Source organism: Heterocephalus glaber, unplaced genomic scaffold (assembly GCF_053883595.1).
Source record: "Heterocephalus glaber isolate CG9 unplaced genomic scaffold, H.glaber_assembly_v1.0 deba00001472, whole genome shotgun sequence".
NCBI lineage: Eukaryota > Metazoa > Chordata > Mammalia > Rodentia > Bathyergidae > Heterocephalus > Heterocephalus glaber.
The window spans coordinates 44,462,496-44,525,783 of NW_028258315.1; the positions used below are offsets into that span (position 1 = coordinate 44,462,496).

The 63,288-nt window shown below is 36.6% G+C and overlaps 1 protein-coding gene across 2 annotated transcripts; it reads right to left on the bottom strand.

The window, feature by feature from the left end:
* Nucleotides 1–20,912: 20,912 nt before the first annotated feature.
* Net1 (neuroepithelial cell transforming 1) lies at nt 20,913–57,326 on the bottom strand. Of its 2 annotated transcripts, XM_004854512.4 has the most exons (12): nt 57,081–57,326; nt 46,133–46,199; nt 41,865–41,924; nt 27,242–27,349; nt 26,668–26,835; nt 26,225–26,287; nt 25,809–25,905; nt 25,614–25,690; nt 24,716–24,973; nt 24,114–24,284; nt 22,972–23,158; nt 20,913–22,791 (listed from the first exon to the last, which is right to left on the bottom strand). In XM_004854512.4, the coding sequence occupies exons 1-12, from the start codon at nt 57,209–57,211 to the stop codon at nt 22,385–22,387; spliced, it is 1,794 nt and encodes a 597-aa protein (XP_004854569.1). In that variant the 5' UTR covers nt 57,212–57,326; the 3' UTR covers nt 20,913–22,384. The 2 variants fall into 2 exon arrangements, with proteins under 2 accessions (XP_004854569.1, XP_004854570.1); XM_004854513.4 differs by lacking the exons at nt 41,865–41,924; nt 46,133–46,199; nt 57,081–57,326 and adding an exon at nt 31,539–31,808.
* Nucleotides 57,327–63,288: the final 5,962 nt, after the last annotated feature.

Below are 63,288 nucleotides of genomic sequence, written 5' to 3' on the forward strand. Positions count from 1 at the left end.
AATATGCTGGCTCCCTGGCTTTTGCCAGGAGAATCATTAAACAAAGTTAATAAGTTCATGTGCACAGCTTCTGTGGTGTGCAAGAGCCACCTGCCTGTCATTGTTTCCACTCTGAGCAGAGCATATGGCATTGTGACTTCTGATTTGAAGCTAATATTTGAAGCCTCCATTTGTTTTTCTATCCATAGCATTTTGACATGTTATCAAAATGTGGCCCTATCAAGGTCCTTTTGGGATGTGCTTAGGGTTATGGTCTAAATTTTTTGAGATGTCTGCTGAACATTCTCCAAGCTTCCCCAAGGAGATTTCAATAATACCTAGCCTGTGAGTCTGGGTTAGGCCAATCCAACACCGACGTCAAAATTCGGTGAAAATATCTCTCTGCATCAAATTTCATGTGATGAGGGAACTGACAGAAGCTTAATTATATTTATGGATGCAAGTTAATGAATGGGAGCAAGGTGGTGTTTTGGGGGAAAGAGAAATTAAAACTGGTAAAAATTCAGGATGATTGCAGGCTCCTACCAGTCACGATATCCCTAATGTGGTTCTTGAGCCCTTTGACTGAAAGAAGAGTGTCTTGCCAAGCAAAGACTCTTATGTGGGATGTCCTGATGAATTTGGGGCTCACTGTGTTAACTGTCAGGGTTTTGTCACTGCAGCCACTGACTCATCTTGGGGCTTTTCAAGCCAAGGCCCCCACTGAGCAGGGCCTTAGAAGATCTTGAGATGATGCTGTTGAATCACTTCCAGGGAAGCTAACTTCTAGAGTAAACACACAGCTTAGTCAGGAAGGAGTTTCTCCTTGGGGCCCTGTGGAACTTCCAGACAAATGTCAAGGATGCCTCACTGAGAGGGATCCTTTGAGTCTTCCCACCTAGCCATGTGGCTGCCACCTGTGTGCTGAGCAAAACATTTCCTTATTGCTAAACACTGAGGATTGGGAGAATCAGGAACATTCAGGTAGGGGGAGGAAGAGAAGGAGAGAAATTAAAAAGGGGAGGAGGAGAAGGAAAGGAGGAAGAAACGTGACAGAGCTCCATTTAATTCATCTGCAAGAGGCAGTGCAACAGGGGGACAGAGGAGCTGGGCTCTGTCCCTGTACTCCTTTCTAGGTATGTTCCTCTGCTGTCAAAGGAAGAGAGATTGAGTAAGACTAGTACATTCTAGGTCTGATATTTGCTTAACTACTGGGACTGAGGATTCAGGGACAGAGGACACAGGCCTCAGGCCTCAGACCCCATGCAATACCCAAAGGGTATTTACATTGCCTGCTCTTCTGTCTCAGGCCCCAAGAGATAAGGGCTTGGTGTCTTCCTGAAATTTATTTTGAATTTGTTCCTTCTGGTTTGTTCCAAGTCCTAGAACACTAATGCCACTAGAGCTACAACTCAGCCTAGCCTCTAAGACATGAATTTATTATCTTTTGCTGCATAACCAATTACATAAAAGCCTAGTGGCTTAAAACAATAATCAACATGGTTATCTCACAGTTTCTCAGGGCAATTTAGCTAAGTAGCTCAGTCTGAACACCTTTAATGAGGTGCAGTCAAGTATCCAAATGGGTGAGGCTATGTAATTGGAAGGCTCAGCAGTACCCTCCATCCACACTGTAGGCAGCTGGGTGTTGGCTGTCATCAAGAGGCCTCAGTTTTCCCTTCCACATACCTTTCCATAGGGCAGCTTCCGTGGGGGATCCAATAAAGAGCAAGGGGATATAACCTCAGAAGTCACGTTGATAATTTCCATTGTATTCTATTGGTCTTATTCCAATGTGTCCATCCTGACCACTGTGAGAAGGCTGTGAGTCCAGGGAGGTAAAAGCCTTGGAGGCCATCCTGAAGGCTCAGCCCCCTCAAATCTGACAGGCTCTCAGTCTCTGACCAACTTGTTCCTTGAACCATGAGCTCTTATTAAGGCAGATCTGAAATCAGTCTGTAAGGTTCATTCAACAAACAAATGTATCACATTTTCTGTATCAGGCAAATTGGTAGGTTTGAGAGACACAAAGATAGAGAAACTTGTAAACTAGCGGAGAAGGCGACACTCACTCTGGAGTGTTAAGTATTAGGGGAACACTGCTGTGGTTTAAATCTAAAATGTCCCAAATGTCTCAAGTGTTCAGAGGAGGGACTTTAAGAAGGAATTTGCATCACAAGTCCTCTAACTTCCTCAGTTGTTTAATCCATTGATGAGATGATAATTTGATGGCATTCTTGGGAGTTAATAGAAACTTAGTAGTGGGCCTAGTTAATGGTCATGGGTTTGTGACCTTAGAGACTATATATCTTGTCCCTGGCCCCTTCCTTTCTGGCTCCTTACTGTTCTCTCTTCTTCCTGGCTGTCATGAGGCAAGAAGCTTTTCTCTGCCACGATGTTTCTGCCTTGCCACATGCCTAAAGCAATGGATTCAGCTGATTGTGGACTGAAACCTCTGAAACTATGAGCCAAAATAAACCTATGTTCCTTTACTTCTGTATGTCAGGTATTTTATTGAAGCAACAGAAAGGTGATTAATTCACGAAGCAAAAGACCTGGGTGGGATGAATAGGGACAAATGCTGAGCTCCTTGGAGATTCAGTGAAGGCTGCCTCAAAAAGGTGAGGCTCAGCTGAGTGTTAGGGGTGAGTGGGAGGTAACCAGGTAGAGGAAGGGGAGGTAGGAGGGACAGATGGTGTCCCCAGCAGGGAAACAGAGTGAGCAAGGCATTGCCAGAGTTAGAACGCCATTTCTCCACTGTCCTCTGAGTCTAGAAACCATCTAAAACCAACAGCAAGTTTTTCATCCCTTGAGAAAGCCCTGTTAACAGCTGCTCTTGTTTGTTACTGCAAACAAGAAACTCATTAGAAAGTACTGGAGAGATTATGCCATGGAGGATCTATTTGTCATGTTAGAACAGCAGAAAATGATAGCGATAAGTGTCTGTTTATGGAAAAGATTGTTTCGTGCTTCTCTGCTGGAGGCAAACATAATTTCATGGATTTAGGGACTCCACTCTATTTGCTGTCAGCTGGGGTGGGCAGCAGAGTGTTCACAGGCTGATGTGCAATTTTCCTTTGTATTGGAAGAGTACACTACCTGGGGGATCAGTGGAGGTCTGGAAAGGGTATCCAGGGCTTTCCTGTACTGGACAATTGAAAAGCTATTTTGAGTTTTCAGCTACACCTGCCATCTCTAAAATGCAAATGCACACACCTTAGATGCAATGGAAGAATAACATGCTATTGACTTGTTTAAACAAGGAGTTTGTGAGCCTGCTCAAGGTTAGCTCTTGGGTCTGCTTCAGTGTTGTCTGTCTAGATTATATATTTCCTGAGGGCAAAGACTCTAGTATCCCCCACCCCCAAGTCTTTGTAGAGGGAGGCATTATACATGAGCACTGGAGACATAAGAGGAAACAGCAGAAGCAAAGCGCTGGTAACCTTCCTCCTCGATGTCTGCTTCCCCCTTTCCCCTTTCTCCAGGGTTAGTCAGGGAGGTCTTGTCCACCCTGCCTCCCCTGCTCCTCTCTCTCTCTCAGTATTTCATGACTTGTTCCTTCCCTCCTCTTCCCCAACCATCACAGGACTGCAGGATGGCAGCTGAGGGCTGAGCTCATACCTGGAGGTCAGCCATGGTGGAGAGAACCCACACAGGCCTGAGCCTGAAAGGCATGTGTGGGGAAGGCAAGGCTCATGTTCTATGTTGGCAGAGGTAAGTGATGTCAGATAATAGGCTTTTTTTTTTCCAGCCTGGAAGGCAGTTTCCAGGTGTGGAGAGAGGACTGATGCCAATCTCTCAAGTCTTCAACCAACAGTTGAAGTTTGAATTGCAGAGAAAAGGGCTTGGAGGGGAAGAGAAGCACAGCCTCGTCCCTCATGATCTCATCACTGTGCCTTCTGGGGCAGAAGCTTCAGTATGACTCTGGGGCCACTGCATGGCAGACAGAAGAGTCATGGCTGACTCCAGCATGGGCAGCCTGCTCCCCATCCCACCACCAGCCGGGGAGAAAAAAGGAGGCACAGACCCAGAGGGGAATCTTTCCTCTCAGGGTACCTGGAAGCAGCCCAGTTACAGTCCCAGACTCCACTTCTCCCCCACACTGAGGTGTGGCTGTTGAGGCTGATTAAGGAAACCATCATTCTCTTCCCCCTGCCCTGGTAGTTCTGCTGGCTGCTTATGAAGGATGAATCCACAGTCACATTTGTGCACAGTGGAAGGTTTTCCTAGTTCCAGCCGCTTGCTGAGTTGGAAGCGCAAGCTGATCTCTGGAAACTAGGTTAGGCTGAGGCTCCTGATCCTCTGGATATAAATTCCTCAAAGCAGCTGTGGCCTGAGAGTGAGTGGGGCAGACATCCATGTGAACAGTCTCCCATCACTTTGCTGAGCATTTAAATGAAGTGTTTGTCTGGAGAGTTTGTGCAGTATTATTCCAATTTTGATCTGTACAGATACAACTTAAAGGAAATATACTAATGGCATCTATTTTTCTGAGTCTAGGTATTTTCTTTCTTTTTTTTCAAGGTAGACTATTTTTTATAACAGTCTTTTGTTCATAGCTGAATTGAGTTCCCATATACGCCTTCCCTCATACATCCCTGGCCTCCCCCCACTATCACCATCTTGCAGAAGAGTTGCTACAGTCAATGAATTTACATTAACACATTATCACTCAAAGTCCATAGGTTACATGAGGGTTCACTCTTGCTGGGCATTCCTGAGTTTTGACAAATGTACAATGACACAAAATATCACTGGACAGGGTCCAAGGAAGTTTCCACCAAGATAAGGAACCTAACTCACCCTACTCACAGAATAAGGTGTAGGTTTGCTGACTCTCATCAATTTTCAGGATGCATCAGTAAGAGGCATAAAAAGATTTATTAGGCAGAAATTTTAAAGTATACAACCTAAGAAAGTGGAGGTCCTCAAGGTGGGGCATTATGATTTAGTAGTAGGTACATTAATGAGGTCTTGGGGTGTCTTCAAGGTGGGTGATCTAGGATGTGTATTCCTACTGTCTGTCAGGTTATCCATCTGGTGGGCTATATTAGAATGCAAACCATTTACATGTGTTTGAAGTTGAAATATGGGGCCTACTAATATTGCTGCTTCCTAGAGGATGTAGGTCTATGAAAGAAAGGACCATTTATAGGTGAAAAGAGGGGGTCAATTCACAAGTAAAAAAGGCCAGTTTGGAGGTGAAAGGAAATACCCAGGCTTATTGTACCTTTTTTTTCTTTTTGATTTTTTATTGGTATATTTTAGGTATACAATGCAGTTACATTCATCATTGGGATCTTGTACCTTTACATGATGTTTCTTGGTTCTTTTTTTTCCCCATTTCCCTGCCCTCCCTAAACCCCCTCCACCCTTCCCTATTTACAAAGACTTTGTTTCCATTTTTTTCTCATATTTTTTCTTTTCCCTTCTTTCCTTTCCCCTACCCTTCCCATTTTCCCTAGTCCTTTAGACCGTTTTTTCCTATTTCACATTATCAATTATACCATTTGAACCTTATTTACTCTGTTAGGCTTATTGTATCTTATAAGAGAAAAAATTAAACTGGGCTTGTGTCCAAAAGTTGGTTTTTTGTTTTTGGTACCGGGGATCGAACTTGGGACCTTGTGCTTGTGCAGCAGGCAGCGAAACCACTGAGCTAAATCCCTGGCCCAAACTGGTTTTATTTTTAAAATTATGATTTTTGTCTCCTTTTGACCTATCTTTCCATATATATATATATATTACCTTAAAACTTACCATCTGTATATGAATCATACAGAATGGTTTCCCTGGCCTATAAACCCCTAATCTCTGCCTCTTTCCCGTCCCTTACCCAATGCCTGACAATCTTTTTATTGTCTCCATAGTTTTGTCTTTTCTGCAATGTCATATAATCAAGTCTGAAACCCAAAAAAGGTCCTGGATTTGAAGAGAAAGAAAGGCCAGGGTATAGAATTTTAGATAAGTCTTTGGTTTTTGGGTTAGGAGAGCTGGTTCCCCAAAAAGCCCTCTCAGTGCAACAGTGCAAGGCAGAGCTCAGAAGCATCTTTGTAGTAGTGGGTTAAATCTAGTATATATATTAAGGATAAATATGTTATTCCAATTCACTCTAATGCTCTGTCAAGCCCCATGCAGCTCTACTCCAATTTAAAGTGGAAAAGCCCCATTGTCCAGCTGCTCTGGGAGGGAGGGGGCAGGATGAGGTTGGCAGCTGTCAACACTGTGGACAGCATTTGAGGCCCCAGCTTAGCTCCACCTGTCTTCTCATTCCAGGAAAGCAAAGAGATCTGGCTTGAAAACACTACCTTTCTCCTGAAGGTTTCAAGAACACAGTGAGTGGAGAAGTCAGAACCAAAAGTGAGCCCTGGTTTCTAGCTCCTCTGTCACCTCTTATCTCTAAGACCCTGGGCAATGGTTTGACATATCTGAGTCTACATTCTGAGAATGCAAAGGGAATGCCACACATCTGCCCACCTCACAGTTCCTGTAAATAAGACAGTGCTCTGAGAATCATTAGGTATTAAAGGAATGGAAAAAGCCTGGCTTTTGGGGTCTTATTTGAGAATAGTGTTCTGTTCCTGGGGACAGAATGACCGCAGCCTCTGTAGAGTTTTTCAGAGAAGTGAAGTGGTCAGAACAATACCAGCCTAAATGTAGAGACAGAAAGCAATTCTATAAGCCTCTTTCCAGAAAAAAACAGATGTGAACTTCTCCCAAGAGTCTGTGTTCATGATATATGTCATCCCTTTGTGTCTTCTGGGCTTTGTTCTAGGAGCCTCCTGTGGATATGAAAATCTGAAGTTGTTCAAGTGTCCTATTTAGAATGGTGTAGTTTTCCACGTAACATATTCACAAAATCCTGTATAATTTGGATCATCTCTAGATTACTCATAATATCTAATGTAATATAAATGTTATTACATAGTTATTATACTGTATTGCTTAAGGAATAATGACAAGAAAATAAAGATTAATTTGACTAAATTTTCAGTACAGACACAATTTTTCCCCCAAAGTACTTTGGATCTGCAGTTGGACAAAGAACCCACAGATACTGAGGTCAGTATTTTAATCTCCAAGGTCTCTCTGAAGAAGCCAAATATCAAGCAGATAAATTAAGACAAACTTTGCCATGTGTTGGTAGCAAAGACACAATGTCTGAAGAGGAACAAATAGGACTAATATGCATGGATGCACTTAATCCCAAATTTGCTACAAGCCAGTTGTGTGATCTTTGGTAAGTCACCCCCCCCCCCCGAATTAGGGATTGAATCCAGGAACTCACACACGTCAAGTACTGTGTCACTTAGCTACATCCCCAGCCCTTTTGCTGCTGCTTCTTATTCTTCCCCTTCTTTTCCCTTTCCTTTTCCTCTCTTTCCTCCTCCTCCTCCCCCTCCTCCTCCTCCTCCTCCTTCTTCCTTCTCCCTCTCCTTCTTCATTTTGAAACAGATTCTTGCTAAATTGCCCAGGTTGGCCTTGAATCTGTGATTTTTCTTCCTTAGCCCTTGAGTAGCTAGAATTTTAGGCATGTGTCACCATGCCAGGCTTGTGTAAGTCACTTGATGTTTGTGGATTTCAAATTCCTCAGCAAGTAAAAATAAAGATAAAGACTGAACAGCCTAAATGATCTGTATGATTTCCAGGTCTAACTTGACAGATCTGTTCCTGCTTATCTTGTTCAATGAAGGAGGAAATCAAAGACCCTCCCATCTGCCCCCAACAGCAGTTATTAAGAAATCTAAATTCTGTAGATTAAATTCTTTGACTCTAGCTAATTTTATCTTACTTTAGGTTCTACACAACAGCAAAAACTATCAGATATTGCAACTCTATATTCTTTCTTAAAACAGACAGGAAGATCAATGGAACAGAACAGAGGATGTAGAAACAACTCCAAGTACATTCAACTGTTTAGTCTTTGACAAAGGCACTAAAAACATACACTAGAGGAAAGATAATTTCTTTAATAAATGGTGCTAGGAAAACTGACTATCAACATTCAGAAGACTGAATCTAGACCCATATCTCTCACTATGTACTAAACTAAAATAAAAATGAATCAAAGAACTAAATATTAAAACAGAAACATTTAACATGCTAAAAGATAAAATAGGTAACACTCTTGAAGTCATAGATGTAGGCAAGTACTCTTTGAACAGAACCCTGGCTCCACAGGAAATAGTACTGAAAATCAACAAATGGGATCATATCAAATTAAAAACAACTAACATAGTGAAAAGACAATCTATAGAATGGGAAAAAATTTTTTCCAGTTATTCCTCACAGAGTTAAGATCTAGAATATATAATAAACTAAAAAATTAAACCTCCCAAAATAAAAGACCCAGTCAAAAAATGGGCAAGTGAAATAGACACTTCATAGAAGAAGTACAGATGACCAATAAATACATGAAGAAATGCTCAATATCACTGATCATTAGAGAAATGCAAATTAAAATAACAGAGATTCCATCTTATCCCAGAAAGGATGGCCATCATTAAGACACCAAATAATAAAAATTATGGCAAAGATGTGGGGAGGAAAGGACCTTTCTACACTGTTGGTGAGAATGTAGACTAATACAAACTATGGAAATCAGTCTGGAGATTCCTCACAAAGCTAAAAATAGAAATTCCAGAGAGCTTCCAGGAAGATGGTGGAGTGGTAAGTAAGCAGCAGTGAAACAGCCTCTCCGAGATGTGAAGTCCAGATGCTGGAATATAGCAACATGGGGAAGAGAAAAAGGAAGGAAGTGGGTCCCCAGGACCCAGCAAGAATCTGAAGTAAGAATTGGAGCCCACAGGGAGAGCAGAGAGAAGGACCTCAGTGCAGAAGAGGGAGGTGGCAAATGACACTTTCTCCCTGAGTCCCAGCTTATGGCATAGGAAGGGCAGCTCACGTCTCAGAGGAACACTGACTACTGGTGACTCCACAGGCCCCCATGGAGCAATGGATTGGTGGGACAGAGAAGTTCACACTGCAGACTGTAGTAGCTGGTGATTCCAGTCCAGTTCAGGCATTCCCAGGAGAGGTTGATTGGCCAGTCTCCATTTTGGAAAGGGGGCAGCTGAACTCAAGACTCAGAGCAGCAGTGGGTCAGCTCTACCGTGGGGCAACCAGTATCAGGGTGAGGTGAAACTGTGGGAGACACCCAGTGTCAAAGAGCCAAGTTCAAGCTGGCAGAAGGCATCCAGAGTATTGTGGGCCGAACAACTCAGATCCCAGCCTCACAGTCAGAAACCAGAAGCAGCCTGAACTTCAGCAGAGCTGAAATCACAGGCTTGCTGGAATTAATCACCACCCACACCGTAATTCCACTGCAGGCTTGCTGGGATCAACCATCATGGATCTGGGCTCTGTCTGTCCCCTTTGCCTATCAGTGAAAGCAGAGACTCACCCTGAAGTGGACTTCTTTTTTCTCCCCTTCATTGCTTTTTTTCTTTTTCTTGATTGTTTGCTCATTTTTATGAGTGTGAACATTGTTTCTAGTTTTTATAGTTGTTTTGTTCTGTTTTTGTTTCTATTTCTTCCCTCTTTCTTTCCTTCCTGTCTTCTTCACCAGTTTCCCAAAGATTTTGTAATCTTCCTTTGTCCATCAGCCTTGCTTCTAATCTCTTTGTTATTCTATTTCTCTATTTTTTGCCTAATCCCTTTAAAATTTTCTCCTGAGGGTAAAATCATCATACTGAAGGGATATTTATTGTATACAATTTCCTGGATTGTTTTAGATTTTGTTATATAATGACAAATTTAGACCATACGGTTAAAGGTGGCAAATTAATAGTTACCACAATTTGTCATTTCTGGGCAGTGCTTGATGCTATTGTTATTACTAATTGTACTGCTTTAGCCAAGGTGACATAGTTTTTCTAATCAGTTGTTCTTCCTGGTATGCCAAGACTGAGATTCCCTGAGGGTTGTAAACAATACTATAGGCCAGTACCAAAGAACCAGGGGCTAGGTCAAATAGGCAGCAACTTCTCATCCCCAAGAAATTGAAGAGGTAGGATCTTGCAACCGACTCAACAGCCAAAATCTAGCTACACCTCTAAAACATCTCTAAAAAGTAGTCATTTCCTATGAGTTCTCAATACTGGCAATAAAGCTGCCTATCATAAGCAATTTATAAGCATCAATGCAAAAATTAAAATAAAAAATTAAATATAAAATGAGAAGACAAAGAAGCAAGATGCAACCCAAGACTTATACCTTGGCAAAGGCAAACCTAGGGGGTAATGAGGTAGAACAATTTGAAAGCCACTTGCCTGAACTCTCTGAAATGGTAATAGCAGAAGTAACAAAGAAAATGAATGAGGCTCTAGAAAAAAAATCAAATTAGAAATATTTCTCAGATAACTAAAGAGATGATGACCATAATGAAGGATATGGTTAGTGAGTGGATCTAGAGTAGATACAAATTTTTTAAAATAGAGGTTAAGAACATGATAGAATCCCCAACATGATGAATCCCCAACATAGTAAAGAAATGGAATGCATGAAATGGATTCAAACAGATATCCAGGAGATTAAAAATTCTATTTAAAGTATATGCAGTAGAATCAACCAATATGAGGACAGAATATCAGATCTAGAAGACAGGTTTGCAGTTAGCAATCATAAAAGAAAGATTTCTTAAAAACAGCAAAGGACCATGAAACATCAATCCAACAGCTCCTAGATGATGCAGAGAAGAATAACATAATATTGATGGGAGTCCATGAAAAAGCAGGAGATAGTGCAAATGACATAAAAAACTTGCTCACGGAAGTAATGGCAGAAAACTTCTCAAGTATGAAACAAGAATTTGACATACAGATAAGTGAGGCATATAGAACTTCAATTAGCCATGATAAAAAAATCTACATATATAATAGTCAAGATTCCAGAAATTCAACACAAGAACAGAATATTAAAAGCTGTTACAGAAAAGAAACAAATCACCTATAAAGGAAAGCCTATCAGAATCACAGCAGACTTCTCAACACAAACCCTTAAGTCAAGGAGAGCTTGGAATGAAGTATTTCAAGCCTTAAAAGAAAGCAATCTCCAACACAGATTGATATCCCCCACAAAACAATCTTTCCAAATTGATGGAGAAATAAGATATTTCCACGACAAAGAACATCTAATGAAATTCATGACTGGGCCAGGGATTTAGCTCAGTGGTGCCACAGCCTGCCTTGCAAGTGCAAGGTCCTGAGTTTGATCCCCAGTACCAAAAAAAGAAGACGAAGAAGAAGGAAGAAGAAAGAAGACGAAGACGAAGACGAAGACGAAGACGAAGACGAAGACGAAGACGAAGAAGAAGAAGAAGAAGAAGAAGAGAAATTCATGACCACCAAACCAGCATTCCAAAATATTCCTTTTTTTTTTTTGGTACCGGGGATCGAACTCAGGTACTTGCACTTGGGCAGCAGGTGGGGAAACCACTGAGCTAAATCTCTGGCCCCATTCCAAAATGTTCTGAAGGATATTCCAGAAAGAGATAACCAGGACTACAGTTCCATGAACCTCAACAGAATGAATCCACCAGGCAAGGCAAGCAATTAAACAGAGGGGAAAGAAAGGGATCTAAGAACAGGAAAATAACATGGCAAGGATATGTCAATACATATCAATTACAACCATCAATGTAAATGGTCTCAATTCACCAATCAAAAGATCAACAAATCAAGAAACAAGATCCAACAATATGCCATATACAAGAAACACATTTAGGTAAAAAAAAAAAAAATCATAGACTGAAAGTCAAAGGATGGAAAACAATACTCCATGTCACAGGAACCTGGAAAAAAGCCAGGGTAGCTATTCTTTTTGCAGACAAAGTGGATTTCACACCATGACTGAGACATTGAGACAAAGAAGATCAGTACATACTTGTTAAGGGAAAAAATCCAAGAAGAAGAGATAACAATCATAAATATACATGCATTAAATACCAGTGCATCAACTATATAGAACAAATATTAACAGACATGAAAAATCAAAAAAGCACTGCTACAATTGTAATTGAGGACCTCAATACCCCACTGTCACAGATAGAAAGATCAACTAGACAAAAAAAAAATCAACAAAAAATATCAAAATGAACCAAACTTTTGAATAAATGGATTTAGTAAATGTCTACAGAGTGTTCCACTGCACAACATCATAATACACATTCTTCTCAGCTGCATACAGGGCATTCTTTAAAATAGACCACATGCTAGCTCACAGAACATACTTAAGTAAATGCAAAGGAACTGAAATTATCCCATGTGTACTATCAGACCATAGTGCAATGAAATTGAAATCAACAGCAAGGGAAACCCAAAAACTTCATAAAAACATGGAAATTAAATTACACGCTCCTGAACAACCAATGAATCATAGATGAGATTAAAGAAGAAATTAAAGAAGACAGTTTTTACAATTAAATGATAATGCTAATACAACATATCAGAACTTATGGGTCACAATGAAAGCAGTTCTACAAGGGAAATTTATAACAGTGAATTCCCACATCAGAAAAAGAGACAACTCAAACAACCTAATGTTGAACCACAAGCTTCGAGAAAAAGAAGAGCAAGTCAAACCCAGTGCTCATATGAGGGAGGAAATTATAAAGTGCAGAGCAGAAATTGATGCAACTGAGACTAAGAAAAAATATGCAAAAAATCAATGAACCAAAGAGTTGGTTCTTTGAAAGATTAGTAAAATTGACAAACCCTTAGCCAACCTTATCAAAAAACTGAAAGAAAAGACTCAAGTCCATGGAATTGAACTCAAGTCCAATGAAAAAGGGTGAAATCATAATAGAGCCTGCAGAAATTCAGATCATCAATACCTACTTCAAGAACTTATATTCTAATAAAATGGAAAACACAGAAGAAATGAGCAGATTCCTAGGTATATATGCATTATCAAAGCTGAATCAAGAAGATATAAAAATTCTAAATAACCCAGTATCTGTAGTACCAACAAAGAAAAGCCCAAGTCCTGATAAATTCACTGCTGAATTCTAGCAGAAATTTAGAGAACATCTAATGCCAGTTCTCCTCAAACTCTTTAATGAAGTTAAAAAGGCAGCAATACTCTCAAACTCATTCCTGGACACAAGCATTACCCTGATACCAAAACCAGAGGAGGATCCAACCAAAAAAGAGAACTATAGGCCAATCTCACTAACGAACATAGATGCAAAAATTCTCAATAAGATACTGGCAAACAGAATGCAGCAAATCATCAAGAAGGTTATACACCATGACCAAGTAGGATTCATTCAGGGATGCAGGGAGGGTTCAACACACTCAGGTCAATAAATGTAATACACCATATTAACAGGACCAAGGACAAAACCCACATGGTCATCTCAACAGACACAGAAAAAGCATTTGACAAATTCCAGCACCCATTCATGATGAAAACCCTACAGAAATTGGAATAGCTGGTCTTTATCTCAATCTGCTAAAAGTCATCTATGAAAAGCCAACAGCCAACATCATACTAAATAGTCTAAAACTGAAAGCTTTCACTCTAAAATCAGGAATGAGACAAGGACATCCACTATGACCACTTCTATTCAATGTAGTTCTGGAAACATGAGCCAGAGCAATTACACAAGAGAAAGAAATAAAAAGAAGGATAAAAGAAGAAGTTAAATTATCACTATTTGCAGATGACATGATACTTTACATACTTTACATACTTTACTTTACAAGACTCCTATAACTCCACCAAAAGACTTCTATATTTGATAACCAAATTTTATAGTGTAGCTGGGTACAAAGTCAATACTCAAAAATCAATAGCACTGCTCTACACAGATAAACTCACTGAGAATGATATTAGGGAAACGACACCTTTCACAATAGCATCAAAAACGAAGAGAGAAATATTTAGGAATCAACCTAACAAAAGAAGTAGAAGACCTTTACAATGAAAATTGCATTACTCTGAAAGAGGAGATTGAAGAGGATAGCAGAGAATGGGAAGATATCCCTTGTTCTTGTAAGGAAGAACTAATATGGTGAAAATAGCTATGCTGCCAAAATTGTTACAGAGATCTAATGGAATCTTGATCAAAATACCAATAGCATACCTCATAGAATTAGATAAAATAATCCTAAAATTCATTTGGAACCAGAAGAGACCTAGAACAATAGAAGCAATTCTGGGCAACAAAGGCAAGGCAGGGAGCATCACAATCCCTGATGTGAAATTATACTACAAAGCTACCATGATAAGAACAGCATGGTACTGGCAAAAACAACAGACCCAAGGATCAATGGAATAGATTAGAAGATGAAGAAACAATTCCAAACACAGTCACCTTATCTTTGATAAAGGCCAAGTACCTTCAGTTTAATAAATGGTGCTGGGAATAACTGGCTTTCCATATGCAGAAGATTAAAACTAGACCCATGTCTCTCACCATGCACTAAACTAAAATCAAAATGGATCAAAGATCTAAATATTAACACAGAAACACTAAATCTGCTGGAAGATAGAACAGGCAAAACTCTGGAATGTATAGGTGTAGGCAAAGACTATGAACAAAGCCCCAATTTTCACAGGAAATATTACGAAGAATCAACAACTGGGATCTTATACTATTATAAAGCTTTTTCACAGCAAAAGAAACCACCAAACAGATTAAAGAGACAACCCACAGTGTGAAAAAAAATTTTGCCAGCTGTTCCTCAGACAAAGGACTAACATCTAGAATATATAAAGAACTCAAACAAATCAGACCCCCAAATTTAAAGACCCAACCAAAAATGGGCATCTGAAGTGAACACACATTTCTCAGATGAAGAAGCACAAACAGCAAATAAATATATGAAAAAATGTTCAGCATCACTGGTCATTCGAGATCCAAATTAAAACAACACTAAGATTCTATCTCACTCCAGAAAGAATGGCTATTATCAAGAAATCAACCAATAACAAATGCTGGTGGAGCTGTGGGGAAAAAGAAACACTTCTCCACTGTCATTGAGAGTGTAGACTGGTGCAACCACTGTGGAAATCACTGTAGAGATTCCTCAAAAAACTAAAAGCAGAGGTTCCATTTGACCCAACTATTCCCTTCTTGGTATCTTCCTGAAAGAATTAAAAGCATCACACCACAGTGAAATATGCACATCAATATTTATAGCAGTGTAGTTTGTAATAGCTAAATCTTGGAAACAGCCCAAATGTCCATCAACCAATGAATGGATAAAGATGTTTTTTTATACAATGAAGTACTACTCTGCCATAATGGATAAACAAGACATTTCTAAGTAAATCAATGCACCTTGAGATCATACTCTTAAGTGAAATAAATTGGACACACATCTTTAAATAGCACACTGTTTCTCAGGTAAGACAAACTAAAAGGGTAAATAAGGACCAAAATGCAATAGTAGATATTGAGAACTAGGAAGAAAATGTTCAAATGGGAAAGGGAATAAGAAAGGGGTGAGGGGGAAAGGCAGGAACAAAAAGGAAAAAGAATAGAAGGCAAAAAATGGAAACAAAGCTTTTGTAAATAAGGAGGGGAAGAGAGGTTGAAGGGATGGGAGGAGATTGAGAAAAAAAGAATTAAGATGTATTATGTATAGGTATGAATTCCTTATGGTGAATGTGATCATTATGTACTAAAGCATACTAATAAAATTAATTTTAAAAATCTATTTAACCCAGCTATTCCCTTTCTAGGTATCTTCCCAAAAGAATTAAATCTTATTACAGTGATGTATGCATACTCACGTTTATAGAGCAATTCCTAATAGGTAAATCTTGGAAGCAACCTGTATGTCCATCAACAGATGAATGGATAAAGAAAAAGTGATATTTACACACCAGAGTACTACTTTACCATAGAGATAAATTTTGTCATTTGTAGGAAAATGGGTGCACCTTGAAACCACGTTATTAAGTGAAATAAAATTGGACACACAAATTTAAATATCACATGGTCTCTCTTATATAAGAAAGCCAAATTATAAATAAAGAGCAAAATAAAAGATAACAGGAAGTAGAGAAATAGAACTTTCTCAAACAGGGAGGGGATCAAGAGTTGGAGGAAGAGGAAAGAAGGGGAGGGAAAGGGGATGAAAAAAGGAATTAAGATGTTATGTACACGTACAACCCCACACTAAGAATATAAACTCCATGCACTGCAAACATGTACTAAGAAAGAGAAAAAAAGAAAAAGAAAGGAAGGAAGGAAAGGAGGGAGGGAGGGAGAGAGAGAGAGAGAAGGAAAGAAAGAAAGAAAGAAAGAAAGAAAGAAAGAAAGAAAGAAAGAAAGAAAGAAAGAAAGAAAGAAAAAGAGAGAGAGAAAGACAGAAAAAGAAAGAAAAAGCTAGCAAACTGGACTTTGGTTAAGATTGTGTTACACAGAAAGAACTTGCTTCTGTGTGAGACCTGGAATCTTTTCATATAGCAGTTTTCCTTTATCTCTTGAAGATATCTTTCAAAACTCCCAGCTGATTCCTAATAATGTGTGGATAGTGTGAACCTTATTTTTTCCTAGATGCTTTGGAGGTTTGACAGTTAATGTTCTTCTGTGTTTTATGCCTCTCAGGAGGCAGGTGCATCCTATGTATCACTATTCTTGTGTTCTGAGGCCATTATTAAATAAAATAGGGGTTACTTGGACAAAAGCCCTGCAGTATCAGATTGAAGCAGTCAATCTGATAACCAAAATGGTGGAATGGGCAGGTAGCATTTATAACATAGAAATTCTGGACAATGGGATGACTCATGTCCAAGGTGGACAGAGAAGGACAGTTTTAAGTTTCATCATCATGGTGCTCGGAACAGTGAGCAATTTTACTGTTTATTTCTGCCATTTTCCATTTAATATATTTGGACCACAGTCCAATGGAAAGCAAAACCATGGATATGAAGGGAGGGTGTGCTTTCTCACTGCCTCAGTTCATATGAATTGTGGTATCCATGTTTTTATGTCAGAGAAAAAGTTATTAGGAAAGGAAACAATGGTAGAGGAAGAGACCCTGGGAAAAGATGAGGAAAAGGGCCATATTAATTAAACCAGAATCAAATTCATCTAATACTATTGCCTAATTGTAATGCAGAGAGTAGCAAGTATGACATTAATTCAGGCAACAGATTTGAGCTTCTGTGAGATAATAGAAAGCAAATGCAGATGTATTGGTAAGCACTCTTCCTTTACTTTGAAAAGCAAAGGTTCAGAGTTTGGAGAGAATTTAAGAGACTGAGGAGCTGAAAGTATACTCAGTACTTGGATTTTCCTAATTTCTCTAAACTCTTTTTTAGTGAAGAATTTCAAACATATACAAAGAGATAAGCAAAGAGCATAGCTTAAGAATTCTCAATAGATGGCTCATCTCACTTTCTTATTCCCAACCATGTCCTGCCCCATAATTTTGAATGTGGTCTCAGGGATCAATTTTTTTCTTTTTGGTGCTGGGCACTGAACCCAGGGGCTTGTCTGATTAAATTGGTGCTCTACCCTTAAGCTACACCCCCAGCTCAACTTTATCCATATTCTGGTGTCAAACACTCATTGTGCCACTGTCAAATATAAAAATGTAATAAACTACTTAACTTCAAATATTGAATATTTTCCTGATTATTTTATATTAAAAATTTTGGTTTAGGGCTGTGGATTTAGCTCAGTGGTGCCGCTGCCTGCCTCACAAGCACAAGGTCCCAAGTTTGATCCCCAGTATCAAAAAAAACCAAACACAAAGACAAATAATTTTTGTTTAGTTGTTTGATACCTCCTAAATCATAGATTCTGCACCTCCCTCCATCTCTTTCCTCAGTTTCAATTTTGAAAAAATTCTGTGCCTTTGTTTTCTGATTGAGGTTCAGGTTTGATCTTTTTTTTTTTTTGGAGATAGGGTCTCACTATGTAGTTCAGGCTGGTATTGAACTCTATATAACCCAGGCTGGTATTGAACTCTATATAATCCAGGCTAGCTTCAAACTTGCAGTGACCTTTCTGCCTCAGTCTCCTAAGTGCTGGGATTACAGGTGTGTGCCACCACATCCAGCTGCATGACCTTCTTAGCAGGGCTGCTTGGTGAGCATTTCTCTCAGGAGGCAGTGGTATCTATCTGCCTATGTTGGATCTTTATTCACAACCAATGTCTAGGTTCATCTAGGTTCCCATGAGAGTTACAAGATGGTGACTCCTCCTTCAATTATCAGCTGGGCTTCTGCTATGCAGAGAATCTCCCCTTCCTTATTTAGTTACCTGAGGGATGGTTTGTATAAAAAAGGGTAGGAAAAAATACATGATTATTTACTAATTTTCAAAGTAGTAAAATGGTTCTCTGAGATACTCCAAAGGGGATCAAAAGTTTATTTTTAAATCATTATGAAGCTATGTTTTAAAATATGTTTGATGTGTTTTAATCCACTGGAGTTTATCCTGATGGTTCAATTGTCTTACATACTTTTAAAATCCATACCTTGTTCATCATGAGATACCTATGTAACTAGCTAATGGACAGTGTCACTTCATGCTTAGGATAGGAACTCAGTTTTACTCAGGACCACATTTATCACTTCACAGAAGCCCATATTCTGGGAAAGCAGAGTGACATTTCTGGAGAGAACAAGGATCAGAAAGGCACAGGATTCTGAAGCTAGGACCATGTGATATCAAACTGAAAGTATTCTGCAAAACAGATATTATTATCTTGGAGAAAACTATATCCAGAGCAGCTGAATGTGTCTTAAGTATAGCTTAGAAGACCAGCTAGAGTATGAGAAGTACCAGAAGTGTACCAGAAGTGTATGAATTTTTAACTATTACTCATAAAGCATGGATAGTATCAGTGCCTTGAGGATTCATATTGACAAAGCAAATCCTTGCTCTCCAGCAGGTTCTTAAGAGTCCTCATTGGAACAGATTTGAGATCTGAACTTGGGAGTCCAAAGAGGTTTGAAAAATATCTTTGAACCCAAGTTGTGAGAATGTGTGTATGTGTGTATATATATACACACACACACATTTTCCTGGCAAAAGGAGCCATAGCTTTTATTAAGACTCTCAAAATGCTCACACACTAAAATGATTTAAGTACCAATGGATTTGTGTAATCATTTATTCATCCATGAACCAGTCTTGTGGTTGTTTTTAGGGATTGCTCAGATGTGCAGAAAAAAAATAAAACTCCTCTATATCAAGTTCTAGACTTCCTCTGGATCTAGGAAAATTCATTTGCTAGGACATTCTTCTCATGGTAACAAGGTTCTACAGACAAATGGGTATTACACTTTATAGGTATTCTCATGCTCATTTATCTTTTAATGCAATGCTGGGAACTGAACCCAGGGCACAGATGCTAGACAAGGGCTCTTATTAAACAAGTCACACTGCCAGCCCATGTCATGTCAATGTAAAAACATCCAAGTTTATGGGGGTATCATCTGCTTCAAATCCTCAGGACTTTTAAACATAACAAAGACATACTTACTACCAACCAGTTTCATCCACAGGTGCAGGCAGCTTTTCAAATGAGGAGTATGATGAAGACAAACTATAAGATGGGCACTTTAGGATTTTCTTCATCTCAGTCATCAAAATTTACAGATGTGAACCTTCACTAGGCATTTTCTGATGACTGTGAAATTAATGATTAACATTATACTTAATCATGCGTCTGAGAATAAATGAATATTGTGCTGGAACTGCATACTCAGAAAAGCATTAAATATAGGTAGACCTAACTAGCCCAAAAGCAGCTGAATACTCAGTGGGTCAGTGGAGATGTTTCTTAATAAATCTTGTCAACTCACTAACTGCTAACTAGATCACTTAGTTTAGCACTTCACGTGCAGACATCCTGAGATGAAACACTGAGCTGAAGACCTTACAGGTAGAGAATATTCTTTGCTGCAAATACACAACCACACCTACTAGAAGGTTAAGATTAGACTCTTCAGATCCAACTCTAAAAAGGTTAAGGCAATCTGGGACAATACATATATGTTCACATTTATTATACATCATTTACATACAGGGGATTGGCTAGATTAGTGATGATTAAGTGTTGACCCTAAAAATTCACTGTACCCAAATTACTAGGAGAGGACATATATAAATATAAATTATCAGCCCTCTATTTCCCCTCTCCCAAGATCTAGGTCCAGTGAAATGATGGGCATGTGAGGATAGGGAGTGAAGCCCAATTATTTATTTATTTTTTTAAGCACTCCTGGTGATTATGATGTCCCTAACAGGTTTAAGAACTTCTGGGCTAAGTCATCCACACTGTCAAATATAAATGCTATTTCTGAATAACATTAATTTCATATACTCTTTTTATTTTTTCCCATCAGTGAAACAAAGGAAGAAATGATTTCAGATAAAACATTCTGCTTATAATATCTGAACTACCACTTGCTTCTGTAACTTTGAAAATTGATGAAGGAAATTCTGGAAGGAATGATATTCTATGTTACACTTCCAGAAAAGGTTAGAACTATTGCTTTCTGGTGTTATAGATCACAATCATTGGTATAGTCTATACTTCTGAATTTGAATTTCCAAAGTGAGGAATCTGAGATACCTAAATCAAAATGTGAAATTAATCAGTTAGGATGTTTTGCTAATAGCTTTAATATCATAACCATAAAGGAGTCCAATGTTCAGTTGTCTTCTGTATATTGCTTTTTTTTATTAAAATGTGTTCTTAAAAGGTTTCACATGAATCACAAGACTTGACCTAACTGAACTTTTATGTTACACATCAATGAATTTCAAAGATTTGATTATTTGTGATTTAAAAAAAAAATTGGGGCTAATTTTAATTTGTACTTTTTTGAAAAATGGAAAAAAATTATTTTTAATATATATTTGTGATTTTTATAAATTGTGAAGCATGCTACTACCTACCTCTTTTGCCACACCAACATGTTTAGGCAGATGTCCCAAAATATCCATCAGGCAAGAAACCTTTAGGGTGATTGTGTGTGCTTTTTTAATTGTATAATTCATTTATACAGAGAAATCATTTGACTGATCTATTTACAGTCTTTTCCAATTTTCATTTCCATTGGCAAATATATTTCACATAATAGTCAACACTGACTTGATCAACATTATACAAACCTGTGATGACAAAGGACTTCAGTCCTCCCTCCCCAGGAAACATTTTGCAGTAAAGGTTCACCAGTCTTTTTTCCACCTTATGAATAAATCCACCAAAATTGATTTAATACTGTCCAATTCTGAACACATTTGTTCCTTTTCAAACCCATTATTTGCAATAAACCAAAGCAAATAAAAGTTCACTTCCCCTCGAGCCTTCTACAACTTACTACACACCCTCAAGTAAAGCTTTTCCTATCTCCTTTCACACTCTGGCACAACCAGAGTTGTTTACTTGAAGACAAAACCACTTTCTTTCTTCCTCTTTTTTTCTTTTACTTATTACCAGTCAATTACCTTCCCTCTTGCTTTTCAGACATTAAAACTTTCAACAAAATCCTTGCAGTGATTTTCTTTCAGTAGTCTAAAATATACTGAGTTATTTCATGTGTCTTCACTACCCTGAAATGCTATACTTTAAAGACTGTAATTTTCTTAATTGGCTCAAAAACAGTATGGCTTGGTTTTACTTGGTAAAGTTAATAGGATTTTAAAACCCACAAATATATATTTTTATATATATATATATATATACACATATACACACACACATTTTAATCAGGAAGAAAAATACTTTTTAGAGACATGCCAATTAAAAAAGGCACCAAAGTAAAAAAATAAAAGCAAATACTAAAAACTACTTTACAATAAAAAATTAAATAACTGGCAGGATAAATGAAAGAAAAATGAGGAATGTGCAGTGAAAATAAAAGCCTAACATAATATAAAGTATTCCAGTTGATAAAATGGAAAGCTTATTAAGTTTTACGGTTTTCCAAGGAAGCTATATTTCACTGTAAATTTCGAAGTACTTCAAACATATATTTCATGCAAATTTTAGGTGTCAATATAAAAATTTTAAATTTGGCATCCAAGGCTTAACAAAGAATGCCGGTATAATTCCAGTATTTGAAAAATTTTGAGTTTTAGCAGATATTGTAAGTATCACATTTGATTGGTACTGAAAAGTCATGATGAGTCCAGAATCAGGAAAACTCATTAATTTCATAAATATTTCATCTGTTTAAAAATATCAGGCTTGCATGTTCTAAGTAATCCAAGAAAATATCTTTGAAAAAAGTCTGTAATTTAATTGTAATCTGAATATCTTTAGCTGCCATTAAAAAATAAAATAAAATTTAAAAAGGAAAAAGAACCTCAAACCATGAAAATATTACAACTGGTACAAAATAACACTCTGATAGTCCCATTACAAGAAAAACAAAACTGTACACATTTATAAATAGTCTCCCTGCCAGTTAATCCACAGAGCTTCCTTTACACCAAGGTCTCTTTTTGTCTGCCACTTAACTGCGCTTTCTCCTTTGCTCTTCGGAAGCCAGATTGCATTCGATGTCCCTTTACACTCTTGGAGTATTCTGCTACTTGTACACCAAAACCGAATTCAGATGCATTTTTGTCACCGTCTATCTGCATAACACTGGAAACCACTGATGGCCTTCTCTGGGCTTGGAGGTTCCTGGCAGAAGGGTTGTTCTCTTCACCCTCTTCGTGGAGCTCTGGCAAATCCTGAAGCTCTGGTGGACTGGTGGCTTGCTGGAAAGGGGCAATGGCGGTTCGGATACAGTTGAACCACTGCTGCTTATGGAATACATCATTGGCTTGCAGCGTGTGAGACTGGCCTGGAGAGGGGTCCTGGAAGCGGACTCTAAAGATATTTTTAGCTGGAAAAAAATTTTGAAAAAAAAAACGGAAATGAGACTTTAGCAGTGAAGCACCTGACAACTCAACCAAGTACCAGAAAAGGAAATCATTTAATTTTTAGAATTCTTAAAAGATTAAGAATAAATTCATTTAGTTCTTAGTTTATGTTTCTTTAAACTATTTTAAAAGTGGTATTTTACCTTTGTCTGAGTTGCCAAAAGCCCCTCGAAAGGACCCTCCAACTCGCACATCCCCATCCTGCAGGTCCTCCAGCACCAGCTCCTGGACTGGAATTGGCTGTCGGTAAACCTGGTAAGAATGACGCTCATTTCGTGTAACAGGCCGAGTCAAAACCAAGATATCTTGGAATAGGAAAATGTAAAGTTTCTGTAGAAATTGGAAAAAATGCTCAATATGGAACTTTGTACGTGACTGAAATACACTGTTAAAAACCTGATTTGACATTATTAATTTTATCAAATTGATTTCCTAAGATCCTGTTTATAAAGGATTTCATAAGCTAGTAATAAGTCTATGCACATTTTATATGGAAAATTCAATCTCAAGATTACACAAAACTTTTTTTTATTGGTATGTACTATAGGGTTAAGCAACAGCTTAACAGTATGGCATCACAAAGACCTGACTATCAGTAGTAGTGTGACTTAAAAAACCAGTATTATATTTCACAGTTTTCTAAAAAGTAGCAATTAAAAAATTCAAGCTGGTAAAGTATTAATGGTTCCATTTTGTCTACACAAATTTAAGCCTTTGTAGAACAATTAAGACTTGTAATAAAAATCAGAGACATCAGATTTCAAAAAGGTTTTTTCTAAAAAAACTCCAACTTAGAAATTGGGCTTTTTTTTTTTTAGAAATTGTAGTTTTTTAAAAGCTCATAATGAAACAAAAATACCAGGTACTTTTGCAATTAATATTTAAAAAATAAACTTGATTTTATTTAATCTATAGAAATTTGTTGAATAGTGCTAAAAACTGCTTTCATAATTATAAAGTCTTCAAAAAAATTTTTGGAAGAGTATGCTTTTTTAGTAAATATTACACAACTTGGAAAGGAACCCCTACCCAAATGAGTAAATTTATGCTTCAAGACTGAAAAAGTAATACTAATCCTTCTCTGAGACATTTAAGTCATACTAGTTTTTCTCCAATGACAGGGAACAAATGTTTGCTTTATCAAAGCTGATAACATAAAATAAAAATCAGTAATCCTTTACCATTTCATGAAGTTTTTATATACTGCTTCACAATTTATGTGCAAAAAGTTCAATGGTGTGGGAAAAGGAAAGCTTATTTCCTGTTAGTACTCAAATGCACTCACGTGTCCATTTTTATTCTTCAGCTCCCCATGGCATAGCAGTACTTTACTTGCTTCAATTCTAGGGTCCTTCTGCTTCTCATCCAGATACTCCAGCTTGTCAATGTAATACTGGCACTCAGATTCTCCTTTCTTCAGGTTGATATCAGAGAGAACTCCTTGTATTATCAATACCTAAAAATTACCCCAATAAACTCATGAACAACTTCAGTATATTAACTTCTGCTTCCTTCCCTACAAGGCAAAGCATCACATGAAACTGTAGAGTTTAAAGCTTGAAGGGCCTCTAGAAATCAACTCAATCAGTCCTTTCAGTTCACAGATGAAGAAACAGTCTCAGCCAAACTGAGTGATTTATCCAAAACCAGAAGCTGGCTAGTGGTATACACCAGATTAAAATCCAGTCCCTCAATTAAACTACTAATGTAAAATGTAACAGCAACACAGGCACATCTCCTTATTACAGTGTGCTAATGTATCAGGTATTTAAAAACAACAAAACACTTCACTGCCCTGATTTAGTATATGAAAGACTAAAACATGCTTCTGAAGTACTCTAACACATGGACTTGAAAAATGGAAGACTTATTTATTGGACTACTTACTGCTTCCTCCAGAAACTGAACATCAGGGTGATCTTTTGGAGTGTGTCTAAGAATTTCTTTTAATAGTAAAGGGTATTTGACTAGGCGACTTCGAGGAATATCTAAGAAACTCCAAAGATCTAGTTTTCGACTGAAGGGAGACTCAAGACATCGCTGGAGGAAGTCTTGGACTCTTGGATCCTGTTTCTTTTGGTCAAGGAGAGCTTTGGCTGCCAGCTGGTTACTACAGTAGTCTTTGTAGGCATTCAAGCCTGGTAACTGAAGGAAAAAAAAAAGTATGATGCATTCTTGTTATGGTTAAGTGCATTAATAACCCTATGAACATGAAACACCAAATGATGGTATAGCTATTCTTGAGTTTTAATAAGATGTGGACATTTTCCTGGGGATGATAAAGGGAGAATTCTATTCTGGACTAACATCAGAATGCTCTTTTACAAGTTCCCTATATTTGACTGAAGACTCATGATTTCTACTTCCTCCAACCTCACTTAGACGTTAGTCATTTGTGCTCCCAGGACACCTGGGCATCTAGTATACTCATCACTAACCCTGACAATATTTATAGGCTTGACTCTTCCCTCACAAGGTTATAACTGCAGAAAATGCCTTTCATTACTGAATTCCCAGTATCCGGTATCCAGCAGGCACTCAATATTTAAACGAAAGAATGCAAAAGATAATTAGCAGAATATAATGAGGGAATTCTGCCTTTGTAGAAACATATTTGCAAACATGTTTATAACAGACTACTATGACCAAAGTTTTTTTTTAAAGACTGTAACTTATTATCATATTAGTTTTAATGCCTTATCTGTTTGCAAATTATACTTACAACACAAACTGTAATATGACAAATCTATAAGAAACTAACTAGAATCAACAACTCACTGCATACCCAGTTCACAAGGATTTGACCAATCTGTTCCACTGTTCCATCAGGCTTAGTTGCTTCTCCTATTCTTGCCAACAAATCTGAAGTGTAAAAAAGCAGAAAGAACAATAGGTTTATTTATAAAATAGGTCAATATGTTATTAGTTTAGATTTTAAATTGATTGTGTAACTGCAGTTCAGTTAAGCAGCACATCTAACCTTCATGCAGAGGTATGTAAGCATCCAAATCACCAAATATGTGTGTGAGTTCATCTTCTGACATGATAGACAACTTTAACATGGGGTCATGGTAGGCCTAATCAGAGGAGGAGAAATCAGTCACACAAAGATCAAGCAAAGAAAACATGAAAAAAAACTGCATTTGAATGCATTTGGCAAACTATGCTAAAACTAGCACAGATTTAGTAAAAGAAGTTAAAGTATATGTTAATCCCTCAAAGGTTCTCTTCCTGATACTCACATTTGAAGAGATGTGTCTAAACTTTATCTAAAGCACTTACTCACCAGTAGATATTTCTATTTTCCTATTCTAAAGGTTAAGAAACTTACTCTTTAGAATTTGTGAAATGTAATTTTTAAAAACTAGGGCATTTGATAAAAGATTATTTACTGACCTTTCTTGCAAGCTTGAGATCTTCAATTAAATCCTGTTCACCTTGGGACATTTCATATATTGCCTAAAAAAAATCCAGCAAACATAAGAGGTCATTCTTTGGGAAAGGAAAATTATATACAACTGATATTTACATTATTTAACTGTTTTAAACAACTCTTTTTAAAGTGATTTAGTCTGAAAACTCATTCAAAATAGGATTGCTAGTAGAGGATGCCATGTGTTTTATACTTCTACCCATCAGAGATGTTTAATTTGATGATCACCATCCATCACAAAATGTTCTCTTCATGTTATGAGTTGTTGCTTAAATACAAAAATGCAAGCCAATTTTTCTACGGGAAATTAGTTTGTTAGTCTTCTGGGAACCCATTATTTAAAATGAGGTTTTTTTTTCTTTATCAATAAATATGGTCTTGTACTTGAAACTAATGCCAATGTTACCTCTTGACGTTTAATTTCTCTGGTGGTTAAAGACTCTTTCATACTGATGTCTAACATCTCTGACCACAGCACATTGCTTCTTCTTTTGGCAGGTGTTGGGACTGTTGATCTGCTAGATGACTTTTGGGCAGAGGCTGGGGATCTGTGGTCACCACGAAGGGTAAATGACTTAAAGAGGAGAACAAAAGAGAAAATGAGATTTGGAGGCTAGTTATTTAAAAACAAAAATTTTTTAAGTGAAGAAACACAATTTAAAAACAAAGCTCTGAGAATTTTTCAATGCTAAAAACAATCCTTACTTATATTTCAATCTATCATTTAAAAGTACTTGTCAGCCAAAAATTACTTTTTGGGAATAAAAACTACCTAAGACTGTCTTTTGATATACGATGCAAATTGGTGTAAGGTTATACATTGTTCTCATAATAATATTCCTTATCAGTATATTCCAAAAAGAAAACATGCTTAAGTATAGGAATGTAGATAGGTTTGTACAGCTTAAAGAAAATAACAAATTTCAGGTTTAAATAAAAAGTTCCCTGACTACATTACTTTCCCTTCCTCCCTTCATTACCTGTATTGTTTGACCAAAACGTCTGACTGCTCCATTTCTTACAGGAGAGATTAAGTTTGCCAAGGATGTGACCCGAGCTAGAGGTCGAACTCTTTTATTGCTTGGTTCCTGTAAAAATAAAACCAGATTACATTAAATGTGTGTTTACCTATAATGATTTCATGCAAGTTTGGACAAAGTTAAGCTCCTTTCACAAAAGTTTTTGGACACTGTAAAATACAGAAAAATGGAATTCTGAAAATGAATGTTCTTCAGTTAAATTAGAACACTACTAAACAACAATAACTTATTAAAAATACAGTATTACTTTGAGAACATAACAAATATTATCATTGGAAAGGAGAAAAAGTAACATTAAAACAAATAAATTAAACTCTATGTACTTTTTGATTGATTTATTTTTTTCAGTACCCGGGATTGAACTCAGGACCTTACGCTTGGTGAGGCAGGCGTAGCACCACTGAGCTAAATTCCTGGCCCTAGATTGTATATAACTTTTAAATTCAATGTGGGAAATAAATTTTTTGAAAACCCTTATTATAAGAAATTCCAAATGTACACAAGTAGAGAATACCATAACAGATCCTATGTATCTATCAATCAGTCACTTTCAATAGTTTCCTGTATAAAAACTGCTTCATCTTTTCCCTTTACTTGTATTTTTAAAGCAAACCATAGATAAAATATAATTTCATTAACTACTTCATTTTGAGAATAACCCTTAAACATGTATGATACTAGAATGGATAAAACAGTGTTCAAGCCAAGGCAGGGGAGTGATTAACAGGGCTAAGATCAGAATTTCACTTACAAAGTTGTGTGAGGATTAAAAAATAGAGTATCTTTTCTAGAAATTCTCTGACATGACTAAAGTTATATAAAAGGGGATGAAGAAACCCCTTCAAACAACTGAAGAATTGGCAGAAAAAGTTAAAATTGTTTGGAAAGAAACTTAAATGACTCGAGTCTCTTCCAAGCAATTAGACTTACCAAATCTCTTAAATGTATACATGTGTATCAGAAAGGAATGTGAACTGCTAAAGAGGCTTGTAGATAAAGAAAATTCAGAACTTTGAAGGCTTTAAGAAATAGAGTTGTAGAATACTCTTCCTTATTCCCCAAATCATTAACTGCAAAGTAAACTTTGGAAATAAAGCCATTCGTGTGCACATGTTAAATGAACTGAAAAAGAAACCTTTGAGATACGTAGCAAAATGGCACACACTGCGCAGTGGTGGAAGACATGTGTGAATGCCTTTACCTCACATAACTGTGCACACTGAGTGACACATGGGTGTGCAGAGGAGAGCACAAGGCATTCCTTTCCATTTAGTAAAGACAGTACAAAGAGTCTTCTGTTTGAATGGTAATAGAATTACCTCACAAAGTAAGATATGCCAACATTAACTTGAAACACAGCAGATGTCAGTTCTGTTCTGCTTTTTGGAAACAAAGGTTAGCTCCTCTTCCTTGCTTAAAGTGTATCAAATTTGACTTTCCAGTAAATTATAAACTATATTTAATTTCAATATAAAAGTCTTTTGGAAAGGTGTTCCTCCCAGTGAACTTAAAAGGAGAAATTAGTAATTGAGTTTGGAGAAAATAAATTTTTAATATTATTATATAACATCAAATTAATGATAAAATTATTAATGTTATAGGATTAGTACACAACTATTAAGTCCCTGGTAATTCAAAATTATGTGACATTTAAAATGAAAACTACAGACTTTAGATAATTAAATGTAAATATATCTAAAGCATGTTTCTGAAACTACTATGGATGTTGTTTATGCAGTCTCTTTAGGGTAGCAGGATATTATGCCAAGCATATCTAGTAGTTAAATATGTTCTTTAAAAACAACTATAATCTTCTCCACAATGGAGATATTACTCTTCAAAGTTCATCAAGTTTAAAATGTTTGGTAAGAAAGGATGGCGCTAAGTCAGGAAAAATGTACGGGGGAAAGGAGAAAAGGAGACATATCTACACATTTTGTAAATGCTTTTTGGGGACCCAATAATAATGTGCCTGCCTTACTAAAAGGACATGTGTGAAGAATGTTTGGCAGATAGAGAATAAGCTTCAAAAGAATGAAAAATTTCAATGAATATTTTTTTTGCTGGAAAAGCGACATGGATTAGAGATTCATGGGTCACCTAAAAGGCAGAGAAAAACAAATCTCTTTTGTAATATAGAATAAGATTTGGCCCATGTGAATTTTAACCAAATGTAGTTTTTCTTTACAAATCCTGGTGAACCATTTTAATGATTTGAACTAGTTATTAAGAATATAAACATTTGCACTGTCACAAAACATATTTCTAAGACAATGTTTTTGGAGAACTGGTATTATACCCACATTTATCTTTCTTCATAGGATGCAGGTAGAATATTTGGAGGTAATGAAAGAAAAGAGGAACACAAATTATTTACGACCACCAATAGTAAGGCTCATATAATGGTGATCATGTTGTATTTACTTTTGAGTGCTGGCAGCATGTTACGGTGAATATAAAAAACTTAAACAACAGATGTGGATTCTGAAACTATATACTCTCCTCAAAAGATAACCTAAAAATCTGTGGAAATAAAGAATACCCACGAAGTGTACATCCTCAAGGAACTTTCTACTGTAGGCAACCTTTCACCAGGGCTAAAGTTCAGTTGGAGGGGGAAAAAACCCAGGGCTCTCAATCTGAGTTTATATTGTTTATCTAGGTTAATTTTTAATCAGATTATATATCTAGATAGGCAGTCACATTTATTAACATAGGAAATCTGCTTTCACATCAGGCTTTCATACACAACATGGAAAAATCCTGTTGTAAATTTAGCTTTTTGTAAAAAGGTTTTGTTTTTTCCCCCCTGGATGATGCTACTCTGATGGCATACTTTAGAAGGGTCTTTTCTATAGTCAGTCAAATCATGACACTCGAAAAAAATCAGTATGTGTCTGGGTTTATTTGTTTTGAGTCACTTGATAAATAATCTCTCCTAACTTGACAAACATTTTAAAATCAGAATAAAAATATAAAGTTATTATTAAAAAGATAAAAATGAGTTATGACTGCATGGGATTTCTTCCCTTCCTACTCAGAAGTGGAAATACTCAAATTATTAAGGCTATGTTGCTAGTTTAAAACCCTGACAACACTCCTATTTTTAATCTTTGAAATAAAAGTATGCCAAAAACATGGCCCATATGAGACACTAGACAAAAAGGCCCCCACCCCAGGCCTCACACCTGGCTAAGCAAGTGCTCTACTACTAAGATACACCCTAGCCCTAAGGTTAGTTTTTGATAGTCCAAAACTCAAAGGAAATGCTTATACATTTGAGAAAACTGAAATACATAAGCAAAAACCAAACAATCAGAAACTAAAAACCAAAGCCAAACCACATCAAAGCAAAGCGTACCTCCTAAAAATGGTAGCTACTTTAACTACCAAAAAGTATATGTTGGACATACACCTTTACTGGGATATCCAGTAAAGTTTACATATATAAAATGTAAAATTATATGTAAGAAGTTGAATATAGAAACACTATTTCTATCATATAAGTGATAACGTAGTAAATACCAAGAATACATACATTGCAGTTGTACCATGTATAAAATGCTATATTAGTTTTTATATACTATTTTAAAAAATAGTATAAAATCAACTATCAAGATTATTTAAAATGACATAAAATAACTTGATTTTGATAATGTTCGTATTTTAAAAAGCCAAAACGACTTTTGATTTTAGACAATTTGCAGAGGATTAGAATAATGTTTCATTGGTTTAAATATTTTAGCACACCCTTTCTGAAGAAAAAAATGGTACACAATGAACTAACAATAGCTGTGGAAAGAAAAACATGCACACCACATCAAACAGTACTTTATTAGCAATTTGTTCAGTAAAATTAACTTAGAGATCTTTTATTTTTCTTTTACTCAAAGCATTCCTAAGATTTGGTAATATAAATATATAAATTCAAGTTAAAACACACACAGAGCCATATTAAGCATTCAAGTTAAAGTACAACATATTAAGTATCACAAATATGACACAAATATTTAACGAGGCACATTTTAAGTTTTTTTTTACATACAAGTTAAGTATATTCAAGTTACTTTATGAATAAACTTATTTATTTAAATTTATACCACAGTTCCTTAACAACGTCAAACGCATATAAATCACTTCTTTTAAGTTTTAATAAATTTAAAATTATAGTTAATAAACTGTTGCAACTCTTAAACAGCTAGAAAACATTCCTTTGGCCTGGTTCTCTCCATCTTACCTCTTGTTCTCTGAAGGACTGGTTATTAACATCTAGGACCCGTATAGTCCTTTTAATAGGTAGGAGACCTCCAGTTTCATCATGGGCCACCATGCTTTACTAAGTATCCCTTCCACTCTTTCGCATTATTACACACGTGAATCAGCCCTGTCAGAAGCAACGTCGAGGCGCATGGGCTTTTCTTCCGAGGACTCAGCCTCCTAAGGCAGCCTTGCGCCCACGCCTCCTGCTACAGGCAGAACAAGCCGCTTCTGAGAGCCTAGGAAGCAGGCAAGCAGACCTCAGGGCTCCAGGGGGTGGGGCCGTAGCCTGTGCGCTCCCGGGGCGGGGCCCAACACCCACGTGACACTAGCTGACAGCAGGGCACACCTAGGCTTCTCAGCATGAGCTGTGCACGAGAAAGCTCTTTATCAGTAGGCTTGGAGTTTCTAGAGGAAGAGGGCAGGTGCCAAAGATGCTGGGTTAGTATTTCTCCCGGATTTAAAAAAGCATTCTCAAAGAAAAACTTTGTTATCTACTGTACTAAGTCACAGACAGGGAACTTTTTAAAAAATAAAACTATTGCCTAGGAGAGAATTTAGAGGGTGCAACTTTATCTTTTTTTAATTTGTCTTAATTTTTGTGGTATTGGGGATTGATCCTAGGACCTTCACATTGAGCTATATCCCTATCCCTATCTCTTTTTTGTCTTTTGAGGTAGGGTCTTACCACTAAGTTGCTCAGACTGGGGTCAAACTTGCCACCTTCCTGCCTCAGCCTCCCAGAGTACTAAACACAGGCATTAACTATGAATGCAAATAAAGAAATAGGGAGGAACACATTTTAAAATAAAATTTTAAGTTTCATTTTATATATACTGAGTCTAAAACAGCAGCGGAATATGTAAATGAAATTGTTCAGCTGGCAGTTGGAAATGTTGAACAAGGGTTTGGAAAAGAGGCTGAGGTAGATCTAGTCTGGAGAGGCAGGTAGAGATCAGAATGAAAAGCCTTGGGAATGAATGAGATGCCTGGGAGAGAAAATCTAGACCAAAAAAACACAGGACCAAGGATCCAACTTTGGAGGAATGCCTAGGGAAAGGGAATTTTGTAAAAGGAATAGAGGGGAAGAAGAAAAGCAAGAAGCCAAGGAAATAAATGGTGTTAATTATGCCAAAGAGGTTAAGGAGGATAAGAAAAAATCCCTTACTGATTACAAGTTTAATGAAGATCTCAAATGTGCTAGTTCAGTGGAATAAAAACAAGAAGATTATAGGGACTGAAGAGTGAATTGAGAAGAGTAGTGGTCACAAATACTGCTAATAAATAATCTATAAAATTACTAAGATTTGCCCACATAGTTCTAGGTATTGTAGGAGAGGCTACCACTGCCCTTGGTTAACTACCAATGTGTTTTATATGTAAGATGGTGTTAATGATTCATCCTTCTGCTTGGAGTTTATTTTTTTTACATAGTAGAGATTGGTTATAGTCATCATTTATTCTTCATTATTCAATCACTCTTGGGCAATATGTGTAATATTGCTGGCCTTAAGACCAGACAACTGGTTGTGGAAGACTTTTCCATATAACATTACAGTGGAAGCACCTAGACATTGTGGACTCCAGTTCCTTAATTTTACAGGTAAGAAAATAGATCTGCCTAGGTTACCGGAGGTAATAAGAACAGGTTAGTAAGCAGTCTGGTTCAGTTAAATTTATCTGCTAAAAATGGTGCAAGTGAAGCCAATAATTTATGGGCAGTTGGTCTCATAAGGGAAAAGGACTATGTATAGTGAGAGGAAAGAAGGTGCCAGGCAGTTCTCATGGGTCTCTTACCCAATGTCTTTCTCAAAACCATTTTTCCATTTAATTCTGTTTGAAGTGAGGCCAAGATATTGAGGGGAAGAGATAGCTTTCACTTTACTGTTTTAGCCAGGGACCCAAGAGATAAAAGTAGAAGTCTTTATACAAACAAATAGAAAGCCTACATGAACCAAATAGGGTCTAGTGGTAATAGACACAGTTAAAAAAAAAAGTCCAAGCTCATCAACACTAAACTCTTAGTTTCATTTTATGTGTAAAAGGGGCTGAAAAGGTCATCTGAGATTATTAACTCACCATCGTCAACTTTCTCAAGAGGAAACTCAAGGACGCCAGTGAAAAAGTGAAGGGAAATTTAAGGTCCTACTCCGTGCTAGAGCTTTATGCATGCTATCTTGTTTAATCCACTCTATATACTTATTATTATCTATTATTATTAAAGATGGAGGAAACTAGATAAACATTGTTTCTTAGGCTACTTACCACCCCCCCCCAGTAAAAAATAGTTTGGAATTGAGAAATAAATCTGAGCTTGAGAATAATCATTACTTCCTTTGGCTTAGGTACTATTTCCATTTACTTTTATCTGAAACAATAAACAGTTGGCAGTTAGGATAGGAAAACTGTATTATACGGGTAAATAGAAAACAAAATCTAGTTCTTTGCTGCCCTCTAATGGAATATTGTGAAATACAGTTGCCAACCTACTTTTTCCAACTGTGTTAGCAAGAAATATATATATATGTATGTATGTATGTATATATATGGTTACATAAATGATCTTTTGTTAGTTTTTTTGTTTTTGGTACTGGGGATCGAACTCAGGACCTTGTGCTTGTACGGCAGGCACCAGAACCACTGAGCTAAATCCCCAGCCCTATAAATGATCTTCTAACCATGAATGATAAACTTTAAATTTTCAGCCTTTATATAGTCTTCATATTTTGTATTCCTAAATAAAACATGTATTTAAAAATCACTTTAAATGTATGAAAAGATTCCACAGTTTATAAGAAACATTTTAAGGTCTTTTTTTCCATATTTAAGAAAATAGTTCCAGTTTAAAACTCTAGAGGTGAAACTACAAATATTACTATGTAGCTCACTAAAAATAGATTAAAAAGAGAAATCTTACTAAAAAAAAGCATTTATTTGATACTGGAACTTTTGAGAAATCACAGTTCCAAAATACCTAGTAGTAAGTTAAAAAAAGAAAAAAAGATACATATTTGGACTCAAATGGTTATGAAAGAAATAAGTAATGAAGTTATATGTGAATCTGAGTTTTTAAAAGTCATTTGAATTAAAATTTGTCTCCAAGCTTTACTAAGAATTTGGCTTAGAAAATGATCAATTCAGAGCAATTAAATACTATGAAAAAGAAGTACATATACAAAGTAGTCTTAGGGCTGGGGATGCAGCTCAGCGGCACAGTGCCTGCCTGGCAAGCGCAAGGTCCTGAGTTCGATCCCTGGTACCGCTCCCACCACCAAAATTCAAACTGGCCTTCGTAAGCTAAGAGGTTTGGTATTTTCAAAGCAACAGTTCTTTTATCAAAGCAAAGAGCAAACAGGATGCATGTTCTGTGAGTGGTGACTTAAGTACACAGGGCAACAAATAATTTTCAGTATAACATCAGAGCTTTGTCCTTATATAAATAGCATGTTGGGTGGGATTCCTCTTATTTTCCCTGAACTTTAGCTAAGGGCCCAAACTGAAGACAAAAACTTTACTATGTCCTAAGCCCAGCTTCCTCTTTTGTCAGCCCACTCTGACTTCAGTCATTGCTGTAGCAGCCAGTTTCCTCACAGCTGTGGCTTCATAGCACCTTGCCTCAGGTGCATTAAATATCCTTTCCCTTCTACCTGTGCTTACTGGATATTGCTGTGTGGAATTTGTCATGCATAACCTAGAAGTGTCAGGGATGAGTGACCCAAGGACCACCACTGACTAAGGGAGCATACGGGCTAGTGGATAATAAGCTCCCCTCTTTAAACTCTAGAGAAAACAGTTTTGTGGTATCTTTTACTTGGCTCTTCAATGGGTCCCAGCAAGACCAACTCCAGTTGTTCATAGTGGTGACTTAATTACAGGCACCAAATAAGCCTCTATTTTATTTCTGCACCCCAATCTTTGCAATCACACCTCAAGGTAGAATACCTGTCAATGAGACTGCAATTCAGGCCCTGATTTCTGGAAGAAACTTAGGCTAAGACACTGACAGTGAAAATGGCCCTAGAGACACACACAGCATGGAACTCTAGAATGAGATCATGTAGCAGTAAGGCAGTGGTTTATGTACTAGTGATGGAAAATGAATAAGAGAGAGGGCAATACTAACTTTAAGGATTATAGAGTTGGTTGGCTTTTCTTAACTGCTTCAAAAGCCTTGAAAAAGTGGTGGTAGATCCTTCATAATGTTGAGTTATTATGGTAGGAGCAGCCAAGTAACAGTCCCTAAGACTTCACCCCTACATATGGTCCAAGATACAAAAGGTGGGAGTGGTCATCTCCACTACATCTTTATTCACTTATCTGAATGACTCCTAGAAGATGGCTTATGGTAAATGACACTGGATCACTGTAAACTTTGACTCAACTGGTAGTTCTAATCTTAGCTGTTGTGGAGAATATAGTTATAACTGGAACAGACCAAAAATCCCCTAGCATTTGGTATACAGTATAGCTATTAATCTGGCCTATGTGTTCTTTTCAATTTCCATGTAGTAACAGTGATCACAAGTAGTTAGCTTTTACTGTTACGTGGGAAGGACTGCAGTTCATATTTGTTCCCATGTTCTGAAGCTGTTAACTTTGCTGTTCTCTGTCACAGGGACCTCAACAGCACGCAGAATACCATGCTAGTCCACTGATAACATCATACTAAAAGGTCATAAAGTGGCAGGTATTCTGGATACCAGAGGAAATAAATGTATGACATGAAAATTCAAGGGCTGCCATACTGGAAAAGTTTTAATAGATGCAAAGGTCTGAGCCTTTCTGGAATTTCCATTCTATAGGGAAGAACAGTATTGCACTTTCCATTTCCCAGTACTGTAGCACAGCGCTAGGCAGAACTTTTCATCTTTTGGAGGGAGTATCTGGTGCATTTGGGAATTCTGCTCTGACTCATGAATGAGACAATCTGAAAGGCTTATAGTTTTGAGTGTGGCTCAAAAGCAAAGTTTCTGTAACAGGTTCTGGCTGTGATGCCAGCTGCCCTGCTGCTTAGGCCATGTAACTTAGTATGTATAATCAAGTTTGAATTATCACTGATAATAAGGATACTAAGTGATGCCTCCGGCAAAGCCAGGAAGAATACGGTACTATATTGCAATAGGATCTTGAGGCAAGAATATGCCTTCTATGGCAGAAAATAGCTCTTTGCAAAGCAGTTCCTGGGATGCTAACAGATGTAATTAAACCTGAGGATCTGACCATAGGAGAGCATGTTCTGTACAATCAGAGCTGTCCAAATGAAAACTAAGTCACAAGGAGGTAGAGTAACAATCTATTGTATGATGGAAATGGATAATTAGGGATCAGGTTTCAGGAATAACAAAGGGCATCAATAAATTACATGAAGAGATGGTTCAGACTGCCACGTTATCAAGTACATTACTCTGGTTCTTCTTCAACTTTACATTTGATAATAGGGGTAATTCTCTATAACCAACTGTTGGGAGAAAAGCTGGCATTAGCTTCACATGCTGCTATGAACAGAAAATGGATCACTACTGCACTGCACCCTGTTAAGTGAGAGTCCCAAGGAGTAGAAGAAACCACTTCTAGGAGGTAGAGTTATAAGCAGCACACTTGACTGTTCACTCCATATGGAGGGAAAATGGCATGATGTGCAGATACAGACAGGTTCCTAAGTAGTAATGAGTGGACTGGCTGATTGGTTAGAGGCTTGGTAGGAAACAAGACTGGAAAGGAACAAATAAATTTTGGAGAAACATATGGATGGACATATGGAAGTGGGCACAAAGTGGCAGGACTTTTGTACCTCATATTAATGTTTATCACGGAGTATAAAGGTGTTAATGCCTAGCAGGAGTAGGTAACACAAAAATTTACCCTGTGGATCCCAGTGCTTGAGCAACAGGCCTATGAAGAGAGCAGCCAGGACAACAGGTAAGATCATTTAGTGTGTTCCACTAGCTGGGGGTCTCTTTTACCAAGCTGGTCTAATTTTACCTCAATTTTTATAAAGGATATTGGCCTATAGTTTTCTTGTGTTGTCTTTAGTTTTGGTATCTGGGTAATGGTAACCTCAGAAGGAATTAGGAAGTATTCCCTTGGTTTTTTCAGTTAAAGAGTTTGAGAAGGACTCATGTTAAACCTTTAAATGTTTGGTATAATTTACCAGTGAAATCATCTCATTCAGGGCTTTTCTCTGTTGGGAGGTTTTTGGTTAGTATTTCAATCTTTTTTTTTTGTATCAGATACAAGCCTATTCAGATTTTCTCTGCATGATTCAATTTTTCTTTTTTCTTTTTTGAGACAAGGTCTCACTATGTAGTTCAGGGTGGCCTCAAATTCATGGTGATCCTCATGTGTTAGCCTCCCGAGGGCTAGGATTACAGGCATGTGCTACCACACTTTGCTTCATGATTCGGTCTTGATAGCTTGTGTGTTTCTAGGAAATCATCCATTTTGTCTAGGTTATTCAATAAATTAGTGTAGAATTTTCATAGTCTTTTATTGTCCATTTTATTCCTGTACAATCAGCAGTAATGTTTCCACTTTCAGTTCTCATTTTAGTAATTTGAGTCTTTTCTTCCTAGTCATCAACGTAAGTTTGTCGATTTTGTTAATCTTTTCGAAGAACTACTGATTTTCACTATTGTTTCTCAATTTCATATTTTATTTATCTATAATGTTTATTTCCTTCCTTCTGGCAGGTTTAGATTGTTTTTCTTTTTCTAGATCCTTAAAGTATAATGTTAGGTTGCTGACTGAGATCTTGGAATGTATCCCCTGTGAAAAAGAGGGGACTACAGTATTCTGGACAATACACTACAAAATTGAAAGATGACTATTTATTTCATCATCACATTGTCTTTCTAGGTGTTCTATCATTGTTCATTTTCATTTTAATCTTTTAGTAAAGACAAGAAAAAGTGATGAGGATGATAAAACAGCAAAAATATTTTAAGATAAAAATTAAGATCTCCAAGATTCCATAATGTATCTTTGATTTATAAGAGTCCAGTGGACCCAAATGACAATGGTAAAACAGAATGAATTATAAGCTCTTAAAAATATTAAATAAATCTTTGTCCTTTGGAAAATCTTACTGGAAAAATAAAAGGTAATGAAATTTCAATTCCTACAAATAGTTAGATCTGCTCAAAAGAAACTCAAATGCTAAAACTGGGTTTAAGGAACCCTGATAATATACCAATGGTTAAGAACTACCAAACAGGCCAGGTGTGGTGGTGTACACCAGTAATTCCAGCACTTTGGAGGCTGAAGGAGGAGGATCACTGCAAGTTCGGGGCCAGTCTGGGCTACACAGTGAATTGAAGTTCAACTTAAACTATACAGTGAGACCCTGTCTCAAAAGAACAAAACAAAACGAAACAAAACCCCTACTAAATAGTTCTAAACTCCAGAAGGCTCAGCTTTTGCTGACCATACTATAAGAAAGTTATCTGTGTTAATACTGCTTAGTGAATCTATGTTTATGATCAGGAATAATTTGGTGGGATTATTTATAAGGGACTATTTAAAAAATTCAAGAGTTGAAATTAGATAAAAAGGATGCCTGAATGGTCTTTCAGTGCATTATCTTCTTTTTAATGGCTATATATTTTTTGTTCGAATCACATTTTTTGAGGGGGAGAGTTGCTGGGGATTGAACAGTGGGTCTTCACATTGAGCTAAATACCTAGCCCTTAAATTTTTAAATTTTGAGACAGGGTCACTATATTGCCCAGCCTGAACTTGAACTTGTCATCATCCTTTTGCCTAAGCTTCTCAGAGTGCTGGAAGTATAAGAGTATGCCATCATGCCCCACTGATTGATTTTTGTTTGTTTTTATAACTTTATAAAGGCAGAAGTCAATTCTAGAAAATTCAAAATATAAATGGTCAACAAATATATGAAAAAAATGCTCAACATATCTGGCCATTATAGAAAAGCAAATTAAAACAATGATAAGATTCCATCTTATTCCAGAAAGAATGGAAAGCATTAAGAAAGCAGACAGTAACAAATGCTGGCAGGGCTGTGATAAAAAAGGGAACCTCATGCATTGCTGGTGAGAGTGCAAACTAATACAACCATTATGGAAATCAGTATGGAGATTTCTCAAAGAACTGAAATTAGAAATTTCATACAACCCAGCTATCTCCCTGCTAGGTATCTTCCCCAAAGAGCTTTACTCATAATACTACAGTGATACATGAATACCAATGTTTATAGCAGCACAATTTGTAATAGATAAATCCTGGAAGCAGCTTGTATATCCATCAACAGACAACTAGATAAAGAAAATGTAGTATTTATACATAATGGAATACCACTTGGTATTATTCAAAGGAACAAGGGCAAGAGGTGAGGAGGATGGAAGGGGAAGGTGATATGAGAAGAATAAAGATGTGCCATATATAGAAACCTAATAACCTCAATTAATGTAAGCACTATATGCCACAACATGAGCTGAGGCAAATAAGATCAAGTTTGAAAAGGGACAGGGGAACAGGAGGAGGGGGGAGAAGGAAGGAGATTAAAAAAAAAGCAAACAAGCTGTAATATGTACATGTAACCATTCCTCTAGATGACTGTTAACTCCATGCATTGCAAACATGTACTAATAAGATAAAAAAATAATTTTTAAAAACCAAGAGGGAGTCTTTTGAGGGGAATTCATGGCAATGTGTTTTTTACTATAATACATTACTTTCCATTTAAATATTTTTTTAAAAATACTTATCTTTAAGACATTGAAAATAATTGACAGATAACAAAATATTTACATATGAAATGACAGAACAGATGCAATTTGCTTCAAATTAATCCAAAGGATGTAAAAGTGAGTGGAAAGATGAAACAAGATTGATCTGATCATATCCTGCTAACTTCAAAAGCTGGATTGAAGAAAAAGAGGATTTTTTTTTCTCTAAGTAGGTTTGACTATATAAAGTACATGTAGCAAGCTATAAATACTGTCTTATTTCTGTATACAATTTGATTGGAAGCATACCTGAAAATACTCAGGGTTGCCACTTCAGACTTTTTAAATACAAGATATTTTATATCCAAGTAAAGCTGTTTTGCAAAAAGGCTAATACTTAAAACACATAATTCTTATAAAAAGATACTATGTACTAAAAGTAAGAAAAAAACTGACTTGCTGGATTTGCTAAAATATCAATGGGCAGTATCTATAAAAATTTAAGTTTTAGAACCAGGTGTGATGGCACACTACTGTAATTCCAGAACCCTAGAAGACCAAGGCAGGAGGACTGCAAGCTGGAAACCAGCCTGGACAACTTAATGATTTAGTGAGACTCTGTCTCAAAAAACAAAACAAAACTAGCCAGGCGTGGTGGCACACGCCTGTGATCCCAGCACTCGGGAGGGAGAGGCAGGAGGATCACTGCAAGTTTGAGGCCAGCCTGGGCTACACAGTGAGTTCATTGCCAGCCTAAACTACAAAGTGAGACCCTGTCTCAAAAAACAAAACAAAACAAAGGCTAGGGATGTAGTTCAGTGCAAAGGCCCTAGGTTCAATCCCTAGCACTGCAAAAAAAAGAGGAGGGAGGGGGAGAATATTGGTTTTATTTAGTAAGAAGTAGCAGCTGCTGATGTATGTCAAATATTTAAAACAAATCTCATTTTAAAAATGTAAGGCTTTTTTTCATAATAATCTTTAAGATTCTCTAAAACTAAGATGCCTTTGTAAAATCTGCCATTGGAAAAAACAGGGTGAAAGTTCAATGATACTAGGTTTTTGGACTTAAGTACAACTTTACATAAAAGAATATTCAATATTTTATAGAAGTATGCACTGAATTTTAGTTTATCATAGGGTACATGTGAAGCCCATAGGCCACATCTAACTTGTAGAGTTGTCTGGTTTGCTTTTTTCTTTTTTAAATTCACTTAATATTTATAATTCAGATTTCACCTTAAGGTCCAGATTCTGCCAATTCTATGTGCACCAATGAGTTAAAGCACAGTAGCACTGTCACTTTCTGAAAGGCACAGCACTCTTTTCACCAGTTCCTCTACTATCCCTTTTCTTTGCATGTTACAGGCCTGGCTTGGGCATTTGTGTTTGTGTTCAGCAGTTATGGCCTAAGATTGTTTTGAAGAGTGATCTCCCCCTTTCTTAACCAAGACACAAAACAGCAAAATGAGGATATCTTCAAGAGGAGCCGGTACTACTCAGTATTGTACTTGAAACAATGCAAGAATCTCTCCTCCCCAATAAAACCCAGCATTCATTCTTCTCACAGTGTTACCTGAAAATTTTAAAATGCTTTTCTCTAACAGGGCAGCAAAGCTTACCTTCAGATCAAGGCTGCTAAGGCTCACAACATCATCATCTTTCTCTCTTCGTTTTCTTTTCTATAAGAAAAAAGATTTCATCCTTTTATAAAAGTGCATGTTACCCCATTAAACAAGGAAACTATAAAATTCACTTTAAAAAAGTTAAGCCTTTAGCTCTATACAGAAAAAAATTATTCTGATGAAGGCTCCTCATAAATTATCTCTGGCACACACTGTCTAAATAAGTGGCTCTTAGATCTCTTGCTGTGAAGTCATTCTACCCTCTTAAAAAACTGACGTAAAATAGAACTCTTATGTAAGTCATGGGCTATTTGTTAGAGAAAAAATATTTTATACAGAAAAGTAGCAAGATTTTTTTTTTAAAAAAGGAGTACATTATTTATCAGCGTGGGGGTGGGGGAGTCCTTCACTAGGGGAAAAAATCCTTTTCTCATACCAAAGATTTCTTGCCTGAAGTAGGACTATCAACTAGCAGATGAACATCACATCCTTGAAGCAATGTGCAGTAATTACTCAGCTCTTCTCATGCCAGCAGTAGCAGAATTGTGTATATACCTATCATTTCTGGCTCTTAATCAGTACTGAATAAGCACCCTTAAGTAACACTTCATTATCCCCCATCTTAAAATAACTCTTGTAATTACTTGTGACATAGTCTAGCTCTTGTGAAATCTTAAAACTGACCAACCAGGGTTTTCTTCCATTTCTTAGCCCCACAATGAGAGGAAATTGCTGTGAATCTGACAATTGAGCAAGACAGGGTCAATAGAAAAACCAAAAAAGGAAACACGAAGTCCAGATAGATGTGGGGAAAATAACAGAGCCAGGAGGTCTCAGAAAGCAAGCCACCATGAAAACAACAGAGGAAATATGTGAACCAAGACACCTTGTAAAAGTGGAAGAAAACAAAATTCAAGCAGAAATGAACAAAAATTCCCAAAGTCAAACCGAACACAAAATCACTCTAAAAAAAGGGTAAGCTGGGGTGGGGGTGGGGGGGTTAGCTCAGAGGCACAGTGCCTGCCTCACAAACACAAGGTCCTGAGTTCGATTCTCAGTACCAAAACAAAAAAAAAAGAGTAAGGGGCTACAGTGGTGGTGAACCTAAGGCACTCATGCCAAAGTAGGCTGTTTGAATCACTCAAAGCTCTAAAAGGTTTGCCATCACTGGTCTATGCCATCCTATTAGGGAATGAAGGCATACAAAACTATAATATACTATTTTAAATTGAACTGAAAGACATTAAGAAAATGATATGAGAAACAACTGAACAATATAAATCAAAATTGGGGAAAAAAACCCCTCAAAAATAAGGTGTTAGAACTCGAGGAATCTTTATTGACCTAAAGATCATCTCCAGAGTATGAATTATGTGATTGCAAATTTGAAAAGCAAGCTAATAAAAAATCCTGTATTTATGTATCTATCTGTAAGCCCATTTGTATTAGTAAATAATGATATAAACAAAAAATAGAGGATATACGGGAATACAAACGGTGTTGCTGACAAAGGTTAGTGTACAGGTTGGGGATGGAAGGATTTAAATGGGGAAGGAGATAGAAAAGGAGAAGAAAACTGCTTAGCAAAAAAGACTGTAATGAGGGAAAAAGTATACCCATGATTATAGGAAATTACACGTATGTATGAGTATATTTAGTTTAGTTTTTTTTTTTTTTTTGGTACTGGGGATTGAACTTGGGTCCTTGTGCTTGTGTAGCAGGTGGCGAAACCACTGAGCTAAATCCCTGGCCCTATATGAGTATATTTATAAAGAAATTTAACAGGTTTTGAAACATTCTACTGTAATTAAAAAAAATATTGCAAAACTTTTATCTCTTAAAGAATTTACATATGTGAATTTACACAGGTATGTGCGTAGCTTTAAGCAGCATAGTCAATTACACTCAAACTTCAAACCAATTGCTGGGAGCCCCATTCCTTCATCCTGTCCATGACACAGTAAGGCCTCACATACACACAGGTCATTTTTGGGGAGTTCTCTATTTTGTTCCTGGGTCTATTTATCAATTCTTGCACCCTTATCATACTGTGTCTTAATAACTAATAAAGTGTTATGCTTCCTACGTTGTATACTACTTTTATTCTGGACCCTCTAAATTGTAGAATGAGATCTATTACACTCTAACAGGATTTCTATTAAAACCACTGAATATGGAGCTGTTTACAAAGAAATGACATTTTTATGATAGGCTTCCCTTGTATGAAACTGCATATGTGTCCATTCTATTAGGTCTTTATATTCTTCTTTAATGCTTTCCCATTTCCTCCATAAAATTCACGTATCTTTTCATGGATTTATTCTTAGTTTTTGTTCCTTAAAGTCTTTAAAATTACATATTGTTTTGTACTGGGGATCTAACTCAGGACCTTGCACTTTAGAGGCAGGCGGCGGAACCACTGAGCTAAATCCCCCAGCCCACATTTGATTCTTTATTGCTGGCCTATACAAATTGTATTGACTTCTTTTAAAAATTCTTGTTTGAAATCATTCGTTCAATAGCTGTTACTAATATTCTGTTGGATATTCTACACAAACAATTATATTGTCTGTAAGTAATGAAACCACACTGTCTCGTCATTTCTAATTTGTATACCACTTGTTTTTATCTTAGTGTGTTGGCTTTCTGTTTTGCTAAATACAGTGACAGCAGGCTTCTAAATTTAAAGGTAATGTTTCTTCCATTTTATCATTACAAATGCTGTTTGTGGTAGGTCTCACACTAAGGAAATTCTCACTGTTCCTAGTTTCCAAGAGTTTTACCATAAATGTGTGCTGAATTTTTTTTCTCCTTCTTACCTTTCCTTTTGTTTGCTTTACTCTACTGTTCTTTGTCTAACCTCTAAAATTAGCTGCTTAATTTTTGTTCCTTTCTCAAACTAAATCTTTCTTATTACTCCCTAATCATATTCCAGAATTTTTAATACATAAATCACGAAATACCACTTTTGTCATGGGAGACCTCTACCAAAGTATTTTTCCAAGTGGAATGTACCCATCCCAGAGGGTCTGCAAGATACTGTCTTGGGAGTGCAGGAGGAAAACGCTGGAACTTTATTTTTTAAATGTATTTTAAATGCTTAAAAGGGTTTATTAATAATTAATATACAGATAATGAATACATACATCATCACTCACATTAGAAGGTTAAAAACAATGGTGGTCTAATTAGATTCAATAAGAAGTCATCCCTAAACTGAAATTATCATGACTATTTGAAATACAGAAAAAAAATATAGATTCACGCCCACTATCATCAACCTTACCCTAAGTGAAAACTGTGCTTTGAGATACTAGATCATAAAGGTAGTACAGAGCTATACAAATTATAAACAATTATATTAAGAATACATGTTCAAAGTATTTTTGTTGATAGGTTTGCACAACAAAAGTATGGAGGCCCTTTTCCATTGAACTTTTTCTAAGGTTAGGCTCATCAACCTGGTAAAGGAAAGAGGACAAGACAGGAAATCTTCAAAGGAAAATGCAGAACTCCACTAGTCATGAGACCCTTGATATGAGTGCTTCACTGGCTAAATGATTCATGCAATGGGTATAAAAATACAAAAATTTGACCCAATAGAAATACATATTAAATACAAAAGAACAACATAAAAATTAACTGAATCTATCAGAACATCATCAAAATATAAAAAGAAGTAACATTTGGCCAACTAGAAACAGAATCATCTTTGCTATTTCTTTCAGTTAAGAGTTAAACTCACGATCTAGTTATACATACTTTATATATGTATTATAATCCACTGAGTTTTAAATACGGAATCAATTTTCTGGTGTCATATTACAAAAAATTACACACCTCTGTAAAGTCTTGCCCTAAAAATAATGAAACAGTCCCTGTATTGAGATGATCAATACAAGAAAATAAGTCTACCAAAGTATAAAATTTTTAATATTTTTCAACCACAAAAAACTGTTAGAGAATGTACATAAAAATAACTTTATGTTTCATAATATGGACTCTTAAATTTAACATTGATAGGAATAAGAAAGGATAGTTAAAGATTAATGAATATGAATACTTTGCAAAATGTTTTATGTGCTTGAAATAAAATTTTTTCCAGCTTATTAGCAGAAAAGGACTAAATTAGACTGTCAAAATGGCTACAGAAATTGTTCCTCAAGACAGAAGTACACACAAGTGAACTGTGTAACAGATTGAAGGATAACCTAGGAATTAATTCCATTTAGTGCCTTGAAATAAAAATCCAAATGTCTACTCACCAAGGTGAAGTCCCAGTGGGGGCCAGGTGTTAAAAAAGTAAAGGAGCTACCTCTCCGAAGGGAATATCTATTAACAGAAAAAAATAAATAATCAGAATAACTTTAGTATAATAAAGCACAAGGAATATAAAAAGCTATCTTTCCCATAGTTTCAAAACTATCTGAAGTAGTCTGATTCAATCTTAGAAATAGAAGAGACAGTATAATAAAACAAGACATAGCAATGTATAGGTGTGAGCATTTTCAGAATGTTTACAGTGATATAGCTTATATAAAAGTAGTGAAAATATTATTAAAAAATATTTATCAAACCAAGCAGAGTTTAATTTCAGGAGCATATGACTTGTTCAATAATAAATTTAATAAACCAAATAAAAAGTTTTGAATAATAAATTTGAGACAAAGGTCTCATGTAACTTCAGTGTAATTGTTTTTTTAATTTCTTTTTCATTTTCTCTTCATTCAACATAAAGAAATGAAACATGACAATGCTATGTATGACCTATCTTCAACTTTCTAAAATACAAACCTCTATATTTATAACATAAACTTTATATTTAAAAATATGTAGAAAAAATCATGAAAAATGGCTGCCACAGAAGATACAGTTCATAAACTATTCTTACTAGCAGTCACTTCAGATGTAAAGAAATGTAGAACAGAGACCCCCCACACATACAGCTGTGGAAATGAACAAAGACCAACCAAATGAGAAAAGCATACTTTTGAGCTTGCTGTAGCAAAGGAGTCTGCTATCCTCACTTGCATTTGACAGAGACACCACAGCAGGTAAAAGAATGTGAAACTTTATAACTGGAAAAAAAGGCATCTCAAATATGACCTGATCAGGGATTGTCAGGTCATTGTCCATTTGTAAATTGTTTTTCACCTTGACCCTCAGGTTCTTTCTTCACTATAAATTACAGAAACAACACCCATAGTTGTCATTCCTGCAAAAATTTACACACTTAAATAGGCTTCTTTACTTTTCTAGGTTAAATGTAAGTAGAAGTTTTATATTTTGATAAGGAACTTAAAGGAAAATAGCTATAAGGACAAAGACGTCAGGAGGCGTCACAGAAGAATACTAAAGTTCAATTTGAAAGAGAAAGCAATGAGCAAAGTAATAAGGTGGAGTGAAATGAATTACATTCAGGACATTTCAAATAGTTTCTTTCGTTTGACAAAGAAACAAGAAAGGACTAAATCATGATAAAAGGCCTCATGCACTACACAGGCACTATGGACTTGATCTTGAACTCTAAATGACATGAAGGATGGAATGGAAGAAAGCAAAACTGGTCAAAAAACTAATTAGGAGGCAGCTTAGCAAGGTTAGAGAGAAAAATGGAGTGGAGAGAGGGGTAAGTGACAAAACTGACAAAACAGACCTTTCCTCCCTAAAACTAGTTTCAGGTTCCACCAAGGTTTCTGACATGGGGAAATATGATGCCACTAGTAAAATTAAGATTAGATGCAGAAAGATCTTAAGCCACTGATCACACATATTCACTAGGTATGGTATAACATAGAATGGTACAGCTGTTGTTCAAAAAGAGAATGACTCTGTTAATTCACTCTTAAGCCAAACTGTATTTTTAGACATTCTGAGCTCTGTCATTGCCCCCCTCCATTATGGCAGTTAAGAGCTAAAGTGGAATTACAAATGGCAGAAAGATATTCAATATTTCCCTAGGTATTTATTTGGGAAAGATCAAAATGTCAAGGTACTCAAGGAGCTCAAATTTTCTTTAGGGGAAAAAGGAATGTAAGGAACTGATTATACAACCCTTTCCTGCCACTATAGACAAGTCAAGCAACAATAAAGAAAACAGTTTTGATTTTTTTGATAAAACATCAGAATAAGTATTTAAACAAAATATCACTAGAAAATTTATAGGTATATTATCAATGAATAGTAAAAGGTTATGGGAAAGACAGGACCTTTATACAATGAGTCTACAGATTACATTTTTAAAAACTCCCCTAAGAAAATGCTGTTGTATACTACGCAGAAAGCCACCAATGGAGAGTGGGATGAGAAGGAGCAGTTATGATCACAGAAGAAAACTTTTGATCCAGTATAAATATGTATCACAAAGCAAAGCTTATTCAGTAAATACTTCTTTTTGGGTGTAAGACAAGTACTAAGGAGAATTACAAAACCAAAGCTGGGGCGGGGATGTAGCTCCGCAGTGCAGCAGCTATCTGGCAAGCATGAGGCCCTAAGTTCGATTCCCAGTACCAAAAAAAACCCCAAAACAAAAAACCTCACAAAAACCAGCTATTCATTTCTTTACTGTGTAGAAAAAAGACAATATTGACAGAAAGAATTTGATTTGTGAAAGCTGAAAAGAAAAATAATTCTTAAGAATCTTAAAAAAGTTAACAAAGTGGGAAAATATTTCCAAATGGGTTCTAAGATTCTTTCCAATGCTAGCTGTAATCAGCTTCACAGTAATGCTATTTTTCTCATTTCAATAACAAGTTCCTATTTTTAGTACCCATGGAAAAAAGAAACCTAAAAAACAAATTGTACCCAGAAAGCATGTGTAGCAGTGCCAATTTCCAAAAATTTTGGAAAGACACACACTTAGTTTTAAAAATAGGAGTCAGACTCAAATGTAATAGCTATTTTAGAATCTTGTGGGAAAACATTTTCAATTTCATAAAACATTAAGTGGTCTTTCCAGAAGGAAATGGACAACCCACTTAAAAGAGAGAGGGATTTAAAGAGTGAAATAAGTAGCTAGAAATGGCAGTCCTTCAATTTTTCAAGAATTTTTGTCCATATATCTAATGTATTTGTCCATGTACCCAAAGTTATTATAACATTTAAGGAATAAAATAAAGTAATACATTGACAAACTAGCACGGTTTATTAAATTATTTATTTAATTCCACTGTGATTACCCTTGACCTCTAACACACTTCCTTTCATATTACTTGATGTGTTTCTGAACAATGTAAATTATTTGTACACTAAACTTGTTTTAATATGAATAAAGCAAAATTAGAATGGTATAGCTGTTGTTCAAAAAGAGAATGACTCTGTTAATTCATTCTTAGCCAAAATTTTCAGACATTCTGACCTCTGTCGTTGCCCCCCTCCATTACGGCAGATAAGAGCTCAAGTGGAATTACAAATAGAGGAAAAATATTCAATTACTCAATGGACATTTTCCCAAAAATGTATCAAACAACATTATTATCACCAAAAAGGAAAATATACACTCTTAAAAGAAAAATTTATCTTTAAGGTTCTTTTATTGTAATAAATATGTGGATGAAGTTTGAAAAAAATGATATACTAAGTACCTACTATGTGATAAGCACCATATATATTAGTATTGTGAAAATATAACTCTTCCAATTGAAAAGGAAAAGCAAGTAAAAGACTATAAAGATAATTTTATCATGAAATAGATATTTAGAGGTTTACAACGAAAACAACCAGAATGAGTTAGCCAAGTTATATATATATTATATACATATTATATATATATGTATCATATGTATATATATATATATATAACTTTTTCTTTCTCAGCTAATTGGAATTGGACCTCTGCACTGAACTATATCCCCAGCTCTTCCTAAATTTTGAGGCAAGGTTTTACTAAGTCCCTCTGTTGTCTGCCCTGGGCGAGAACTTGTGATCCTCCTGCCTCAGCCCTCTAGAGTGTTGAGATTAAAGGTGTGTGCCATCATGCTTGGCTAAAGGAATTATTTTTTAAAAATTAAGTGGAATGGAAGGATTGATGATAGGAATAGAGTACACAGACAAATAATGAACTCACTGAGAAAGAAATTAGGGAAATCATCCTTTCACAATAGCATCAAAAAATGACATACTTAGGAATCAATCTCATGAAGGAAGTAAAAGACCTTTACATTGAAAGTACAGTACCTTGAAAAAGGAGATCAAAGAGAATATCAGAAAGTGGAAAGATATCCCTTGTTCTAGGGTAGGAAGATTCAATATAGTGAAAATGGCCATACTACCAAAATTGTTAGAGATTTAATGCAATCACGATCAAAATACCAATAGCATACCTCATAAAATTACAGAAAACAATCTTAAAATTCATTTGGAACCACAAGAGACCTAGAAGAGCAAAAGCATTTCTGGGCAACAAAGGCAAGGCATGGCGCATCATAATCCATGTTGTGAAATTATACTACAAGGCTACCATGATAAAAACAGTATAATACTGGCAAAAGAAAACCAAACCCGAGGATCAGTGGAATATATTAGAAGATGCAGAAACAACTTCCAATGTACTCAGCCACCTTACCTTTGATAAAGGGGCCAAACATCTTCGGGAAGAAAGCCTCTTTAATAAATGGTGCTGGGAAAACTGGCTTTCCATATGCAGAAGATTAAAACTAGACCCATGTCTCTCACCATGCACTAAACTAAAATCAAAATGGATCAAAAATCTGAATATTAACACAGAAACACTAAATGTGCTGGAAGAGAGAATATGGTGGCATAAACATGGTGGCATAAAATCAGTGATCACAAGCTAAATCAGCAAGTCAGAGCAATGACTTTGTTGCGTCTTTGGCTTCTTTGTTCCATGGGATCCTCTGTGACTTCCCATGGTGGCTTCTGCTGTGCTGTACCTTATTTCCAAGACGTGAGTGTGAGATTTTACCTCCCAGAAATTCAGAAATGGCTGTGCTAAGTCTTGTTGGGTAGGAAATGAGGGCTGGGGAGACAAGGGATAAATATTTTCATGTCTAAAGGCTGTAAACAGTTGATGCTTAACTTTTTTTACTTAAATCTGTGCTACACCTTTTATAAAAGACTGATACTTGCAAAAAAAAAAAAAAAAGAATTTCCTCATGGAGCCATTGTCTATAAGTGGAATTTCAAATTTGGTATACAGAGCTGGTTCCCAGGATTCACAAATTTCCTAAAATTTTTCACATACATTTGTCTCCAAGGAGTTTTCATAAGATTTAGAGTGCCATGACCCTCAAACATTACTTTTTACTGAACCAGAGTGACCTTTTAAAATATAAATAGGAGCACACTATTATCTAGCTTAAAGTCTTTTAGTATTGAATCCCCTTTGTCTATCATAGCAAACAAGCCCCCTTTATGATGTATCTCTTACCTCTTAGCATAATCTCTCAACAATATATACTCCATATCCTTATGTAAGTCCTCATATATATACATATATATGTATATATATGTATATATATCATGTCTACATGTCTATCCATAGTTATGACACTCAGATCTCATGTGCACTTGTCTTGAGGACTTTTTACATGCTTCTTCCCTATATGAAATCACCCATTTTTATCTGCTTTCTAAACTTGTCCCCCAAGACTCAGGAAATTATTATAATAGGGAATTGTTTCCTGTTCTCTTTAGTTAAGATTAAGTGTTCCTTTTATTTTTATCTACGCCATTCTATGTGTACCACTATAACTCTTACCAAACACTACATAATTAATTTGCTTCTTTCTTCTCTACTAGATTATAAGTTTTTGAACAATATTTTCTGTCTCTAGTTTCCCAGTGTCTGGCATTCACATACTTCCCGAATGAAGTACACTACATTCTCTTTGCGACTCACTGCAAACCATTTTAAGTTCAATACAGATGTGCCTTGATTTAATGGGGTTGTTTCCTGATGAAAAGTTGTTTGAAAGGATTAAAAACACCATTAAGTAGAACATGTGTTTAAATACACTTAACCTATAGAACACCATATCTTAGCCTAACTAACATGCTCAGAACTACATCTGGATAAAATCACCTAACATGAAGTGTTGAACATCTCATATAATTTATCAAATACCTGTAACCAAAACATACTTGCAATACAGAACACTGTGTTAAGTATCAGCTGTTAACCTATCAGACTACTGAGGTTTGGTGACATTGCCTAGACTTGAAGAATATATCATTATCAGTAGTCTGGGAAAATATCAAAATTCAAAGTACAATTTCTATTGAATGCATCCTAGTTTTGCACCATGATACAGTTCAAAATTGTAACCTGAACTAGGAGTACTTGTAATTCTAAATATTCTTTATCTCATTATCAAATTTAATCATCTTTTCAGTTCTCATCTAGCTTAAACATTTCTGTCCTTACTTTATTTGATCCATCATTAACTTCTGACATACCTTACAGAGTTCTCTTGGCCTTAGAAGTGATGTTACCTTTGAAACTTTCTGATATGTAGAAATGTCTCATGGGATATGGGTGCACATATTTCCTCAAGGGTTATATATACACTTCTGAAACACCAGAAATAGCTGAACAATTAATTATCACTGTTATTCTTGGTTCTGTGATTGTTTTATTATCTAATTTTTGTCTTACACTCCTGAATAGAAAGCTCCTTTACTATACACTTTATCCTCCAAGATATTTACTGCAGAGGTGAATAGAGTAAGGGCTCCATTAATGCCAGTTTCACTGTCAGGGATATTTGGCATTTCCAGTGATTTTTTTTTTTTTTTTTTTTTGGTACCGGAGATCAAACTCGGGTCCTTGCACTTGCGCAGCAGGCGGCGAAACCACTGAGCTAAATCCCTGGCCTTTCCAGTGATTTTTACAGAGTCAACCAGGTTCCTGGTTCTGTGATATCTTATTAATAGTATTTTAGTTTTATTGGTCCCTTGCAATAACCTGCAGAAGCTCCTTCATTAATGAGACAAAGTGGCACATTCAAAACACAGCTTGCAGCAATATCAAGAGTGCCATCAATGTCATCTTAAAAAATTCATGGAAGCTGCTAAGATGCCAGGAAAGGGCATGTGAGGAAATATAAGAACTGATTTGATTTGCTAAAGATCCTACCTGAACTGCATTTGTTTTGCAATCATGATTATTCATGAGCACTTTCTATATCATTGCTATATCATAAAATATCCTGGATTTTCTGAATAACTTTCATCCCTGCCTTTTCTGACATGTGAAGTATCAATGCTCCCTTAACCCAGCTGATGTGGTGGTTTGTTGGTGGCTGCTGAATTTTATTTTAAAGGTTACCGGAAAGCAAAATCATTTTCATTGAATTATTTTTAATAGTATCTTTTTTCTTTTTTTTTTGGTACCGGGGATTGAACTTGGGACCTTGCGCTTGCAAGGCAGGTGGCGGAACCACTGAGCTAAATCCCCAGCCTTCGTCTAATACAATAAGTCCCCAACTTACAAATGAGTTCCATTCTGGGAGAATATTTCTAAGTCAGATTTGTTTGTAAGTCCAATAAAGTGAGTTTTATACATCTTTAACACAAATATACAACGCAAAGCATAAAAAAACCAAACACATACACAAAAGTACTATAAACAAACTATTTTTACTTTTAAGCTCAGTAAGCACACAGCAGAGCAACACAACTGTGACAATGTCCAGCAGACACGTGAGCTCCTTCCATGATTTGTTCTCATCTATGACTGTTCGTAATGAGAGGTCTGTCTGTATCTGGGAAAAGTTTGCAACTCAAATGTTTGTACATTGGGGACTTACTATACAGATACTCCTCGTTTAATGACTACCTGGTTAATGACTGTTCAAACTTACGACCATTTTTTTTCTTAGTACAATTCTGTGCATCTTGTTGACAGACTTTCAACATCTTATTTTTGTATAGTATACCTTGCTTATACAGTGATTCTGCTGCTTGTACTGTAGTTTTATATTCTATTATACATTACATTACTGGATGAAAGCGTTATGCAAATAAAAGCAAAGTTATCAAGTTAGAGATTCCTTTGACCATTACTTTGTTCAGAATATTGTAATGTATATACTATACACAATTTTTATTTAGTGACCATTTAACATCCTAGTAGCAAGAACAGAACTCGGTTGTTAAATAAGTATCTGTATTGTCTTTTTTCCACCAACAGAATTGAAGTTTTGAAAGAGGAATGACTTCATCTCTTTTTGATCACTAGAATTCCATTTACAACAATGTCTGACTTTATGATACATGTTCAACAGTACTAGGTGATCAAAACGTCAAAAATGACACAGCATAAATATTCCAATTCCAAAAGGGAGGAATGGGGGACAAAAAGGAATAGGACCAAAGTAAGACTGAAAATCAGCAGGGAAAATATTAAATCCTGTAGCTCTCATGCCAGCACCTAGGGTATGCTGTGATGAGATGTGAACTCCAAACAGCTTGGGCAAATCTGCTCCTATGGCACTGGTGGTTACAGTCCTCATGGCCTCTCTCTTGGGGTGGCTTTGCTCACTGCCTACAGTTTTCCTCAGATGTTCCATGTTCCTGGCTTTTCCAACTTCTTGGGGTCTCAACAACACTTCTGGCTTCACTCTCACAGTTTCACACAATGTCTTCTCAAGGGTACATTGCCTGGCCTACTAGTCCTCTTGAAATCTGGGTAGAAGCCTCCCTGACTCCATAACTCTCGTATTCTGTACACCTGTAAAACCAGCACCACCTGGATAATGTCAAAGTCTGCCGCCAGTTCAAGTAGTAGTCGAGCCCCCTTGGATCATGGCTAGAGACCTTTGCGTGCCTGAATGACTGTGAACTGAATCCAGGGTAACCAATTTACTAGCCTGCCCTTCTGAAGCACGGTGCCCTGGGACTCTCTTCTCAAGCAGTCTTTCAAAGGAAGTTACCTTTACCTTTTTATACCCCTGAGTCAGTGAAAAGTAGTGTCTTGCTTATTTCTGAGACGCCCTCAAGGAATATTTCCTATTGTCCTGATGAAAGTACTTGGTTTCATTTTAATGCTAACCAAGCTCTCTGCTTTAACTTTGCAGGCGCTTTCTTTCTGAGGAAACTGAAACTTCAAATGGGCTTTTTGTTCTTGGTTTTCCATATAAACCTAGCTAAATGCTGCCAGGAGTACCCATGCCACAGCCTGAATGCTGGGCTGCCTTGAAATTTCTTCTGCTAGATTAGTCTGCTGACCTTAATCTCAGTCTCCCACAAAGTCCCAGGACATGGGTAAAACATAGACAAAGTTTCTGCCAGAGGGTAACACACACAGTCTCAAGTCCAACTGTCAAGAGAGTCCTTCTTCCCAACTGAAATCTCCCGAGTCTGGCTTTTACTATCTTCATTTCTATCAGCATCCTGGTCTTCTGAACTCTGATCAGAATCTCCCATTAAGCTCAGCTTACAGCATTTCAGGGCTTCTCTCACTGGCACCTCCAAAACTTTCCAAACTTCTCCTGCAAGCCAGTTCCAAAGGCTTTTGAATGACATGGTAAGGTAGTCACAACAACCCCACTTCTCTGGTACCAAAATCTGTCCTAGTCACTCTTTCATCACTGAGACATAACACCCAACATCAAAAACTTAAAAGAGGAGAGGTTTATTTTGATTCATGATTACAGTCCATGGTCAGCCAAGTCCAGCATGGCAGAGAGGCACAGTGGAAGAAAGCTGCTTATGTCATGGCGGCCAAGAAGCAGAATGAGAAGCAAGGAGCTGGGAAGAGAGATATATCCTTCTAGGTTATGTCCCAGTGACTCCTTACTTCCAACCAGACTCCATCTCCTAACAGCAAGTCACCTATATCACCCCAATTATTCAGTCACCATCCAAAACCCTTTCTATGAGTGCATGAAGCCTTTAGGGGACATTCTTGATCTAAACCATAACAACTGTATTTTTAGGCTACAGCTGGTATTACTGAAAGACTTTAGAATTAATTTAACACTGACTCCATTTGATCTTTTTAAAGTTCTCTTTTCCCTTAAGTAGTCTTTCCTGCTTCTTCTACATTTCAGTCTCAGTGATAATTTCTTCTTGCTCTTTCATTACTTCTTAAAATTGGCTACAACTATAAACCAAGCATGGTAGCACACCCCTGTAATCCCAGCACTCAGGAGGTCCATGGAGGAGAATTGCCTCAAGTTCAAGGCCAGCCTGGGCTAGTGAAACCTTGTCTCCAAATCAAACAAAGAAATAAATAATTGGCTACAACTGGTACAGAGGTTTCAGAATGGTGTATTAAGGTAACAATTACCCTAAACTTTCAACCAACAGAAAGAAGCTTGGAGTGAAAAAGCTCTCTGTAGAGTAATGTACATGAGGTTAATAAATGTTTTGTTGACAACTATAGTATTTTCCTATTTTTAAAAAAGGGATTTGTATATCTTGGCATAGATATGTTAGTTACGGCATGTAAGTTATGTAAAGGACTGTAGTTTATCTAAAATAATGTTAAATGGGCCGGGGATTTAACTTAGTGGTTCCGCCGCCTGCCTTGACAGCACAAGGTCCCGAGTTCGATCCCCGGTACCCCCCAAAAAATAAATGAATAAAAAATAAAATAAAATAATGTGAAATGGATCACAGGGACTTATGAAAACATGGAGCAGATATGGAACTATTATTTGTATAGTACAAACTGACAGATGTTAACACAATACATAACTGTTAAGTTACTGAAAGCTTCCTGTGTACAGGCCTATACTAAGTTCTTTTCATTCATTATTTCACTGAATTCACAATGACCTTATATGAAGACAAGGACTGCTTTGGAGATGTTAAGAAACCTGATAAAAGTCACACAAGTTGTAACTGGAACTGACTTCAACATTACTTCAGTACTTTTACATAGCTCCTTCTCCAGACAGTTTTCTGACCCTTCTGTGCGTTCGCAGTCCACAACCAGTTGAGAGTGAAAACAAAATCCAATGAGGCTTTTCCTATGCCTTTCCCTGCTAAGGGGTCCCGAGAAGTCTGTCAACAAGCCTGTCCCTTCCTCGCTGGGCTGGGCAGTCGCTGTCTGGGGCCTCCGGAGGGACGTCGGCTCTGGCCTGCCCAGGGAGGGCACCCCCATCTCTCCTCGCCCTTCCCCCCTCCCAGCTCTGCCCGTCTTCGCCCTTCTCCCACCTCTACACACACACACACGCCCTCCCACACACTCACTTCCTCCTGGTTCTCACTCAGTTCCAGCCTGGATCTGTGCCCCATACTCACCTGCCCTCCGGCGGTCCCGGCCTGGGCGTGTTAGCCGAAGGACCCGGGGCGCAGCCGGCGCTGAGCCCAGAGGCCCGGCTGCTTCGTCTCCGCGGCCGGGGCTGCTTCGGTGCGGCCGGCTCTGGCTCCATGTCGTAGAAAAGAGGGTGGAGCGGTGGCCGGGTGCCCGGGAGACCGACACGAACGGGCACTGTGCCCACCAGCTCCTTCAGGCAGCAAGTGCCTGCTAACAGGGATCCGCCGCCACCATCATCCGGGGATTTGAAAATGGCGGCTTTGCAAGAATCAGCCAATCAGAGAGCAGGCAGTGGTTGCTAGGACATACAAAGTCCTGCCACTTCTCCTATTGTAATAAAGATCCATGGTAAAGGGAGGGAAAACAATAGAATGGGAATTAGGAAATTTGGTTTTAATTCTGACCCCATCCTGGGGAGCTATACCTTTTTCACTGGTTATTAGGACTCTCACTGCAGGCGAGGGCAATGGACTGGAAGTATTTTAGGTCACCAGATCTTACTTAGCATTTGGAGAGAGGATAAAACTAATTACCTGAACTGAGGCTTGGTTATTGGCCATGTACATTCTAACTTGCTCATGTGATCATGGAACGGTGTTCTCAGGCTGTCTCCAAGAAATCAGTGAAATCTAGTTATTAGCGCTCCTCTCTTCCAATAAGTCAGATACAGTCTCTGTACAGGTCCTAGAAGCTGATGGTATAATCAGAGGTGGTCAATCCTTTAGGAGCTCAAAATAATCATTGTTAATACTCCAGGATGTTGATGTGGGGATCTAATGAGAAGTACTTTCTAGTGATCAGAACATTGTTACTTTAGGCATTCATTTGAGAACATTATTTTGTTCAAGTATTCACAAGTACTTATTAAATTCCTACAGTAATATTCTACTAGATACTGTACTAGTGTAGGGATCAGGAATAGAAGACAAATTTTAAGCAAAAAAAATTTCAGGGGACCTTAGATAGAAGCAGAATAAAAGAAAATGGGCCTTATTGAGAGTCGGTCATTCAAGACCTGGAAAAGGCTGATAAAATCTCTTGGTCCTACAAGAAATCAACTTTTTGATAGTTGAATGTCCCTGACACTAAATTCATTGTTTTACTCTGCCCAGAATAGTGGGACCTCATCTCTTTTCTCTTCTTCTCATTTTTTCTTTCCACCTGTAAACTGTTATGCTCGACCAGAAGCTCCAGCCATGATGTGCTGCTCCAAACTCAAAGGCATAGAGCCAACTTATCATAGACTGAAACCTTGAAAACTGTGAGTCCAAACAAACCTTTCTGTTTTATGAACTGATAATGTCAGATTTTTTTTAATAGTAACAGAAAACTGATTATCTATCATGTATCATTTATTTATTGTATTGGGGTTTTTCAGATATTCTAATAAGGAAAAGAGAAAATCCCAAGGTTGGAGTGTTATCTATTAGGTTTAAAGAAGAATCAAAGTTGAAGAGAAAAATGTATGGCCAAGAAGATACTAAAAATCAGAAGTAGACTGAAACTACTACGCTTAAACTATCTTACTAAGAGGTCCCTGAAAATTTAAAAGGTTGAACTATGTTCTTAATAAGAAGGAAGAATGGACAAGGAAAAAGAGAAGGATTGGGGTACAATGAAGGGGAAAAGACAGTGGACAGAGATTTCCACTGTGGCATCAAGGATCCCAACAAAGAATTATCAAAGAGAAATTCAAAAATCTCAGAACATCAATCAGAATTGCTTCTCAGAGTTAAAGATTTTTAAAAAATATAAAATATGTTGCTAAGGTTTTGTTTCCTAGCCAGTGAATTAACTGGCCCATTTACTTCAAAACATTTAAGAAAAAAACTGGAAAGTTTTAAACACCACATTTTTGTTATTTAGAAAATTTTTCTTTAAGGACTTAACTACTAGGGCAGCTACTAAGTATGACTATATATATATATACATATATATATAGTATTCTTTTGTTAGTATATTTGCAGTACATATTGATTCCATTCATCATGGGTAGTTGCTACATGTACATAATACATCTTTTTTTTTTTTTTTGAGACAGGGTCTCACCATGTAGTCCAAGCTGGCCTCAAACTCACTATATAATAGCCCAGCCTGCCTCGAACTCATGGTAATCCTCCTGCCTCAGCCTCCCAAGTGCTGGGATTACAGGCGTGAACCACCATGCCCAACCATAACACATTTTAATTCCTTTATAATCCTCTTCTGCTCTGCTCCACACCACACCCACTCTCCATCTCAGGGATCTATTCCCTTTTGAAAAAGATCTTTCTCCTTGTTTCCTATTACCTATTTTCTCTTCAATTTATTTATATTTTGGGTTATTCATATAAGAGAAACTGCGTGATATTTAACTTTGCGTGTCTGATGTATTTCATTTTTTCAATTTTTTACTGGTACATGTTTATAGTACATAATAATTACATTCATTGTGGGAGTTGGTACATATACATGATATTTTAATAATTTTTAAACCCATCCCCTCCCATACCTCCCTCCTCCTTGCATCTCTTGCACTCCATATATATATGTAGTATGTGAAGATATCACATTCCTCAAAGGGACTTGGTGTACCTACACAGCACTTCACAACTTCCCCCACCATATCTGTAATCTAATTTTCCCCTCCCTTTCCCTTTCTTCTGTTTCTTCATTCCATTCTCATATGCCAAAGATTCATCTTGCTATTTCCCACTCTTTTATTTTGTATTTTATTTATATATTATTTATATAGTGAGGTTCTCATATAAGAGAAATCATGTGATATTAAAGTGCTTGTGTCTGCTTTACTTCACTTAATATTATGGTCTTAAGGTGCCTGCATTTTCCTACAAATGACCCAAGGTTATTCTTCTATAGCAGAGTATTACTCCATTATGTATAGATACCATATTTTCTTTACCCATTCATCTGTTGATGAACATTTAGGCTGCTTCCAATATTTAGCTATTATGAACTGTGCTGCAATAAACATAGGTATGCATATATCACTCTAATATGATGTCATAAACACTTTTGGGAAGAAACATAGGAGGAGAACAGTTGGGTCAAATGGAATTTCAATTTTTTATACTGTTTGTAGCAGTTTACACTCCTACAACAATGAAGAATGGTTCTTTTTTCCCCTGAAGCCTCTCTTGTTCCTATTATTTGATTTCATAAATGTAGCCATTCTTTCTGGAGTGAGATGGAATCTCAGTTTTCTTTTAATTTCTTGAATGGCCAGTGATGTTGAACATTTTTGCATGTAATTACTGCCCATTTGTACTTCTTCTTCTAAGAAATATCTATTTCAGATGTCTATTTTTATTGGGTCTTTTAAATAGGGGGTCTTTTTTTAGTTCTTTACATATTACAAATATTAGTCCTTTGATGAGTAGCAGATAAAATTTTGTCACATTCTGTAGGTTCTTTTTATGTACACATTCTGTGGGTTCTGCTTATGGTTTTCTTTGCAGTATAGAAGGTTTTTAATTTGATGTGATCCCATGTGTTTAATCTTGGTATTATTTCTTGTGGAACTGGGGTTCTGCACAGAAAGTGTTTGGCTACACATATGTCCAAGAGCTTTACCTATTTTGTCTACTAGCCAATTGTGGTTTTGTTTTAATAGTTAGATCTCAGATCCATTTTGAATTTAGTTTAGATCCATTTCAGGTCTATGTTCACTCTTCAACATGTAGAAAGTCAGTTTTCCCAATACCACGTGCAAAAGAGGCTATCTTTGCTTCATGAAAGTGGTTCCTTTGTTAAAGATAAGGTAGATGAGTGTGCTGGAAGCTGTTTCTGCATCTTCTATTCTGTTCCATTGATCCACAAGCCTGATTTTTCCAATACCATACTGTTTTTATTACTGTGGCTTTGCAGTATAACTTCACATCTGGAAATGTGATACCTTCCACTCTTGCACTTGTTGCCCAGAATTCAGAATTGCTTTTGCTATTGTAGGTCTAATCTGGTTCCCCATGAATTTTAGGACTGATTTTTCTAGTTCTGTGAGGTATGGTATTGGTATTTTGTTTGGGATTGTTTTAAATCTGTATAACAGATTTGGAAGCATAGCCATTTTGACCATATTACTTGTACATATCCAGGGAGAGTGGCTATCTTTTTATTTTCTAATATCCCCTTCAATCTCCTTTTTCAAAGTACTGTAGTTTTCATTGTAGAGGTCATTCACTTCCTTGGTTAGGTTGATTCCTAAGTTTTTCATTTTTTCATTTTTCAATAATTTTTCATTATTGTGAAAAAGTTTCCCTAGTCTCTGTCTGTCTCTCTGTCTCTCTCTCTCTCTCTGTGAATTTATTATTGCTATACTCAAATGCTATTGTTTTTTTTTTTTTTGAGTTGACTTTGTACCCTAGTATGCTACTGAATTTGTTTTTTAATTCTAGGAATCTTTTGGTTCAGTTTTGGGGATCTTCTTTGTACAGGATCAAGTCATCTGCAAATAATGATAATTTAAATTCTGCCTTTCTGATCCATATTCTTTTTATTTCTTTCTCTCACCTCATTGCTCTGGCTAATATTTTGAGAAATATATCAAGCAGCTGTTATGATAGTGGACACACATGTCTTGTTCCTGATTATACAGGGAAAGCTTTCATCAGGACCTAAGCTTTTCTTACTTGGTAGTGTTTTTATTACATCTTTTAATTTGACTGATATTGCATTATTCAGATTTTTTATATCTTCTTGGTTTAGTTTTGGCAATTCATTTATATCTAGGAATTTATTCATTTCTCCTGAACTTTCCATTTTATTAGAGTAAAGGTTCTCAAAGTAGCTACCAATGATAATCAGGATTTTGCCAGAATCCATTGTGATTTTGCATATTTTATTTCTAATTCATAAATTTGGTTTTTTTTTTCCTTATTGTGGTGAGATTAGCTATGGGTTTTTCTCATTTTGTTTATTCTTTCAGAGGACTAGTTCTTTAATTCATTGATTCTTTGTATTGCTTCTTTGGTCTCAATTTCATTAATTTCTGCTTTGATCTTTATGATTTCCTATGCTGTCTTTGGTTTTGGATTGTTCTTGTTTTTCTAGGTCCTAAAGATGTATCATTAGGTTAATTTTTGGGATTACTCTGTTTTTCTAATGTGGGCATTCACCACTATAAACTTCCCTATTAGGACTGCTTTCACTAAGTCTCATTGGTTCCAGTATGTTGTACTAGCATTATTGTTTGATTCTAGGAAGTGCTCAATTTCTTCTTAAATGTTTTCTTGAACTCATTGATTATTCAATAGGGTATTGTTTAATTTCAGTGAGTTTGCAGATTCTCTTGGCATTGATTTCAAGTTTCAGTGTATGATGATGTTAATATGTGTGTAATAATTTTGATTGTTTTGCATTTACTTATGCATACTTTATAGCGTAGTACGCAGTGTAGTTTGAGAAACTTCCAAGTGTGGCTGAGAATGTGCATTCCATTGTTTTTTTTCTTTTTTTTAGTTCTTTTATTGGTACATTTTAGGTATAAAATTCATTTACATTTATCATTGGGTGTTTGTACCTGTACATGATATATTTTGGTTCTTATTTTTTTTCCCCATTACCTGTGCACCCTTCACCCCCTCCGCCCTTCCCTATTTACATAGATTTCATTTCCATTTTTTTTCTTTTCTGATGGTTTTTCCTTTCCCTCTTTTCCTTTCCCCTTCCCCTTCCTTCACTCCTTTGTATTTGGACATTTTTTCCTATTTCAAATTATCAATTATTCATTTTAATCATTTTAATCCTTGTTTACACTATCAGTTTCTTGCACTAGTGAAACTATTTGGTATTTACACATGTGTGTCCTATTTATTTCACTTAAGAGTATGGCCTTGTTATGCATCCATTTAGCTACAAATGACTCTAGTTTTTCACTCTTTATGGCTGAGTAGTACTCCATTTTATAAAAAAACCCCACATTTTCTTTATCCGGTTTCCAGTTGATGGGCACTTGGGCTGCTTCCAAGCTTTAGCTATTACAAACTGTGCCACTATGAACATGGGTGCACATATATCACTGAGGTATGATTCTTTTAATTCTTTTGGGAAGATACCCAGCAGGGGAATAGCTGGGTCAAATGGGACCTCTAGTCCTAGTTCTTTGAGGTATCTCCATACTGACTTCCACAGTGGTTGCACCAGTCTGTACTCCCACCAACAATGGAGAAGGGTTCCTTTCTCACCACAACCCTG

Bases quoted from the DNA above. Each gene is read 5' to 3' on its own strand.
- Net1 (XM_004854512.4), bottom strand. From the start codon at position 57,211: ATGGAGCCAGAGCCGGCCGCACCGAAGCAGCCCCGGCCGCGGAGACGA. The intron at 26,836-27,241 runs GTAATGAAGGGA...CTCCTCTTTAAG, and splicing joins GTTTTGGTCAAACAATACAG to TCATTTACCCTTCGTGGTGA. The intron at 24,974-25,613 runs GTATGCAGTGAG...TTTTTCCTTCAG, and splicing joins GTCAAATCCTTGTGAACTGG to TTACCAGGCTTGAATGCCTA.